Source organism: Lepidochelys kempii, chromosome 3, assembly GCF_965140285.1.
Source record: "Lepidochelys kempii isolate rLepKem1 chromosome 3, rLepKem1.hap1, whole genome shotgun sequence".
NCBI classification, from domain to species: Eukaryota; Metazoa; Chordata; order Testudines; family Cheloniidae; genus Lepidochelys; species Lepidochelys kempii.
In genome coordinates this window covers 1,474,689-1,535,636 of record NC_136382.1, presented here as the reverse complement: position 1 = coordinate 1,535,636, position 60,948 = coordinate 1,474,689, and the positions used below count along the sequence as shown (strand labels likewise).

At 51.4% G+C, this 60,948-nt stretch overlaps 2 protein-coding genes across 7 annotated transcripts in view; both read left to right on the top strand.

The window, feature by feature from the left end:
- Nucleotides 1-5,346: 5,346 nt before the first annotated feature.
- TMEM214 (transmembrane protein 214) lies at nt 5,347-43,220 on the top strand. 2 transcript variants are annotated; one of them, XM_073335446.2, is made up of 17 exons: nt 5,348-5,544; nt 7,067-7,272; nt 11,097-11,247; nt 16,651-16,785; nt 18,257-18,339; nt 22,813-22,918; nt 24,987-25,068; nt 31,193-31,294; nt 32,254-32,395; nt 33,599-33,690; nt 34,729-34,777; nt 36,296-36,409; nt 36,973-37,090; nt 38,322-38,415; nt 38,676-38,844; nt 39,364-39,515; nt 40,490-43,220. In XM_073335446.2, the coding sequence occupies exons 1-17, from the start codon at nt 5,409-5,411 to the stop codon at nt 40,614-40,616; spliced, it is 2,058 nt and encodes a 685-aa protein (XP_073191547.1). In that variant the 5' UTR covers nt 5,348-5,408; the 3' UTR covers nt 40,617-43,220. The 2 variants fall into 2 exon arrangements, with proteins under 2 accessions (XP_073191548.1, XP_073191547.1); XM_073335447.2 differs by lacking the exon at nt 39,364-39,515 and having other exon boundaries at nt 5,347-5,544.
- Nucleotides 43,221-48,306: 5,086 nt separating this feature from the next.
- Nucleotides 48,307-60,948, top strand: part of AGBL5 (AGBL carboxypeptidase 5) — a 45,254-nt gene continuing 32,612 nt past the window's right edge. For all 5 annotated transcript variants that reach the window (XM_073335443.1, XM_073335441.1, XM_073335440.1 and 2 more), the window contains exons 1-5: nt 48,307-48,422; nt 49,415-49,519; nt 50,599-50,906; nt 51,628-51,799; nt 54,689-54,855. In XM_073335443.1, the coding sequence (XP_073191544.1) occupies nt 50,671-50,906; nt 51,628-51,799; nt 54,689-54,855 (575 nt within the window). In that variant the 5' untranslated portion in view covers nt 48,307-48,422; nt 49,415-49,519; nt 50,599-50,670. The remainder of the gene's footprint in view (nt 48,423-49,414; nt 49,520-50,598; nt 50,907-51,627; nt 51,800-54,688; nt 54,856-60,948) is intronic.

Here is a 60,948-nt window from a genome sequence, read left to right as displayed (position 1 = left end):
CCATTTAGTGCAGGACAGACTCATGCAGTCCGGTAACTCACATACTACGCACCTTTTGACTTGTGACTTGATCTTGGTATTTTTGTACCCCAGGGAGAAGTCTTGTAATAGCAGCGGGTTCTGACCCTTGCAGACAAAGACAAAATGGGACCCAAATGCTGGAATTTGAACAGTAACTCACACCCAAGAGTTATACAAGAGTTGTCTCAGGAGCCCGATGGCCCGTCAATGTCAATTTTTTTCAATCAGTCTTGGAACACTGGGGAAGTTTCAGAAGACTGGAAAAAAGCTAATGCTGTGTCAATATTTAAAAAGGGCACATGGGATGACCTGGCTAATTATAGGCCTGTCATTCAGACACTGATCCCAGGCAAGATAATGTAGCAGCTGATACGGAACTTGATTAATAAAGAATTAACAGATGGTAATATAATTATTGCCTATGAACATGGTGTATGGGAAATAGATCCTATCAAACTAACAATTTATTTTTTTATGAGATTACAAGCTTGTTGGATAAATGTCATAGTGTTAATGTAGCAGACTTCTCTAAGGCGTTTAACTTGGTTACCACATGACATTTTGATGAAATAACTAGAATGATATAAAATTAACCTGGCCCACAGTAAGTGGATTAAAGGCTGGCTAAATGATAGGTCTTAAAATGTAATTGTAAACAGGGAATAATCATTGAGTAGGTGGGTTTCTAGTGGGGGGTGCTGTAGGGATTGGTTGTAGGCCCTATGCTAGTTAACCATTTTTTCAATGACCTGGTAGAAAACACAAAATCACAACTGACAAAGTTTGCAGATGACCCACAAATTGGGGGAGTGGCAAATGATTAAGAGGAGCAATCATTGATATAGTGATCTGGATTGTTTTAACATTGCTAAATGTAAATGCACACATCTAGGACCAAAGAATGTAGGCCGTACTTACAGAACAGGCAGGGGCAGCGAGTTGTATGGACCCATGGTGCCCAGGATCCAGCAAATTTTGGGTATCTGGCTGGTGAATCTTGCCCATATGCTCAGGATGCAGCTGATCGCCATATTTGGGGTCGGGAAGGAATTTTCCCGCTCCCAAATATGGAAGAGGCCCTGGGGGGTTTTCGCCTTCCTCTGTAGCATGGGGCACGGGTCACTTGCTGGAGGATTCTCTGCACCTTGAAGTCTTTCAACCATGATTTGAGGACTTCAATAGCTCAGACATAGGTGAGAGGTTTATCGCAGGAGTGGGTGGGTGAGATTCTGTGGCCTGCACTGTGCAGCAGGTCAGACTAGATGATCATAATGGTCCCTTCTGACCTTAATATCTATGAATTCAGGGCCTGGGGCCCCGGTTCCACCAATGTTTGGGGTCGGGTCTCTCCCCCGGCCCCGCCTTCTGTCCTGGGCAGCAGGCGGCTGCTCCCTGCAGCTCCACACTGTGCTCCCTCACCAGCTGCTGCCAGCTACAAGGGATCGGCGCCGGGGGCAGGCTGAGTCGGCTGCTGTGCCTGCAGAGGAAGGAGGGGAGGAGGTGCATGGCAGCCCCCCCGCCCCTCGGCAGGTGACTCTGAGTCAACTCGGGTGTGGGGGGAGCTTATCCTGGCTGGACCTCCTGAGCAGCAGCCGGGGGGCTTGGGTGAGTGTCGTACCAGGGAGGGCCTCCCCTTCCACTCCCCCCGGAGCTCGCTGCTGCCAGCAGGGAGAGGCCTGGGGGGAGTCCTCCTCTCTGGTCCCCCACCCTAGCCCCAGGGTAGCCTTCCTGCTCACCCCAAACTCCTCATCCCTGCCCCAGCCCCATGTCCCCTGCCACACCCCAACCCCCTGACCCAGCCCAGAGCCTGCACCCAGTACCCAAACTCCCTCCCAGAGCCTGCACCCCTCCTGCACCCAAGCTTCCTCCCAGAGCCTGCACCCCAAACTCTCTCCCGCACCCAAACTCCCTCCCGCACCCAAACTCCCTCCCAGAGACGTAGGCAGGTGAGGGGAGGGGTGGGACTTGGACCCATTCTGGGCACCAACAAAAATTATACAAACCTGCTGTGACGAAGTGGGACTGTTCTTAATGTCCTCTCTGAATACTGTGTGGGTGCCTCAGTTTTCCCTATGCAGTTCTTAAGTATCTAGGTGGGGGGATAAGGGGGTGTGATTGTTGCAGAGCCCTAGAGGGCCAGTGTGATGGTGTCTGCACAGAGAATGGCAACTCACCCTGTCTCCTGGCAACTGATGGCCTGGGGCCCTCCTCTGCAAGGTGTCAACTGAAGGGGTTGGAGAACAAAGAGATCAGGTGGCCTCCTGGCCCGGGAAAGAGACAAAGGCCAGAGGAGGGGCAGGAGAGTTGAAGTTTGGAGCTGGCTGGGGAAATGGTGGGAGGCCCGGATGGGGGTCTGGGCTTCCTGGCCCCCAAGATGGACCTGACTGAAGGGTCCTGTTCTCTGCACCTACAAGCTCTGTGTTAGACCATGTTCCTGTCATCTAATAAATCTTTTGTTTTACTCGCTGGCTGAGAGTCACGTCTGACTGCAGAATTCGGGTGCAGGACCCCCTGGCTTCCCCAGGAGCCCACCTGTGCAGACTCGCTGTGGGAAGCGCATGGAGGGGCAGAGGATGCTGAATGCTCCAAGGTCAGACCTAGGAAGGTTGAAGCCGTGTGAGCTTCTTGCCCTGGAGACAGTCTGCTCCCAGAGAGGAGGCTCCCCCAGAGTCCTGACTGGCTTCATATGAGTAGTTCCAGAGCATCGCCCCTCAGGACAGGGGACTATATCCTGGGCATCTTGAGACTGAAAAGGATTTGAGGTTTGTGGTGGATAATCAGCTGAAGATGAGCTCCCAGGGCAACGCTGTGGCCAAAAGGGCTAATGTAATCCTGGGATGCATAAAACAGGGCAATCTTGAGCAGAAGTGGAGTGGTTATTTTACCTCCGGATTTAGTTCTGGTGCAACCACTGCTGGAATTCTGTGTCAAGGTTTAGTGTCCACAATTCAAGATGGATGTTGATAAATTGGAGGGAATTCAGAGAAGAGCCAAGAGAATGGTTAAAGGATTAGAAAACCTGCCTTATAATGATAGATTTAGGGAGGCACTCAATCTATGTAGTTTAACAAAGAGAAGGTTGATCAGTAATATCTAGATGGGAAGAAATATTTGATAATGGGCTTTTCAATCTAGCCGAGAAAGGTCTAACAAGATCCAAGGGCTGGAAGGTGAAGCTAGACAAATTCAGACCAGACATAGGGTGAAAATGTTTAGCAGGGAGGATAATTAGCCATGGGAACAATTTCCCAAGGGTCATGGTAGATCCTCCGTCACTGACGATGTTTCAATCAGGATTGGCTGTTTTTCAGACAGATCTGCTCTAGGAATTATTGGGGGGCAGCTCTCTGGCTGGTGCTCGGCAGGAGGTCAGACTACGATCACAGTGGTCCCTTCTGGCCTTGCAATCTCTGAACCTGAACACATTCGTACTTGGAAACAAGGTGCAGATTTTTAACAGCACGGGGAATTAATCATTGGAAAAACGTACCTAGGAAGGGCGGTGGATTCTCCATCTCCTGAAGTCTTTAAATCAAGACTGGATCTAGATGCCAGCTCTCAGAGAGGTGATGGACTGGATGCAGGAGGTCAGACTACAGGATTAACAGTCCCTTCTGGTCTTGAAATGTCTGACTCGTGGGAAGATGCTGCAAACCATGGGGGCAGTCAGCGAGAGCAGTAGATAACCTTGTTCCATCCTGGAGGGTTCAGCAGCACGTTACAGTCTGCGTGTACCAGACAGCTCCTGCCAGAACAGAAATGCAGCCACCTCTGGGGTGGAATGTAGCAGCCGTATAACTGTGCACAGCAGAGCTGCATGGCCATGCTGGAGAGGGAGTGCAAACAAAGCTGGTATTAAATGGAAGCTGTGAGGGAGATTCAGAAAGACTGGCCAGACTCTGGCCGGCTCCTTGCTCTTGTGCCAAATACCACAGGCTAGTTGGTGAGCGTAGGCATTCAGGCTCTCACTTCCCCCAGCAGGGGCGCAGCCCCTCCTGAGCCAGCAGTGCCCCCATGGGCAAGGGGAGAGGTGAGGTGGGGAAGGGCCACGGGGGGTGGAAGGGGAGGAGATGAGGGGTGTCCATGCAGAAGGATTAGAGCTGGGTGGTCAATGAGGGGGAGCAGGTGGGGGATGGGACACAGGGGATCATTGAGGGGGAGGGTCAGGGTTGAAACTTGAGGGGGGAAAGGGTGGGTATGTGAGGGGTACTGGGGGGAGAAGCAAGATGAAGGAGAGGGCGGGTTGCTGGGTGTGTGTGGGTAGGGGGGTCAATGGGGGGTGGGGGGAAGTGAGGGGAGCTAGGTGGCGGGACTGGTAGCGTGAGGGTGGGTTGGCGGTAAGGGGGTCAGTGCGCGAGAGTGGCTCTGAAGGGAGGGGGGACTGGGAATGTGGGGGTGGCCTAGAGTGAGGGGAAGGGGCTCTGGGGTGGGTGGGAGTGAGGGGGAGTTCCTGGGGGAGGGGCTCTGAGCTGTTGGAGGTGGGGGGAGGGGGCTCTGGGGGAGGAGCTCTGAGCTGCCTGGAGTGGGGGAGGGTCTCTGAGCTGTCTGAGGGGGGGGAGTGGGGGCTCTGGGGAGGGGCTCTGAGGTGGGGGGAGGGGCTTTGAACTGTCTGAGGTGGGGGAGTGAGGGGAAGGGGCTCTGGGGTGGGTGGGAGTGAGGGGGAGTTCCTGGGGGAGGGGCTCTGAGCTGTTGGAGGTGGGGGGAGGGGGCTCTGGGGGAGGAGCTCTGAGCTGCCTGGAGTGGGGGAGGGTCTCTGAGCTGTCTGAGGGGGGGGAGTGGGGGCTCTGGGGAGGGGCTCTGAGGTGGGGGGAGGGGCTTTGAACTGTCTGAGGTGGGGGAGTGAGGGGAAGGGGCTCTGGGGTGGGTGGGAGTGAGGGGGAGTTCCTGGGGGAGGGGCTCTGAGCTGTTGGAGGTGGGGGGAGGGGGCTCTGGGGGAGGAGCTCTGAGCTGCCTGGAGTGGGGGAGGGTCTCTGAGCTGTCTGAGGGGGGGGAGTGGGGGCTCTGGGGAGGGGCTCTGAGGTGGGGGGAGGGGCTTTGAACTGTCTGAGGTGGGGGAGTGGGGGGAAGGGGCTCTGGGGGAGAGGCTCTGAGCTGTCTGTAGTGGGGGGAAGGGGCTCTGGGGGCGGGGCTCTGGGGTGGGGGGGAGAATGGCCCCTCCCAAGCGGAGACAGCCACTGCTCGGCCCCGATTGGTCCACGTGAGCGAGGCCGGGGGGGCGGGGCAGAGACGTGGCAGGGCGAGCGCGGGGCCCGGGGGCGCGTCCCCGCGCCGGCGGCCAATCAGCTCGGGCCGTGGCGCGCGCCCCCACCCCTCCCCTAGCTGCCGCGGGCGCGCGCCCTGGCTGCGCGCTGACTCGGCGGGCGCGGCGCGCGGTGACGGGCGGCCCCATGGCCTCGGCGGGCCCGGCCGGCGCGGGGCGCTGGGAGCTGGTGCGCAGGGGCCGGGGTCGGCGGCCCGCGGGGGGCGCTGGCGGGCGCAGGGCGCTGCAGGAGGCCAACAGCGGCCGCCTGCTGCCTTCGGCCTGTGAGTGGGGGCGGGGCGGAGACCCCCGGGGGGGGAGCGGGGCTCAGCCCCCTCCAGGGGGGGTGCGGGCGGGGCGGAGACCCCCGGGGGGGGGAGCGGGGCTCAGCCCCCTCCAGGGGGGGTGCGGGCGGGGCGGGGCGGAGACCCCCGGGGGGGGGAGCGGGGCTCAGCCCCCTCCAGGGGGGGTGCGGGCGGGGCGGAGACCCCCGGGGGGGAGCGGGGCTCAGCCCCCTCCAGGGGGGGAGCGGGCGGGGCGGGGCGGAGACCCCCGGGGGGGGGAGCGGGGCTCAGCCCCCTCCAGGGGGGGTGCGGGCGGGGCGGGGCGGAGACCCCCGGGGGGGGGAGCGGGGCTCAGCCCCCTCCAGGGGGGGAGCGGGCGGGGCGGGGCGGAGACCCCCGGGGGGGGGAGCGGGGCTCAGCCCCCTCCAGGGGGGGTGCGGGCGGGGCGGAGACCCCCGGGGGGGAGCGGGGCTCAGCCCCCTCCAGGGGGGGAGCGGGCGGGGCGGGGCGGAGACCCCCGGGGGGGGGAGCGGGGCTCAGCCCCCTCCAGGGGGGGTGCGGGCGGGGCGGGGCGGAGACCCCCGGGGGGGGAGCGGGGCTCAGCCCCCTCCAGGGGGGGTGCGGGCGGGGCGGGGCGGAGACCCCCGGGGGGGGGAGCGGGGCTCAGCCCCCTCCAGGGGGGGCGCGGGCGGGGCGGAGACCCCCGGGGGGGAGCGGGGCTCAGCCCCCTCCAGGGGGGGTGCGGGCGGGGCGGAGACCCCCGGGGGGGGGAGCGGGGCTCAGCCCCCTCCAGGGGGGGGTGCGGGGCTCAGGCCCCTCTCGGGGGGGTAGAGCGGGAGCGGGTCTCAGCCCCCTCCAGGGGGGGGTGCGGGCGGGGCGGAGACCCCCGGGGGGAGGAGCGGGTCTCAGCCCCCTCCGGGGGGGGGTGTGTGGGCGCGGGCGGGCTGGGGGGAGGAGGGGGGCTCAGGTCCCCCTGGGGGGCAGAGCCAAATTTGTGCTGGAAATGGCCCACCTTGATTATCATACACATTGTAAGGAGAGTGATCACTTTAGATAAGCCATTACCAGCAGGACAGTGGGGTGGGAGGAGGTATTGGTTCATGGTCTCTGTGTGTATATAATGTCTTCCGCAGTTTCCACGGTATGCATCTGATGAAGTGAGCTGTAGCTCACGAAAGCTTATGCTCTAATAAATTGGTTAGTCTCTAAGGTGCCACGAGTACTCCTTTTCTTTTTCCATATTAAATGGTGACTTGCCGTGCAGCCTCTCCCACTGCCCAGAGCTCAGCCCGGGGGGAAGGAGATGGACTGCAGGGCCAAGACTCTGTACAAGGGAGATAGTGGTTTGTTAAGGAGCTGTAGTCCCTGGCTTGTAAAAGTTTTATTCACTTAATACTGGATTTGCTTTTTTACGGGGTCTTTTTTAGCTGATGTGCTTCATCCCAATACATCCGCTTGTACTTGAGCGGCCTCTACGGTCTCAGCCGAATGGATCACTTCCCTCTGTTTTTCTTATTTCTAGTGCCCATCACTACATCAGACACCATCTTTGAGCTGGGGTTTGAGAAAACCGTGAAGAAGCAGAACAAAGAGCAAGTGCCTCCAGCCCCTGCCCCTGAGCAGCATCACAAAAAACAGAACATGGGGAAAAATGCTAAAAAGTCAACTGCAGTTGATGCAGGACTCAAGCAAGGCAAATTCCGAACACTGGAGGATGCACTGAAAGCTGTGAGTTTTATCTCCTACTATTGAAGCAGAAGGGTGTAAAGAGCAGTGCATCAGCAGTCAGGAGTTTATAGATGGGCCTGCTCATTTTAACTCATCCTGGTGATGTCACAAGAAGCCAGGTCCAGAGCTGCCGCAGAGCTTAGGGCGCCCGTAGTCTCCAACCTCAATGTTTGTTTCAGAATCTGAAGAACGGCATTTCATTTGTGTAAATTAGAGCTGTCAGAGATGTATGCATTAATGTAATTAAATGCCAGCTATTTGCTCAGTGCTGTCTGACACACAAATATAGTCCTTTGCTTGGGCTTCTTAGCTTCCAAAATTCAAACCCTGATGAGGAAAGATGTACTGGACAATCCGTAGGAAAGTGTTCTCTTCGTTTCCCCCCCTTTCCATCTTACTTCTACTACCCACTGTTAAGGTTGGGGTGGGGAAGGCATTTGACTAATGTGTGCCACAGGGGCAGGTTGCATGGAAGAAGTGAGCCCTGAAGCGGTTTTTGAGGGGTATGTGTTGGGTATGGGGGCAAGATGGCGTATTGGGACTGAGGTTTTGTTCCGTGTATAGGAGAAAATAGGGTGGTGGCACTGACCGTTCTCAGCAAGCAGTTCACCACCCTGGAATACTGTGTGCTGGGACCTGTTATCTCCAGGGTTTGCACCTTCATGTTAAAGACCAGGGTGGGCATGGGCCATGTTGTAGAAATCTGTGAAGCTCATGTTAAGAAAAGCAAGAAGGTGAAATGTGGGAGTGGGCTGAAAAGGGGTCCGGAAGAATGCAGGGGGGCCAAAAGCATCATGTAAGGGAAAACGACAAGTGGCGAAACGTGTCTCTAAAGAGAAGTTCTGTGATCTCACAGTAATAAGAAAGGTCAGAGGATGTAAAGGGAAAACAGCTTTTGGGAAAAGCTTGCGGGTAATTTAACTGGATGGGAGAAGCAGAATGTAAAAACCGAGTACACAAGAATGTGAAGGTTTCTGAGCTCCCGCCTCCTGTGCTGTTCTCTCTGTTGCTCTTTTATCGTGGGGATTCGGATGCTGCCCCTGGTGCTTTCAGAGCTGTAAGAGATTGCTTGTCCAGACTAGTGGGGCAAATTGTGATGCCCAGACTACCCGTGTGCCTTGAGGAGCAGCATTCCGTTCTGTGCCAGTTCTGGAAAGTGCCCATCTTACCGCTTCCTAGAATTCAGATTTCAGAGGCTGCTGCCTTTGATGTGTCCTAGTCCTCACTGAGCCAAACTAGTATTTTGCTATTCACCGTTGCACTGTCTGAATAAACGTCTCTGCAGAGCAGTAGGGACTCTTTGGAGTTTTAATATACTATATGTATTGTATGACTTTTAGATCAACCTTTGGACTTTTGGATAATTTAAGCACTATGCCCGGATGTACAGACACTCTTAACCTGTGTATTATATAATTTTAACATTAGCTTTAATAACCTTTTTAAATCTTGATAGGAAAATGGTATAGGGAGTGTACTGCCTCTGTCCCAGTATCATCATTCTAGTGCCCCCAGTGCAGATGAGGTGAGATGGGGGCACTCCCGGCTACTGTCTTGGTGTGTCTAGTGCCATTCTTGGAGGTCACGTTGATTATTTGAAGTGAACATTGACTTCCTTTTTAAAAAAACCAAACATCTTGTTGCTATGCCTGGCCAAAGCCCAAGCTGGGACTTTCTTTTTGTTCTGTGTTCGTACAGCACCTAGCCCAATGGGGCCTGGCCCATGACTGGGGCTTCTGGGTGCTACTATAATCCCAAAAAGAATGAGGAGGACTTGTGGCACCTTAGAGACTAACAAATTTATTTGAGCATAAGCTTTCGTGGTCTAATGCCCACTTCATCAGATGCATGCAGTGGAAAATACAGTAGGAAGCTAGATATATACATAGAACATGAAAAAATGGGGGTTGTCATAACTCTAACAAGACGAATCGATTAAGGTGGGCTATTATCAGCAGGAGAAAAAAATGTTTGTAGTGATAATCAGGATGGCTCATTCGAACAGTTGACAAGAAGGTGTGAGTAAGAGTAGGGGGAAATTACTGCTAGAATGTTTGTCTGCCTAGGTGCTTATACAGCGCCCATTGGCGTGGTACCTGAGTGTAGACTGACTCTTAGAAAAGCCAGACAAGGATTACATTGAAGCTTGTCATGGGATAATGAAGACTTGGTGCACCAGCTGTCTGCTGGGCTCCTGTATTCAGTTCCTTCTCTTTAATCTAGGTTCTTATTCCATGCTCATCATAGGGGTGTCTGTTACATTTCTGTTGGAGAAGGACGTTACCATTTACATTCGATTTCTGGTTTAAGCCAAATTCACGTTGTGCGTCAGTGTTAATTGTTGGTTTCAGAGTAACAGCCGTGTTAGTCTGTATTCGCAAAAAGAAAAGGAGGACTTGTGGCACCTTCGAGACTAACCAATTTATTTGAGCATAAGCTTTCGTGAGCTATAGTGAGCTGTAGCTCACGAAAGCTTATGCTCAGATAAATTGGTTAGTCTCTAAGGTGCCACAAGTACTCCTTTTCTTTTAGTGTTAGTTGTGTTTGTGTTTTACAAGAAGGATAGACGTTAGGCGTTAAAAAGAGCAATCCAAACCAAATGAGTGTGTAACGGGATAAATAGCCTGGCTTTTAGAATGGAATTCCTAATAGAAGTTAGGAAGCTTACATGACTGGTCCCTGGGGGTGGAGTGAACTAGTGCACAATGATCCAGTAATGTTTCCGGGCAAACAGGCCCTCTTGGCTTTGGGTGTGTTTACAAATGTAGCAAGAGATGGTCCCTGCCTTGAAGAGCTTCAAATCTAATTTTAAAACAAGATGTGCCAAATAGGTAGAGGGTGACAATGATAAGAACGTATCTTGAAGTAGACTAGTTATTGGCCCAGTGTGCTGGTTCTGGGTCGTTCAGACAAGCAAGGAATCTTGCTATCCAGTCACTTCCTACCTCCAGGTCTCTGTGCAGGTTGATGCCCCAAAGTGCACTGATTCTGATACAAATGCAGTTGTGCGTAGTGGTAAGTGTGGACAACTCAACATGGTTGACTCTCAGACTGCTTGGAAAAATGCAGCTACGTACTATCTCGTTATCTTCGGATTATGCCTTTGGTAACACCTGGTTTTCCCTTTGCCAGTTGGTGGGGATGCACACAGTGAACCAACTGGCTTTGTAATTGAAACTTAGCACATAGTTCTGTTGCTGCAAAAAATAGTTGAGTCCAGCTGTGACTCCCTTTCAGCTGTTGGCTTGCCAGTGCTAACAGGTGCATACGGTGGAGAAAACACATTTTAGTCACCAGCTCTGACTTTCATATTCATGGGGAGCAAGAAGGGGCAAGTTCTGCACAGTCTCTTTTCGGTTTAGAGCAGCGTTCTATTTTTATTTGCTTTACTGAATTTCAGTCTTGCTATAAAAATCTGTTCAGTTCTGGACAAGTGTTCAGGTCCCTGCATATTTTTTTATTCTTCTCTTTGGGCTCAGCATCGGCCTTTACCGGTTTTAATAGTTTCTATGTAAAGAAACAAAACCAGATCTTGTGGATCAGTATCACTGCTGCTGTTCCTGTAAGGATGCAAAGGGTCGGTGAGTGGGGGAGCAGTGAAGGTCGCGGCCCTAGGAAGCCTGTATGTCCTATATTGGAAATGCAGGGCTCTTCTTGAACCAGTACAGATGGAAATGTAGTTCAACTGTCTTTTTACACAATCTTCCTGAACTAACTTATATTTCAGATCTCACTCTTCCATACTGAGGGTACTTAGGATTCAGATCCATTCTCTGAATCTCAGATTGAGATTTTATACCATGTTCTTTGTGTGTCTTTTACAGCTTGATTTGACAGAACTTCAGAAGGAGCTGGATAAAAGTCAGAACGTGTTTCCTGAGAACCCATCTGTGTGGGTTAAAGACCTGGCTGGATATCTAAACTACAAGCTGCAGACCCCTCGGAGCGACCCCACTCTCAGCCAGCATACTCCTGGTCAGTGACTCTTTAAAGAACAAACTGTCCAGTGTGAAATGCTTGAGCGGCACGAGGGCAGTAAAACCTCATTCTGGTCGCCGTGCTCTGCTCTTGCATGTTGCTTTACAAACACTGATGCCAGCCTGATAATACAGACATCTTGGTCAGTTCTGATGTGCCCTTGAGCTAGGTGCTTTGAAGACACACACACTGAATCTATGCTGGCAAAAATGGGCCCATAACTCAACACCCATGGGTGCACTCAGAAGAGGAGTTGGAGTGGTGGCACCTGCGGTGTAAACAGAACTTAGGCATTTTTACCGCTCTGCTGTCTAACCCTGCTCCGAGCAGGTCTGCGTGACATGGTGCTTGAAATTAGCCCACCTACTTAATAGCTAGTGGTCTAATCATCACCATAAGGAAACTTGCTAACTGTAACGTTAAGATACAGGTCTCGTTTTAAACCCAAATTGATCCCTTCCTTATAAACCTGCTCCCATTTTTATCCCTGCATATTTATGTCTCAGAGGAAAAATTTTGAACCTGAGGTTGAGTTAATGCACAATATGCTAAAGAAAACCAGTGCTCATCAGGGCTGTAGTTCTGTTGTCCCTCACAGGCACAGATCGTGGTCCTGGCGGGTGAGAGCACAAGATGGTGTATTAGTTGGTGTCTGCAACAGACCATCAAATCACAGCAGGGAACCAGATGACCACTTCCTTATGCACCTGTATATAATGTGTAGGGGGAAAAGGTGCATAATCACTTGGGACTTTAGTTTGAGTGACACCTGCGGGAGGCCTCAAGCTACCAGTAGCCTAACATCCTTGGAATGTCTCAACAGTACAGATGACAATTTCCTAACCCAGAAAGTGTTGCAGCCAACCTGGGGAAAGAAATTCTGTATTAGACCATGTCCTAACAGATAGAGAGGAACTGATCACCGAACTAAAAATTAATGGTAGCTTAGGTACAAGTGGTCATAACTTGATCACATTTAGAATGCACAACCAGCATAAAGTCCAGACCAGTAATATACATACTTGGTGCTTTAATAGGGCCAGTTTCGCAAAGCTGAAAGCAATTACGAGCCAGATCAGTTGGGAGGAAGAGTTTAATCAGAAAAATGTGAACGATAATTGGGAATCATTTAAGGACACTTTACTAGATGCCTCCAAAGGCACAATCTCACAATCGAGGAAGAAGGCTGTGCTGTTTCAAAAATTGATCTGGTTTAGAGGGGAAGTGAAGGCAGCTATAAAAAAAACAAATAGAAGAAAGGGGAAGTTGACAGTAATGAATATAAATCAGAAGTTAAAAATCGTAGAAAATTGATCAGGGAAGCCAAGGGACACAAGGAGAAATCTATGGCTGCAAAGTTCAGGACAATAAGGCGCTTTTTAAATATATTAGGAACAAAAAGAATCCTGACAATGGTATTGGTCCACTACTAAATGGAAATAGTAGAATTATCAATAATCATGCAGAAGAGACAAAACTGTTCAATATATATTTCTGTTCTGTATTTGGGGGAAAGACACATGATATAGTCTCATCATATGGTGATGATAGCACTCTTTCCACTCCACTGGTATCTCTGGAGGATGTTAAACAGAAGCTACTAAAGTCAGACTTTTTAAAATCAGTGGGTCTCGATGATTTGCGTCCAAGAGTTTTGAAAGAACTGGCAACTAATGTTGATTTTTCAGTAAGTCTTGGAGAACTGGGGAAGTTCCAGAAGATTGAAGAAAGGCTGATGATGTGCCAGTTTTTAAAAGGGTAAATGGATGACCCAGGTAACTATGGGCCTGTCAGGCTGACATTGATCCCTGGCAACATAATGGAGCAGCTGATATAAGACTATTAATAATAGGGTAATATAATTAATGCAAAACAACAAGGGTGTATGGAGATCAACCCTGTCAAACTAACTTAACATCTTTTTTTGATGAGATTACAAGTTTATTTGATCAATATAATAGTGTTGAGATAATATACTTAGACTTCTCTCTAGGCATTTGACGGCACCCCATAACATTTTGATTAAAAAACTAGATTGATATAAAATTAACACTGCACACATTAAATGGATTCAAAACTGGCTCACAGATAGGTCTCAAACTGTAATTGTAAATGAGGTGTGTGTAGTGGGGTCCTGCCGGGATCAGTTCTAGGCCATACGCTCTTCATCCTTTGAGTGACCAAGAAGAAAAGCATAAAATCATCACAGACAAAGACTGCAGATGACCCAAAACCTGTGGGTGTGTGGTAAATATTTAAGGAAACAGGTCCCTGGTTCAGAGCTATCTGGGTCTCTGCTTCCTCCCAGTTTACGAAAACAACGTGTGTTTTAATATGGCTAAAAGCATATATCTAGTAACAAGAAATGCAGGCCATTTTTACATATTACATATAATCAGCTGAACATGATCTCCCAGTGTGAAGCTGTGGCCAAAAGAGCTAATGTGATCCTGCATAAACGTAAATCTCCAGTAGGAGCAGAGAGGTTATTTGATCTCTGTATTTATCATTAGCGTGACTGCTGCTGGAATACTGTGCCCAGTTTTGGTGCCCACAGTTCAAGAAGGATGCTGATAATTTGGAGAGTGGTCAGAGAAGAGCCATGAATATGATTAAAGGACTAGAAAACCTGCCTTATAATGATAGACTCAAGGAGCTCAATCTATTTAGCTTAGCAAAGAGAAGGATAAGGGGTGACTTGATCACAGTCTAAGTATTTACATGGGGAACAAATAGTTGATGGGCTCTTCAGTCTAGCAGAGAAAGATCCAGTGGATAGAAGTAGAAGCTAGACAAGTTCAGACTGGCAATAAGGTAAATATTTAACAGGGAGAGTAATTAACCAGTGGAACAATTTCCCAAGGGCTGTGGTTGATTTTCCATCACTGACCATTTTTAAATTAAGATAAGCTGTTTTACTAAAAGATTGGCTTTAGGAATTATTTTTGAAGTTCTCAGGAGGTCAGACTAGATCAATGGTCCCCAAACTATGGGGCACGCCCCACTAGGGGGGCGTGGAGGAATGTTTAAGGGGGCGCGGGGGAACGTTGGGGGGGGTGGCGGAGTCCAGGCCAACTCTCATGCGGGGAGGGAGCGCCCCTGGCCCCCTCGTCCCCCTCTGGCCATCGGCCCCAGCCGTGGTCCTAGCCCTGGCTCCCAACCAAGGCTCCTGGGGTGTGTGTGGAGCATGGACATGGACAGGAGGGGCACAACGTAAAAAGTGTGGGGACCACTGGACAAGATGATCCCAGTGGTCCCTTCTGGCCTTGGATGTAGGAATCTGAGGACTAAAGGAGCGGAGGGCTGAGTATGTTGACTTTGGCCTTATCTATGCTAGGCTTGCATGACATTTTTGGTAGTGGCTACTGCTAGCTCAGCAGCACCAGAGGAAACCTAGAGACTTGGTTCCAAGCAGCCACTGGATTTTAATCTTTAGATTTTAAAGCTCACTCTGCATATGAGCCGTGTGCTGGTGCCCATCTGTTTCAGATCCTTTGCATGTGCGCACATTATACAAAGCGAAATGTTTTTCATTTAAAAAGTAGCTTTTCCTCAGTCAGCAGGCTTTTGTGTACCTTGAGGGTGGAACAGAATCATAACCCTTATCTGTGACTGTGCAGATAAAGCATGGGCCACTGCTTAATTTTGTGTACTTCTGTAATCTGACATCTGCATACGCCAGTTAAAAAGTCACAGTTTTCACACATGGCAGAGAACTGACAAATTAGTGACTTTCCTTAATCCTACCTGCTCCCCAAGAGCCTACATTTTCTCACCTGGTCTTCTAAAATTGGGCAACAAAGTTCCTGTGTGGCCGTGGCTCTCAAACGTTTTGTTTTGGCAGCCCCTCTCAAACAGCAAGCCTCTGAGCGCGACTCCTCTTATAAATTAAAAACACCTTTTTCTGTTGAACACTATTTTAAATGCTAAATTTATAATCCTGTTCAAAATGAATTTACGTTTTCTCACCGCTTTTAAATTGAGACTAAAACACATTTTTATTGAATGATTGTTATAAGCATAAAACTTACCTTGTTAACTAGTTACTTTTTAATACTGGGGAGGGCTCAAAGAAACTTGGTCGATATCACTTTTCGCAGCAGACTTAGCACCCTGTTACTATCTTTACCTCTGCGCGGCTGCTGACGGAGGCTCATCCTACAGAACTGGGCAGCCCGGAAAGCAGCAGCCGCGCAGAAGGAAGGGTGGGAATGGGGCACTAAGTCTGCTGTGAAAAGTGATATTTGTATGTTTGTTAGTCACTTTTCACAGCCTCCCAGCTGCCTTCGGAGATAGATGGCTGGAGAGCGGGGGCTGCTGGCTGGGTGCAGGAGTGCAGAAGTAAGACTGGCAATGCCACACCATGCCACCCTTACTTCTGTGCAACATTTGATATTTGTGCTGTGGAGTTTGGCTCGGGGGGGTGGGGGGGAAGGCAAATTTGGAGTGGCTATTGCCCCTGCAAGGGCTGCCCCCCAGCACCGCCCCTGCCTGTGTGGCTGACCGTTAAATTATAAATTACTTTTTTTTGCTGATCTCAGTGTTCTGATTGCTCTGCGTTTAATGCAGCTCGTCAGCTGCTGAACAGTCAAGCCCTCTCATGTTGTCTCAGTCCCACTTCTTTAGTCTCAAAACAACAAACCTGCGCGCACGATGCTCCAATCCCCAGAGTCCAGTTTCCTTAAGGTGGTGATATTACAAACGTATATTTTGTTCAGGAACAATGATCGCTGCATCTTATGGTTGCAATACTTTCTGAAGTAAATGCGCTACATGGCGATGGAAAGGTGTGTGTAACTTTCTAAAACGCTAGATTTAAATGATATATTTTATAGCAGTTGCTCTCTTTTGTGCATATACTTGTGACCCCCTTCTTAATAATCGAGCGACTCCCACCTGCAGTTTGAGATCCCCTACGGTCCTTGCTAACTCACTTCTGGAGCACTGCTGATGCCTGGGAAACTGCGATTTAATCATAGGACAGCATGACTTGCTCCGGTGGTGGTTCACTGTCTACCTGGAAGCAAGAATCTGAATACAAAGGTCTCTGTTCATCCATCGTGAAAGGGACAATTGTAAAGACAGATTATTTGCAGGAATCTCTTCTGCTTTATGCATTGCCAAACCACCGAGTTTCGTTCCTGTAGATTAGAAGACAGAGACAGCACCGTGATGTTTTGTCCCCCAAATCCCACGTGACTCCGGTGAAACCAGCAGTTAAAAAATAATCTTTTTATTCCTAAACTCTGCACGCTTCCTCTGGCGTAACTGAGAATAGGAGTCGCTTATTGACCCTGCATTGCACATGTTCCCTTGAAGCCACTTGCAAGCTTTTATAGTAGCATTTATTAATGTGGGCCCATGAAATTCCCTCACACTTGTGTGATCTTCTGACTCCAGATTACCCCTACAGTCTTGTGAACAAGGAGCTGAGAAGCATCATCAAGTCCCTGCTAGTGAAAGCCTCCAGCGTGCTGGAGCTCTTCTTCGATCACTGTATTTATACGATGTTGCAAGAGCTGGACAAAACTCCTGGTAAGAGCCACCTGGACCAGGGCCCGGTCAGTTCAGTATCTCTAGGCTATGGGTACTGCCTATGTTCAGTCGTTCCAAGAACGACTAGAACAGGAGGCTCATTCTCAGGCCCAGCCTAGAGGTAGTAGGTTTGAGACATTCTGGGGCTGAGGAAGGTTTTGAAGCGGCAGGAATCTCTCGCTGTGTATTTCTGTTTATCACTAGCCACTACCCTAACAGCTTGTAGGCACTTGTATGGTAAAGCATGCAGACTGCTGGGGGGAAACCCATTCTGATTGATTTGCATTTCTGATAGTTGCAGCTCAGATTTGGGCTCGGTAGGACCGTAGCAGGGAGGGAATTCCTGAGCTGAGAATGCCTCATGGAAAATACCCTCCTCCCAGCCCCTTTTTTCCCTTGTATTTTTGGCACACGCTTTCAACAGCAAGCCTAGAGTGATCATTATACGATGCTTGCTTGTTTAAGTAAGAAAACCACGAACACGTGACCAGTGTGTGAACTGATGCTGTCCATTTGTGACTCTGTGGGCTGCCTAAAACAACAGCTCTGAGAGGTGTGAATTGCCCCATTTGTCTCAATGAGTGTTAACTCTGAAACCTAAAGATACCATAAATACCAACATTAACTATTTCACTGCTGATCATTTTAGCAGAGCCATTCCGCTAATGTGCTGACCTCATAATCGGAAAGAGCTTCCTGTGCTTCTTCCACCTTCACTTTTTAATTCACAGGGAGTTGCCACTGGTTCAGTGCTGCAGCGTGGCTGCAGTGTGCACAACTTGTGATCATAGTGAAGCACTAAGGAATGAATGAGCTGCTTCTCATAACCATCACCAGCCACTGTCTTCCTGCCTCCCCCACCCCCCGTGTCCCTTTTTAATTTAAACCAGGATGGGGTTAGCCCCAGGCTGCTCCACTGAGTTACCCCGTGGCAGTATCTGTCTGGGAGCCAGCAGAAGCCACCTCTGCATTCCTTGGAAGCCTGGGCTAGGCAGGAGGTTTTTCTGCCTGGAGAAGCCTGTTTTCTTGGAAACTTGGGTGACTCAGTTGTGGAGTGGTTGGGGCAGGGGCTGCTGGGGATCACCACAGTGGGGGTGATTATCTCTCAGGGGTGGGACTGTGCTTCCGTTCTAACAGAGGCAGTTGTGTGCTACCAGCACAGCTGAGAGAGGAGGGAGGGACCCAGAGTGGGAATGGAAAGCAAGGAGGGTGGATAAGAAAGAAGTGGACCCGAAAGCATCATGCTGGGCCCCACCTCTGTTATGAAAGGGTTAGTGAGCAAAAGGGAGTGCCGCTGGATGCGGGAACGGGTTGTGTGAACCCAGCTGGGTGTGCCGTTTGGGGGTGTGTGTGGGGGTAACCCTTCAGTTTTTGGACATTGTAGGGAGAAGAGAGATGTGTTTAAAAGCAACATAACCTTCAAATGCTGGGACTCCAGCTTAGTCTGAGCCTGGTGTGGCGTGTTTTGCAGGGGAGTCGCTGCATGGATACCGGATCTGCATACAGGCAGTGGTGCTGGACAAGCCTAAAATTGCAACCGTGAATCTGGGCAAGGTGAGCTGAATGTGTGTCTCCAGCTACTAGGCTGGCCTGTTCGTAAAACCAAACAGCGGTTCCCCTCCTAACAAGTGGGTCCTGCTGGTCCTTCAGAAAGATCTCTTGCTTCATGAGCCACAAGGGATCTGCTTAGCTTAGTGGAGAAAGCCATGAGCCTTCTGAGCACCCCCATATGCTGACCAGCATGCATAGAACATACTGATGGATCATTCAGATAGAGCAGTGGGTCTCAACCAGGGGTATGCAGAGGTCTTCCAGGGGATAGATCAACTCATCTAGATATTTGCCTAGTTTTTCAACAGGCTACATAAAAAGCACTAGCGAAGTCAGTACAAACTACAATTTCCTACAGACACTGACTTGTTTCTACTGCTCTATATACACTATATGCTGAAATGTAAGAACAATATTTATATTTCAGTTGATTTATTTTATAGTTATATGGTAACAACAAGAAAGTAAGGTTTCAGAGTAGCAGCCGTGTTAGTCTGTATCCGCAAAAAAGAATAGGAGGACTTGTGGCACCTTAGAGACTAACCAATTTATTTGAGAATAAGCTTTCGTGAGCTACAGCTCACTTCATCGGATGCATCCAGTGAAGTGAGCTGTAGCTCACAAAAGCTTATGCTCAAATAAATTTGTTAGTCTCTAAGGTGCCACAGATACTCCTTTTCAGTACTGGTGGGCTGTGATACTTTTTTATTTTTATGTCTGATTTTGTAAGCAAGTAGTTTTTAAGTGAGGTGAAACTTGGGGGTACGAAAGACAAACCCTGAAAAGGGTACAGTTGTCTGGAAAGGTTGAGAGCCACTGAGTTAGAGTATTCCTGACAGCTGCCTTCCCAAGAGGGATATGGTCGGAAAATTTCCTGAGGGTAGAAATAGCCCACAATAAACAGGTGGATGTTAGTGCCTCCTGCCCAGATGCTAGAGTCACAGTAAATAACAGGTACCACGTTTTGCCACTCCCTTGAAGAATCTCATTCCTGTCTAGTAACCTGTTTCCCTGTTAGAGGTCACTGCACTCTTTTATCATAGAATCATAGACAATCAGGGTAGGAAGGGACCTCAAGAGGTCATCTAGTCCCACCCCCTGCTCAAAGCAGGACCAATCCCCAATTTTTGCCCCAGAGCCCTAAATGGCCCCCTCAAGGACTGAACTCACAACGCTGGGTTTAGCAGGCCAATACTCAAACCACTGAGCTTTTCTCTGGGCTGGAGAGAGTGGAGAAGGAAGTTTACCTGTTAGCTTTGCTTATTGGTATTAATTAGTGATGAGATCCACTTTTTTAATATCACACTTGTTCAAAGCAAACGAACGCCACTGACTTTGGCATGTGGGCCATGCAGTCACTACGGTTGTGCCCTGGGCTGTGGCTCTGCCTTGTGCCATCCCATTGTGCTGCTGACTCTGCTTTTCTGGCCCATTATAGTTTGAACCCTGTGTTCCTGTGGCCCAGAACAAACCACAATTTCACTTTTATGTGACCTCTTGTGGTTTGTTTTAATTAATTTCTGGCCAGAAGAAGAGAAGGCAGGAGTGGATGGGGCCCCACCTGTGAGAATTGGATGGCATGGCTGAGTTCTGGAAGGCCACACTCTGGAAAACCTGGAGTTAGCTGGATGCTGTGAGCTTTCCCTCTTTTTGTCCCCCCATAAAACTGCTCTTTGGCCCGGCTCTGAAGGTTTCTGTGAGCCGCTATGGAACAGGCAGTTTCTTTAATGAATGTTAAAAAATCCAACCCCCAGGCCTCCACACTGACTCGCTCGGTTTCACTTTGGGACACAGCTGCCTGAGCTGTCTGCCCCAGCTCCCCATGCTGCGCAGCGGCCGGGGGAGGTCACTAAGGCTCCGTATCGGCAACAACCGGGCTGACAGGTGTTTGAGACGGACCTTTTTTCTGACTGTAAGTGTGCTCAGAAAAGTGAGGGGCCAATGGCACTAACCGCGGAATCAGGCGTATTGCATCCTGGGGCTGTGTGAGCTTCTCTCATACGCTGTGCACCTGCTTGCAAGAACTAGGATACTGGGAAGAAACAGTGGCCTCTTGCCGCTGCTCCTGGAAGGGTAGGATTGCTCTGCACCCATCTTTGCCTGCTCTGTTCTCTTTGTCTCTGTCCCAGCAGACCCCCTTAAGAGATGTCTGTCCACACCTGACTCCCTCTTTGGTTTCCAGCTTAGGTCTTTTCTTCTCTGCTGCTCTTCTCTCTTGGCTGCTGGTTGCAAGGTGTTAACGTCCCTTGGGGTTTCCATTGAGTCTTCCAGATTCTCCATTCACATGAGTGTATTGGAGCGAGTCCTTGTGAAAAGTCTGCTTCCAGCTAGGTGATGCCTACGCTACGGGCGTGACGGTGGCACGGCTGCAGCACTGTAGCCATGCTGCTGTGGCTGCAGAACGGGTTATTCAGTTGATGTGTCTGTCTCCCCGCGCAGCAGTAGCTCAGTTGACGGACGCATCCTTCTGTCGCCCTAGTCACGTCTATACCAAGGGTTAGGTCAGCTTATCTGACGTCGCCCTGACACCCCTGAGCAGCATCGTTTTGTTGAGGAAGCGTAGACCAGGCCTCAGTGTATATCACTACCAAGTGCACAGGGCTTCCGAAGCTGGCATATGGATCATAAAAACATTACAGAAAATTCCCACATTCGTTGCATAGGCATCACCCAAGAAGCATCAGTTATTCTGCCTGTAGTAAGATGAGGCCCTGAAACATAAACCCTTGGTATTAGAGACCTGGTATGAGGCCTGAACTAAAGTAATGGTCAAGACTTTGCTAACATAAAGCAAAGTTAAGTTGTGAGCCAGAGGCAGGCCCTGCTCATAAAAGCTGGCAAGAAGGCGGCTGCTAATTGCACATATACACATCTTATCTTCAGGGATGCATCTTATATACAAGTACAGACCAGTTACACATCACTCCTGAGGCATCGAGGTACAACCCCTCTGCGTGTTGGGGTGCTGCCTCTCTCCTGGTACGTGTTGGTTTGAACAAACAAGTCTGTCCATCATATTATCCTTTTGACCCTGTCTTTAGGATGGGTCAGCCTGTTCCTCATTATCTCTGTGGAATGTGTTCGTACCGGACCGTTCTGGTGCCATCCTGGCCCATGTTTATCCTATTAGTGCTTGATCCCCTATAGATATGTGTATACATCCAATTAGCAGCCTTCTTCTTGCCAACTTTTGTGAGCAGGGCCTACCTCTGGCTCACAACTTAACTTTGCTTTGTTAGCAAAGTCTTGACCATTACTTTAGTTCAGGCCTCAGATCTCATACCAGGCCTCTGATACCAAAGGTTTATGGTTCAGGGCCTCCACTTACTACACTGTCTTTCTGGGGCCGTAAGTATTGTTCAGCTGATGAAACTGAGAGTCAGGAAATGAAGAACGAGGCTGCTTTCCAAGCCTCTGAGTCAGGGTTCATTAATGTGATTTGTTCAGCCTGCCTCCTGTCCTGCACAGAGCTCACAGCTAGAATAAATCATCTGGCTGGTGACAGCTGTACTGGGGATGGGGGCAGCTTCTCATTTGTTTGTTTAAAAAAACCCCAAATCCTTCTAAACGACCAAGCAGGATCCTGCTGTGGTCCTAGCCAGCCTGTCCCTGCTTGAGCTTACGGCAGTACCCTGGGTCTCTCCAGTCCTTCCTCTTGACTTTTGCATCCATTTGTTATAGCTTATCTTGAAGCATAATCTGGTCAGGGCAGGGACTGCATCTCCCTGTGTGTGTGGGCAGGGCCTAGCATGATGGGCCCACACAGTAAGTGTAGGTATGGGGAGAATGCTGACCTGTCTCTCAGTATGTCTGAGTATTTGTGGGCAGTTGAAGTCCAGAGTCTGTGGGGACCAGTAACAGATGTGAAGAGAACAGAAAAGACAGCAGTGGCATCTCACCCGGTTTTTACTTTTTCCCCACCGCCTGTCTCCGCTTCTGGGGCTAATAGTATTAGTGGCAGTTCACTTATATCTTAAATGCACTGGCAGGTAGAATGGATTTATTCAGTGTGTGTGTATCTTGTGGCCTTTAACCCTGTGCAGAGGTCATTTGCAGCCTAATTTTGATAGATCTTTTGCTGCTGGACCACATATTTGTTCCCCTCCTGTGCTTTGAAGCAATATATCTGCTTTGATACAGCTGCGTTTAGTTGCATCTGGGGGAATGTCTGACACTAAATATAAAATACACCGTCTGTTTTAGTCTCGTGTTATCACGCTTTTGCTCTGAATCTTGTATAGTTCTCTCTCTTCCTGCAAACACTTCAGTTTCAGATTTGTTTCAGCTATTCTTGTCGTATTGTTTCCTGTCCTCAAATTCCATGTCAAAGTCATGGCACAAAGTGGCTTAGCTGGGGATCAGATTCACAGACTGTTGCTCTGAGCCTTTCACTGCCTTTTCTTGGTAGAATGTTATGGGGGGAGGGAGGCTGTGGAATTTGTTTTAAAATTAATTTGTGTTTGATTTTCCCTTCAGTATTTAGAGCTGTTACGGTCCCATCAGAACAAGCCAATGAAATGCCTCTCAATCATGTGGGCTCTGGGACAAGCTGGATTCACAGACCTCACTGAAGGACTGAAAGGTAAGAGCTGCCTGAATCCAGAAGGTGCAGTCTGGGGAGATCCAGGGAGTGAACTTAATTTCCACTCATGCACTTGCTCCGCTCTACTTGAAAACAGGACACGTACCTGAGATAGCAAAGGCATGCCGCTGTGGGGCACAGTGGGTGAAGGACCCCAAATAATTCATGCAAGACTTGTAAATGTGTGGTGAGGCTCCTCTCTCTAATGGGATTTAGCTTTCTCTTACCTCACTTTCATGACTTCATTGCTGGGGTAAATCATTTTCAACAGTAAAAGCAGGGGGTCACCTAATTTATTTGGAAACTTGTTTGCAAATGAAATAACTGATGTCCCTCTGGGAGGTATCCATCAGTGCAGCAGAGATGTAACAGGTGTTACATTCACTGCTTCTCCTTAGGAACTAGTGCTTGTTGGCTTTGCAAGTTCCTTTGTTCCTTAACTTTGATGCAAACAAAGATTGGGTTTAACCAGGGAATGACGGCTGGAAATGACGCGCATGCTCTGGACCTCCGTGTGTTTTCTGATCCATAAAGTGCAACATTTAATACTACAAAATGTGCAGCTCTAGGAAGTGCTAGATTATTTTCAAACTACTGTTGGCATGGAGAGAGAGAAGCTAATTTTCAGAACTAATAGTCGTGCTGGGCAGTGCTCTAAGCAACTATTTCACTTCCCCTTTGGAGAGCGGCCATGATTGTGGTGTCTAGACTCTGGAAAGTACCTCTATAGTACTGAAAGTTAAACAGTCTCGCTACAGGATGGGTGTTTTCCAGCCTGATCAGACACTAGCCTCCACTGCAACATTGCTATAAAGCACCTAAGACTGCTCAGTCAGTCACAGGGCTCAGCTGGGTAGTCTGACCTATTTGAGAGAGCTCTTGTGGACTGGAACCAGGCTGCTCCATGGTCTGCTGGGCGTTTTAGGGGAGAAGGGAGAGAGGAAGGCGAGACGTATTGAGTAAAAGGTGTAGCCAATTGTTCGACTGCGCTCGCAGAGCTTTCTTCAACACGTTCCAGAGACCAAAGACCAAACTTAGGCCACGTCGATAGGGACAGCGCTGCGGCAATGCGGCTGCACCCGTACGGCTCTGCCGCTGCAGCGTGTGTGGTGAAGATGCTCTACGCCTATGGGAGAGAGCTCTCCTATCAGCATAGAAATCCCCCCTCTGCGAGCGGCAGAAGCTCTTCTGCCGGCATAGCGCTGTGCACACGAGCGTTTTTGCCGGCGTGACTTGTGTCGTTGAGGGGTTGGTTTATTCACACCCCGAGTGACAAGTTATGCCGGCATGCGCTGTAGTGTAGACATAGCCTTAGCCAAATTGATTGTCAAAGTGGCACAGTACAAAAAAGGAGACATACATACCCTCCTTCTGGAAAGCAGTTCTTTTCTCCCAGTATATGCACCTTACGCAGAAGGGGAGCTTCAAAGATACACATTTTACCTGGTAGTATTTGTAGTCTGATGGGTACAAAGCTCTCTGCCATTATCAAGCCCACCAGTCTGTAACAGTTCCTTAACCTGTTGTTTTATTTGGTACTTTTCTTATCTCTTTTTGGATACTGCGTTCCCAACCAGCTGGTGCAGAGCTCCATCCCAGCCTGTGCTAGGACACCCCATTCCTGTATCCTGGCTTTGACAGGCTGCCAATTTCCTAATGCCAAAGCTGACTTCAGCTTTGCAGCGTGTTGTGGGATACTGGACGTGAGTAAACAGAATAATGGAGAGAGCACAATACCTTCAGCGCACACACACACTGTATACATCCTCCTAGTACCGTGTGCCTAATGCCCATTAACAAGGTGTGTACTACACCTGACAGACAGGAGTTTTGGTTTAGGGTTACATATAAAAACATTTAAAACATTAATCTCCCTGCCTGTCTCTTTCAAGAGCTGTTTGGGTAGAACCAAGAGCTGCTCACACTTTTGGACCCAGATAGCTTCAGGCAGGGGAGTGGCTCCTATAAATACCTACCTTTTACACTGATCGTGTTGCCGGACAGTCGTTAGGAAACACTTCAGAGACTCCTCCCTGTACTGTTCTAATAGCTTTCTCCTTTTATGCAGTGTGGCTTGGCATTATGCTTCCAGTGCTGGGGATCAAGTCCCTCTCCCCCTATGCGATTGCCTACCTGGACCGGCTACTGATGTGAGTTATAGCTGAATTTGATCAGTCTCTCTCCGTTAAGGATAAAGCCTGCCCCAGTTGTCATGTACAGCGCTTCCTGGGCCACGGGTAGCCCCGGCCTACTGACATTAAGAGCCTGGAGTGTGCGTATTCAAGTCTGACCAGCCGGATGGGAACTCCTGCCCTCAGCAGGGGTTGACGGTGTGTCACGCTGGCATAGCGTTGCAAATGTGATGCTGCCTGACTTGCAGTGAGGTTTGACCCATGACCTCAGCCTCAGTGGGGCGACAGTGTCTAAACGAAGTATCAGTAATAACTGTATCTTGTTATCTTGGCCTTTAGAGTGTCCGTTTTCTGTAACTCAGTGCTGCCTGCTCTCTGCCTAACGCCAGAATCCTGACAGCACTGGTTAGCTGAGGAGCAGGATTGCGTCTAAGTCTCCCATGGTCTCCTGGAGAATCAAGGGCTGTGTAAACTGGGTTTCTGGCCTGGCTGTGTTCTGCTCCTCCTTCAGTAGCCAGGCGTGCAAGAAGGGAACGCTGTCATTCAGCATCAAGCAACCATGGCTGTGCCCTGTGTCAAAGATCGGGACAGCTGCGTTGTTGTATGCTGATTAGGTCCAGCCCTCACGTTCCTGGCCAGCTGCTAATGCAGCAACCCAGATCTAAAGCAAATGACACAAGTGAGAACCCAGCTTTGGCCAGTTTTCATAGTGAGTCAGTAAGCTCACTGGTCTGTGTCTATTGTGGACTGCTCACGGGTTGGGGGAGGTGCTGGAAGCCGACAGATTGACTTGTGCAGATGGAGTGCTGTGAAGGAAGCCGGTGTCCATCCCACTGCTGCTGCTGGCAGTGCCTAGTTACGGCATTCTGTCTCTCCAGAACGACTGAAAATTCCCCAACCGCAGTGTGAGAGAGGAGTGACACTTCTGTTATGCAGCTCTGCTACTTTGTGTTTGACAAGCCTGGGGAGAGAATGGAGCAGGCTCCCCCCAGCTGCGCTTGGGCTGGGTGTTGGATGGACATTCCTGTGCAGGAGAGAATATTGAATGGTGCTAACAATACTGAGTGTTGCATGAATCCATAAACTAGGATTACAGGTTTATGACCTCATTTTGGTGTAATAGGTCCTGTAATTAACAGCCCAACAAAACTGTCACTGACATCTTGAACACTGGCACCAGAAACAGAGAGCCCGGGACTAGACATCTCCGCAGTAGAAGATGAATGCTATATACCAGTGCTAGAAGTCTAAATAATAAGATGGGTGAACTAGAGTGCCTAGTATTCAATGAGGATATTGATATAATAGGCATCACAGAAACCTGGTGGAATGAGGATAATCAATGGGACACTGTAATACCAGGGTACAAAATATATCGGAAGGACAGAACAGATCGTGCCGGTGGGGGAGTGGCACTATATGTGAAAGAAAGTATAGAATCAAATGAAGTAAAAATCTTAAATGAACTAAATTGTACTACAGAATCTCTATTGATGGTAACTCCATGCTTGAAAAATAAGAATATAGCAGTAGGGCTATATTACAGACCACCAGACCAGGATGGTGTTAGTGACTCTGAAATGCTCAGGGAGATTAGAGAGGCTATTAAAATAAAAAACTCTAATAGTAGTAATAATAATAATAATGGGGGATTTCAGTTATCCCCATATTGACTGGGTCCATGTCACCTCAGGACGGGATGCTGAGATAAAGTTTCATGACACCTTAAATGACCGCTTCTTGGAGCAGCTAGTCCTGGAACCCACCAGAGGATTTAGTCCTAAGTGGAGCACAGGATCAGGTCCAAGAGGTGACTATAGCTGGACCGCTTGGTAATAGTGACCATAATATAATTAAATTTAACATCCCTGTGGCGGGGAAAACTCCACAGCAGCCCAACACTGTGGCATTTAATTTCAGAAAGGGGAACTACACAGAAATGAGGTGGTTAGTTAAACAGAAATTAAAAGGTACAGCACCAAAAGTAAAATCCCTGCAATCTACATGGAAACTTTCTAAAGACACCATAAGAGAGGCTCAACTTAAATGTATACCCCAATTTAAAAAACATAGTAAAAGAACCAAAAAAGAGCCACCGTGGTTAAACAACAAAGGAAAAGAAGCAATGAGAGGCAAAAAGGCATCCTTCAAAAAGTGGAAGATAAATCATAATGAGGAAAATAGAAAAGAGCGTAAACTCTGACAAATGAAGTGTAAAAATATAATTAGAAAGGCCTAAAAAGAATGTGAAGACCAGCTGGCCAACGACTCCAAAAGTAATAGCAACATGTTTTTAAATACACCAGAAGCAGGAAGCCTGGTAAGCCACCCTTGGGGCCACTGGACAATCGAGAGGCTAAGGGAGCACTCAAAGACAATAAGGCCATTGCGGAGAAGCTACATGAGTTCTTTGCATCAGTCATCACGGCTGAGGATGTGAGGGAGATTCTCAAACCGGAGCCATTCTTTTTAGGTGACAGATCTGAGGAACTGTCCCAAATTGAGGTGTCCTTAGAGTAGGTTTTGGAACAAATGGATAAACTAAACAGTAATAAGTCTCCAGGACCTGATGGGATTCACCCAAGAGTTCTGAAGGAACTCAAATGTGAAATTGCAGGACTACTAACTGTCAGCTGTGACCTATCATTTAAATCAGCTTCTGTACCAAATGACTGGAGGATAGCTAACGTGATGCCAATTTTTAAAAAGGGCTCCAGAGGTGACCCTGGCAACTACAGGCCAGTAAGCCTCACTTCAGTACCAGGCAAATTTGTTGAAACTATCGTAAAGAACAAAATTGTCAGACACATAGATGAACATAATTTGTTGGGAAATAATCAACATGGTTTTTGTAAAGGGAAATCATGCCTCACCAATCTACTAGAATTCTTTGAGGGGGTCAACAAGCATGCGGACAAAGGAGATCCAGTGGATATAGCGTATTTAGATTTTCAGAAAGCCTTTGACAAGGTCCCTCAACAAAGGCTCTTAAGCAAAGTAAGCAGTCATGGGATAAGAGGGAAGGTCTTCTCATGGATTGGAAAGTGGTTAAAAGATAGAAAACAAAGGGTAGGAATAAATGGTCAGTTTTCAGACTGGAGAGAGGTAAATAGTGGGGTCCCCCAGGGGTCTGTACTGAGCCCAGTCCTATTCAACATTTTCATAAATGATCTGGAAAAAGGGGTAAACAGTGAGGTGGCAAAATTTGCAGATGATACAAAACTACTCAAGATAGTTAAGTCCAAAGCAGACTGCGAAGAGCTACAAAAGGATCTCACAAAAGTGGGTGACTGGGCAGCAAAATAGCAGATGAAATTCAGTATTTTTAAATGCAAAGTAACGCACATTGAAAAACATAATCCCAACTCTACATATAAAATGATGGGGTCTAAATTAGCTGTTACCACTCAAGAAAGAGATCTTGGAGTCATTGTGGATAGTTCTCTGAAAACATTCACTCAATGTGCAGCGGCAGCCAAAAAAGCGAACAGAATGCTGGGAATAATTAAGAAAGGGATATATAATAAGTCAGAAAATATCATGTTGCCTCTATATAAATCCATGGTACGTCCACATCTTGAATACTGCACGCAGATGTGGTCGCCCCATCTCAAAAAAGAGATATTGGAATTGGAAAAGGTTCAGAAAAGGGCAACAAAAATCATTAAGGGTCTGGAACAGCTTCCGTATGAGGAGAGATTAATAAGACTGGGACTTTTCAGCGTGGAAAAGAGGCGACTAAGGGGACAGATGATAGAGGTCTATAAAATCATGAGTGGTGTGGAGAAAGTAAATAAGGAAGTGTGATTTACTCCTCATAATACAAGAACAAGGATCCACCAAATGAAATAAATAGGTAGCAGGTTTAAAGCAAACACAAGAAAGTATTTTTTCACATAAAGCGCTGTCAGCCTCTGGAACTCCTTGCCAGAGGGTGTTGTGAAGGCCAGTACTATAATGGGGTTCAAAAGGGAGCTAGATAGATTCATGGAGGATAGGTCCATCAATGGCTATTAGCCAGGATGGGCAGGGATGGTGTCCCTAGCCTCTGTTTGCCAGGAGCTGGGAATGAGCGACAGGGGATGGATCACTTGGTGATTCCCTGTTCTGTTCATTCCCTCAGGGGCACCTGGCACTGGCCACCGTCAGAGGACAGGATACTGGGCTAGATGGGCCTTTGGTCTGACCCAGTGTGGCCGTTCTTATGAATTGGGTTCAAATTTGTCTAATTTTCCTTGCCAGAAAGGTGCAGGGCATGTCCGGCTGAAGGGCCTGGGAAGAGAGGCTGCAGCGTGGCCTGGGGTGGCAGGCTGTGCCGGGACAGACCTCAGATCCTCTCCGAGATAGCCAGGCTGTGCAGCTGCGCATTCGTGGAACGTGGCGGGGTCATTAGTCAGAGACCATGCACTGTCCATTCCTGAGAGAAGGTGGGGGTCTAACTGGTGGGCACAGGAGGAGAAGAGGGAAGTGCACTCAGCAGGCTGGAAAGCTCCTTTGCTTTATGAAGGGGGCAAACAGACTTTCTCCCCGGGGTGGGCTCCACAATGAATAGGCTGAATCTAGACTGCAGCTGGGGGAGGGCTGCTCTCGCTCACTAATGCCTCTGGCTGCCTACAGCCTCTAGCTCTTCAATTATCCTTTCCCCTCCTTCAGACACTGGTTTTCTGGTCTCTTCTCCTGTCTCTTTTCCCGCAGACTGGTGGAAATGAGGGTTGTGAGCATGGGCTCATTGCTGCACAGACAGCCACACAAGAGACGTTTTCAGTAGCAGTTTGGAGGGCAGGCAGCATGCGGTCCCCAAGATGTCCTTTCTCCATTCCCTGCATTAGGGCATGGGCTCTAGAGAAGCCATTTGAAGGTGATCTGTGAAGGATAAAGGGGACTGGTTCTTTAGCCACCATAAAGCAACAGAAGAGAATTCCTGAAAAGTTTTTACTTTAAATAAGGGTTTTTTCCCCCTTTGTCTTTTCTCTCGGGAATGTCACATCTGTCATGTGTGAGCCAGATCTTGGGCAGTGTTCCTCCAAACTCTTCAGCCTTCGGTAGCCTGAGTAAATGGTCTGGCTCTTCGGTCAGGGTTTACTGTATGCTATTTCCATTGCCACTCTCCTGCCAGGTATCTAGTTGTCCATAGTCTCCCAGAAAGAGTAGATAAGGCCTATGTCCCTAATGTTAGAAACAAGCACAAACACCTTTCTTGCCTCCCCAATCCAGCCCTACATTATAAAGGAGCAAACAAGTGCGCAAGCCCCTTGTTTCCTTTGCGTGTTGTCTGAAAAGAAGAAAGGGGGTAAGTGAGTGTGTGTGTGTGTGTGAGAGAGAGAGAGAGCCTTTCGTCAGAGGCTGTTCTGGTATACTGCTGAGTGTGCAGAAACAAAAGGCGGTGTGTACTGCACAAGAAAACAAGCTGGGCAGTGCTGGGAGAGTGGGAGTGAAAAGTACAGAATCAGCGCAACCCTGACAGAATTCCTGGGGGCTGATTACTACCGGCTCTGTTCTCCGTGGCTCATGGCCTCAGGGTTGTAGTCTCCAGATGCACAGGGCGCTGTAAGGTGCAGCCTTGAATGCTGCTTCCGAGTTGGGCCTGTAGAGTAGCTGGAGAGGAGCTTGGCTCTTTGCTTAGGACAAAGTGCTGCAGAATACGCAGGGCCACTCACCACCGGTTCCGCAGCCAGTGATGTGTCACGGCAAAACTGGGCCTGAAATAGACGCAGCGGGATTGTGAAACCCACCTGCTGCACTCCCACCACAGCTGTGTTCTCATAATGAACTGGCATCTTCCCTGCGTTTGAGGCCTGAAACGTGGTGAATGTTCAGGCCAGCTGCTGCTGTTTTGGAAGCAATCCCTTGTAAGAGTATTAGCAAGCAGGGAAAATTCTGCTAACAGCAAAGCAGCCTCCTACTGCCAAGGGTCCAGAAGGAGATTCTTTATGGGCTGATTTGTTTGATGTTCCCACTTTGAAATTAGGCAGCTTGGATTTAATCTAGGGTATAATCCTGGAGCTTTAGGGCTAGTGATGGGAGGGTGGGGGGATCAGCATGCACAGGCCTTGGAAACAGCTCACCAAGGGATTCCCATCTGTCTGCCTGCCTGCAGTGACATGTCAGGACAGAAGTTACAGGAGTCATTCTTTCGTTGCAGGACGCACGCAAACCTGACCAAAGGGTTTGGCATGATTGGACCGAAGGACTTTTTCCCACTCTTGGACTTTGCCTTTATGCCCAACAACTCCTTATCACCCAGGTATGGCTGACTTGCCCATGGTCTTGATACAGGAAAGGTGACTTGCAATCCTTGGGGCTTTATTTCAAGCAAGTGAAGAAATGGGTAGTGAGAAAAGCAGCTTGGCTGGGCAGGTGCCCGCAGCGTGAGAGATGTCATACCAGGCGGGAGGCGCTAGCTGGGGACCTGGCGTGGGCTTAGGAGAGTGACTGCTGGTATCTTCGTTTTCTTGACTTTTGTTGGTTCAATTGAAACTAGACTGAGTTATTTTCTGTAACTAATGAGGCTCGCATGTATGTATCGTAGACACGCTCTGAATGAATGAAAGGGAGCTTCACTGTTGGTTTGAAGACCAGATCATTCCTCAGACAGTGAGCTGGGGAGCGTGTGTTGTTCTGGAAGCAGTTGTTCATAGCTCCCATTGCACCTGTCGTCGGGAAAGCTGCGTCACAGTGGCTGGTTGCACAATTGCCATTCCTCAGTCTCTGGGGCGGGGCGGGAGTGTCTGAGGGCCTGAGTCTAGCGAGCCTTGGGAGGAAGGGCATGGCCAGGACCATGAGGGCTGAGCCGATTGAGGAGGCTGGAACTGAAAAACAAGAGAATGACGGGGGAAGGGCAGATACACTGGCAAAGGGGAGCCCATCCTAATGATATGTTCCTGAAACTGCAGCTGCTCGCCACCCCTCCATTCCCGCCCCATGGTGCTGAGCAGGGCATGCGCTCCCACATTCACACCAACTGGGATCGCCCAGTGCAACACTCGGTGCATCCTGGGTGCTGTCTGAATGGGAGGAGAGAACAATCGTGCTTCGCCAGCAGCCCCACTGGAGAGCCGTCTCCTAGCACCTACTCTGGCTCTCAGGAGTGCGTGCTGCCTTGCCACCCGTTCAGTGTTCCCCGAAGCAGCTGTCCCCGCCTCAGTGAAGCCGAGTGCATAGGGCTGGAACGAATGCAGAGTGTTCATGTGATCTGTTCTTCAGCCTGCAGGAGCAGTTACGCCAGTCGTACCCCAGACTGAAAGTGCTGGCGTTTGGCGCTAAACCTGAGACCACGCTGCACACCTACTTCCCCTCCTTCCTGTCCAGAGCCACTCCAAACTGTCCTGCCGACATGAGGAACGAGGTGAGCGCCTGGAGAGTCGGCAGGGCGGTGGGGTTCGTCTCTGTTCTTGGCACAGTGAGCTGGGCCAGCGAGGGGGGCCTTGACTGAGCGTGAGGTTTCTGTGCGGAGTTAGCACTGTTCCACCATCCCCAGGGAGGGGCGGATGGGAACCAAGTGAGGCAAGGTCAGCACACCTCGGGCCGGGATGACCCGTGGGTGAGTTGTTCAAGCCCAGTTCCAGCCAATCCAGAGAGCTGCCTTAACAAAGAGTGGGGGGCTGGGACTTGTGCGCCTCTTGCTGCCTTAGGGTGGATAAAGAAAGTCTGACAGCTGGCCTTCTGCTTAGCTCTTATGTTAAACGTTCAAGTCTTGTCCACTGTGTCGCTCCTGGAAGACTTGTCGGGATGACTGGAGAACCGCTAGGACTGACAGCAGAGACCTAGCAAAGGAAACCTGATTGAGATGGGAATTCTCCAGGTGCTCTAAGCTGGTTTTTAACACCTGTTAATTCCCAGCAGCTGGGTGAAAAGCTCTTGGTGCAGAGACCCATCACCCTCACCCATCAGATAAGGGCTGAGAAAGCTCCCGCTCACACTGCAGGCCCCCAGTGAAGTGAGGAGGACTTGTTTGTGCAGATATCTCTAAGGAAAGACTGGGCAGAAAAAGGGATTTTTTAATAAAACACCTTTCAGGGTTTCTTTATCCATTACAACAAAGCAAAAAAAGGCCGAGCCCCAGATTTTGTGCGTTGAGGGAAGTGCAGGTGTGAGGGGTCCAGTGCCTGGATACCATGGTGATTAGTACGCTGTAAGTAGGTAGCTAGAGAGATGGGAGAACTAGACTAGAGAAAAGAGTTGAGAAATAACCTGAACTGCATAGTGGTGCTGGGTGGTCCAAGATGGCGTGCTGAACCAGGGCTGGTTCTATCAAATGGGGAAGCCAAATACTGCCACAGGATCAGAAACGCTGTCTCGTTCGCAGGGGGCGAGTGGGCCTGGTTTTCGGAGCTGCTGTGAGCTTCAGGGAGAGCTGGGGCTGCTCAGCCCTTCTGGAAATCAGGTCCCTTGCATGTAGGTCCCAAACTCTGTCAACAAGCTTTTGGCCTGGCAAGCTGCGGGTGTAGTGTGGTGGTAGCAGAACTTATAGCCTCCCCGAGGGAGGACTGGAGACACGCTGAAGTTGTAGCAAGCAGCCATCCAGCCCTTCTGCTTTCCTCCTGCATAGCTCCTGATCTGCCTGAATGAGTGCCTGAGCATGGATGCCCTGAGCTTCAGCGTCTGGCGACAGCTGTACACTAAACACCTCTCCCAGTCCAGGTAGGTGTGTGCACATGGCCGGCTGGGCTTTGGGCCGATGCACATGAGCAGAAACAGTCAGCAGGAGGCAGATGATCCACTTCCTCTTGCCTGGGCTTGGCTCAGGGTCTGTTCTGGAGGACTCGGGCTACACAGGGGGCACAGCTGATGTTCTAACGGGGGGAGAGGAAGGTACCCACCCTGTGATGGCAGCGAGCCCAGGAGGAGCTGACAACAAGCCTGATGAGTTTAACAAGAAATGATTCCTCCGGAGAGCGGCAGTTCAACTGATAGCCCAGCATGTCTGCTTGCGTACAAGCCTAGGGCTGGAGCGTTGGGGTAACTGTCGGATTCCCCCAGAACCACACTGGGCTGACTGTTGGGAAGTTGAGCCATTCTGATGAAATTCCGGAAATCGAGAGCAACTGTCTGAGCAGAGCTATGGGCTTGGTGCACAGCCAGCCTGGCTAACGTGCTTTCCCTGCATGGCTGCGTCCTGCACAGCTGCAGCAAAGGCCAGAGCTGTGCTTCACAGAGTTATCTGGGGAGATTCCCTTATCTCCAGGCAGGGGCCCCTGGTGTTAGTGGGGCCAGTTGTTAATGTTCCTTTGAGTCCCAGGAACGTGCCCCTCACTCCTTACTGCAGCGTGAACTCTGTGAGGCTGGGGCAGTGGCTCGGAGCTGACTATTGCTGCCTTCAGGGTGGTCCAGGCCTTCTCTTCCCCGTGACTGGTGACCCTTTGCAGTATTGGGCCTCCATAAGCACATCCAGGCAGCATGGAAACTCCATGGAGCCCTCTAGGACATACTCTCTGGCCTGCCTGGCAGGCTGGGATATACAGCACAGCCCTGACATCTTCTGCGTGAGGGCTGGGGAGGGACCATGCGAGGAAGAACAGCTGGAGCAAAAGCAGCCTGTGGGAAGAGAGGGGCGAGATGTCCATAATCACTAAATTCTGTGGTTGGACATCTTCCTGCTCCAGCCAGCTTTCAAAACACTAGTCTGCTGGCAACACCCTTCCACAGAGAGACTGAGACGTGTTTCCTTTGGCTCCACAGCTTGCTCCTGAACCATCTGTTGGAGTCTTGGGACAGCACCACCAAAAAGGTAGGTGATCTGCGGGGGGTGGGCTGGAGGGCAGGGACAGTGGGGCAGCAGTCCCTTTCCATGGGGCGGTATGTGCTGGAGGGAGGAAGGCGGCACTGAACTGGCACTTAGGAGATCAGGGTTCAAACCCAGCTCTGCCGTCCACTCCCTGTGTGATCTGGCCAGTTGCTTAATCTTGCCTGTGTTTCAGTTCTGCCTTGCAGCGAGCTGGGCAGAATTGCTGCGGTTTTATCATTTTGACACAGTAGCGATATTTGTTTTAAGCATTGTTTTTATTGTTAAATGCTCACAGGTGTGGGAGATGCTGGGGGTCAGACAATAATTCTTTAATGGTAGTTAATGTCGAGATTCAAAGAGTTAAATCTTAATAACCATTAAAACCCATTGTCAGCATTGCATGTCAAAATATACCTAGAAATACCTTTAAATGAAACTCTGAGATCTCAGCCCCTGTTTTTCTTACTTTGCTTATCTATAAATGTCACTTGTCGATGGAAATGTGTTCCTGGCAGTTTGTGTACGTTGAAATCAATGGTTACTGGTAAAAATTGAATCCTGCCATGCCTACTTCGAGGGCACTTTCCAAGTGGGGCTAACGCAATCTCACTGCCTCTCGGGGGCTGTTGTGCTTGGTCACTGTTGGGAGGGAGCCTTCTAACATACTGGTATAGACTGAGATGGTTCATATCTTCTCCTCTCCTTCAAAGTGCTGTATAACTCTGCGTTCCCTGCCTACGTCTCTGACCTTGTCTCGTACTGTGTCCTTCGCAGTGCCGATGCTGCGGGTCTCAGTGCCTGGTTTCCTTTCCCTCCCTCCGCTGTCCCATGCTGCTCTCCAGTGCGTGGAGCCCAGCCCAGGCCAATGTGCATCTGTAGTCAAGTCCCATGTTCTTTCCAAGGCCTCCCAGAAGGGAGTTTATAATTATGTGGCCAGAGTGAATGCCTTTGTGGGCTTTCCAGTGCATCCCATCTTCCATGTCTGCCATTTGGATTGCAGCTCTTGGACTTTAAACTAGATTGAATTTCTACATGTACCACTAGACTGGAGAACAGACGAGAGACTGCTCCCCCCGGTTTCCTGGGAGGAAGGGAATGGACTACATGGGATCTAGCTGGCCTCCCCCCTTGCTGGTATCCGTGGGGTTTGTGCAAGTTGGGCTGCCCGAACTTTGCCCAGTATGGGTGCTGCACTGGCAGCAGTGAGTCTGTCTGCACTGACTGTGGGACAGAACCTAGAGCAGCTGCGGTCACCACCCCCGGCTGACAGAACACAACCAGTGTACGGACCCCCTCGCACAGTGTCAGGCCTTGCGGGGTGGAAGTGTGATAGAGAGTGAGGCTTGAGTAACTGGACTGGGGGCAGCATGGGAGCAGGCTCTGGGTGGGCTGCCACTCTGCACCGGACAGGGCAGTGTGGCTGCCCGGTAGGCCATGCTTTGGGCCCTCAGAGGTTCTGCCCGAGCGGGGTGTTCTGTTGCATCTCTGTGTTGTGGAACTCAGTGTCTTTCTTTCTTCAAGGTGCGAAAATCTCTCCAGGAAACTGTTTGTTCGTTCAAAGTGACTAACGAAGAACTTGCTGTGAAAGGACCAAACAGCCTCCAGGATCTAGCAGCCTGCCATGCCGCCTGCAAGGTGCCTGGCTTTCACATGCAGGGCGGTTTGGGCCAGGGAGGCCAGAAGAGGCTTGCGAACTAACCCCACACACCTAGCGCCTGTTTGGCATTGATAGGAGTGGGACTTCCGCACGCTGCCCTGGGAGTCCTCAGGCTGTTTGTTTTCCTGCTTTTCTCTTCTGGCGTCTGTAGGAGTTGCTCGGTTTCAGATGCAGCTTGGGAGTGGTGCTCAGAGGGACTGGCAGGGCACTGCTGGCTCTTTCTCCTTGCTTCCAGCTGCAAAGAAGAGCTTGGCAGCTTGTGTAAAACAACTGGAAACACAGCAGCCGCATGCTGAGAAGAGGACTGTATGGCTAACCGCAAGCTCGGCGAGTGGGGAACCATCTGCACAGGGCGCAGAGAAGTCCAGGCACTGTGCGCAGGGCAGCAGGAAAAGTGAAAGGAACACAACGGATGGGAGGGGGAAGTAAAAAAGAACAACAAAATTGGGGACCCAAAGTTTCAGTTGTAGGAGCCTATGGTTAAGCAGTTCGGACATGGCTGCATTTAGCATCATCAGGTACTTTTTGTTCTCTTTCCAAGAACCTGCTGCATAAGATGAAAGGCCGTGGCTTCCCCTGGGTTCGACTGCTGCTTGTGGTTCTGGTGTTCGCTGCTGGCTTCCTGGTGCATGACATCAGGACACAGGGGTCTTTTCAAGGTAAGCCCTTCCCCCACTGAAACCGTATCAGCTCCACGGAGGAGAGTGTGATTTGTAAATGTCCATTGTTTGTGATTCCCCAGCAGGTTCTCCTTCTTGTGCATCCCAGAGTCCATGCTAGTGGCTACCTTTTTTCCTCCAGGGCCGTGTGGCTCCCTGCTGGGAATCGGTGGGCTTTGTTACCTGTGTTGCGTGGATGCTTTCATCCCTTCTGCAGCCAGCAACGGGAGCATGTCCCACGCAGGCCACACTGCCCCTCACGAGGGGCATGTCTCTGTTCACCCTTCACGCATCAATAAGGCCACGCTTTAGTCACGGGGATTTTTAGTAAAAGTCATGGACAGGTCATGGGCAATAAATAAAAATTCAGGGCCTGTGACCTGTCCATGATTTTTACTATAAATCCCCCTGACTGAATCTCTGCTCCTGGGCTCCGCTACTCTAGGGGGGCCCTGCCCCAGTGGTGGGGGCTGAATGCCCCCAGTGGCTCATTGCTCCGAGGCCCCAGGAGACGGCTCTCCCGACAGCCTCCAGGGCCGTTGTTCCGGCCACCCCTGGGATCGCTGCAGCTCAGGCAGTCCCCAGGGCTGTCCCCGGGACCGATGCTCAGTTGCTCCAGGCTGCTGCTCCGGCCACTGCAGCTGCGGAAGTCAGGGAGGTTGCGGGAAGTCATGGAATCCGTGACCTCTGTGACACAGTCACAGCCTTACTCGTCAGACAGCAGCGTTCCCCGTCCACCTCCCAACCTGAGCAGCAAGATCTTCGTGTTGCCTCCGCGCAGTCCCATGGCTGTGGCTTTGTGAGCCTTCTGCAGAATAATGCCTGCTCAGAGCCCAGGTCATCGAGCAACGCCAGCAGCCTCCGTTCCTTCCCCTGTGTGGCTGGGTCCACGCGGCCCTTGTGGAACCGTGCTAACCACGGGGGCTGTCGTCTCTCCCAGGACCACCTCTACCCGCTCAGTAGCTATTTCTCTCTGCGGCTGCTCTCCACGCTGGGTTCCCTGTGTGTCTAGGACTTCCTGCCGATGACAGTTGCCCCTGCCCTGCCCCTAACCCTACTGTAACAAACTTTCTCTGAAAGCCTTTGCTTCCCGCTAGCTGCACAAACTGCAGCCACAGGAGGGAGAGCTTGCAGAGCATGCTGTGTTTGAGCGCTGCCAGGTGCTGTGGCTTAGGAAATCAGGCCAACCCTTGTCTAAATTCCTCTCCCAAAGTCCTCTGTTCTTTTCCAGCTTCTTCTGCTCACATCCTTCGCTCCTCAGGCATCTTGTCGGTCTCCCAGCAAGCCTGGAATAAAGTGTCTCATTACTCCCTGGAAGGATACAGGTCAGTGACAGTTTTTAATTAAGCAAAGGGGCCAAATGAGCATGAATGCATGTGGGGTTACTAATGCACTGAAGACCACAGACATTAGGAAATCCCCTTGTCTTGGAAAGCCACTCGCGAATGGTCCCCAAGGTTCCTAATACAACCTTACAGCCCCCCCTCCGTTTGCCTGGTCTCGAAAGGCAGGTTTCACTGTGGTTCCGTTTCCCCAATTGCCTTTGCTGTTCAGATACTGATGCTAGCTGCCTTCTGTCTTCCAGCTGGTTGGAGAGGAACGTCCCTGTTTATTATTCCCAAGTGCTGACGGTGTTGGGACCAAACCTGAAACTGGTTTGGACAAAGACCAACGAGACTGCAGTTTATGTCTCTGGGAAATGTTCCTCTCAGATCTCATGGGTCAAAGACAACCTGCCCTGGTTCATTGAGTGGGTAAGGAAGAACTTGCATTAGCTGCCTGCTCACCAGCTCGGGAGGCAGAAACCTGCTGCAGAGAACTGCCTGTTCTGGTTAGTGACACCAGGTCACACGCATCTCAGAGCACGTGTGACAGGAGCATACGACAGTTAAGGCTGTTGAACAAGCTGTCTCTGGCAATAGTGCTGAGGGTAGGCACCTGTCTTTCGGGGGTGTGTGAAGGATACCCTGTTGTGCTAGGATATGGGGATCTGAACTAGCCCCAGGAGGCTGGGCCTGTCACAGTGTGAGTACCAGTGCGGGCGGGGCTCTGCCTACTGCAGCTAGGCCTCCGGCTGGGAAGATTTAGCGGGGTGGGGTTTAGTGAAGAGCTTTGTCTTCCCAGACAAGAGAGAGCCCTGCAGCCCACGGTTTGTTCTAACTGACCGGGTGTTAATGGCTGCAGCCCTCCTGGAATTGGTCTGACGCGAGCCAGGTGGATAGATTGACGGAGCACGTTGCTAAGCAAACCGCTTTTTGCCCCTTCGCTCTCAGCTCCAGGCCTGGCTTCCGGACTTCGTGCTGCACTTTGCTGAATGCATCAAGGAGCTGTTACTCTTCCTCCTGCAGAGCTGCCTGCTGCCAGCGCTGGAATCCATAGGGGCAGCCCTCGAGCGGGGATGGGAGCTCTGTGTGGACGCTTGCAAGTGAGCAGCGCTGGCCGCTTGATTGGCTTTTGTTCTTGTTCCTTTCGTCTTGTTTGTGAGCTTTGGGGTCAAAAAGTGGGGAGGCTCCACTGTCCCAGGGGTCAGGCCCATCTGCCCTTGGTTAGAAGGAACAGAAGCAGTTTGTGAGTAATTCCCTGGGTCCACGTACGAGTCTGTAAAAGGGGAATGTTTGAACTAGAGCCAGGGGAGTGATAAGTGGGCACTGAGGTAGTGCCTGGAGCCCCCTTGTGCGGGGGGCACGTGGTAAGACATGGTCCTGGCCCCAACGAGTCAGAACAGAGCAGAGGAAGGGGCAGTGTTAGTGATCGCTGTTCCCAGGGGTGGAGCCAGACTTGGATTAAGGCACATGCCTGAGCTCACACGTGGAGTCAGTGACAGAACTGAGGCTTGATCCAAGATCTCCCAGTCCAGGGCCTTGGCCACAAGCCTGTCCGTCCTTCCTCCAGAATCCCCTGGCTTTTTGCCCTCTGGCTAAAATACTGCCCAGCCCAGAAACTTCTCTTTGTCATGGACTCTGCTGCTGGGCACTGGGAGTGCACACCCTCAGGTACATGAACTCAGGTGTGATGTGAAATGCCCCAGAAGTTGCAGCTGTCCAGAGCAAGGCAGGTGATTCTGTGTGTTTGATTCTTTAGGGCTTTGTGCTGGAGCTCATCTCCACAGGAGCCGAGCTATTTATTTTCTTATTGCCCTTGGTTAGTGGCAGGCACAGACTAGCAAGCAGAGGTGTTGGCGTTTGCCTGGTGGGGTCAAGGGAATGCCGGAGAAGTCCTGTTTACTTTGTGCATGGGCGTCTGTACATGAACTGGGGAGTGGACTTTCCCTGCAGTAGATTTCGGTTGTCCCCTTTAGTGGCTTGCGTGGGTGTGAGACAGCTGCATTTGCTGCGGCTGGTCTGCTTAGCAGCTGTCTGTAAGCTGTTAGCCTATAACCTGGTATCCTTACTCTTCTAGTGGAGAAGTATCATGGGATTGCATGAGAAAACATCTGACAAGCTTTACCTATTCCTCCTGGATATACCTGCAAAACACAACGCTAGCCGTCAAGAACTGGGCCTTGGCCATGATTTCTGGACACTAGAGCCTGGCTCTCTGGAGCAGTGGGGACGACGTTCGCGTCACTAATCTCCTCTTGTATAGTGACAAAGGACAGTGTGTTTTCAGTGTAGCCTGCATTGAGGGGTTGGAGCAGGTGTCTGCGCTGGCTGAGAGGTGGGGGTAGCTGGGGTGGTTTTCCCTGGGGTGACATGTCCAAGCTTTATGCACCCTGTGATTTAGTTTTGGTTATTCATGTCCAGCTCTCCCACCCCTGGCCCATAACTCTGGCAAGTGAGCGGCTGACTGTGCCTCTCCACCTGGGCCCGGCCCTGTAACAGGCCCTGTGCTTTGCTGTCTTAGCAGTGACGTTATCGGGAAGAGCAGCCCCTCACAGGGTGGGGGCTCAGGTGTGCACCTGGCAGCACATAGACATCTCTGCCTGCCTGCCCAGGCTAGCCTCGCGCCTCTCCCCTCCCATGTGGACTCAGCCCTCCCCGCTCAGCTCATGTGGCTTTGGACCAGCCACTGGGATGTTACTGTCCCAGATGAGTTGTCAGACAGATGCATTCCGTTTAATTTAGTGCATGGACCGTCTGTTCCTCTTCGAAGGCGTTGGTGTCTGGCGTGGAGGTGCAGTGGTAGCAGCCCACGAGCTCGCTTCCCGATTGACTCCCCCGGCCCCAACCGCTGTCACTTAGTTTGCTGAATCTCGCCATGCAGCCTTAGGTCACCTACTTTGCTCTGATCCATTGCCCTGCCCAGGGGGCAGCCGCTCAGAGCCCATCTCGGGCAGGGCAAACCTGCATTGACAACGTGTCGGTTGTTCCTAGCAGCCCCCCAGATTCTAACAGCTATCGGGATGTGCTGGCAGCTTTCCAAGGAGCTGCAATGTGGAACAGAGCAACTCTACCCTCCGCTGAAGGTGGCAGCGTGGGCCTTGGGGACTCCAGTCCCCAGCAGGCATCGCTCTGCTTTGGCCATTGGGATCAGGAGGGAGTGCTACGTGCTGGGCCCTGACTCCCCAAGCCACACCCACTGCCAGAGGACCTCTCCAGTGCCCCAAAGGGGGAGAGGAGAGAAGGGCCAAACCCAGCTCCCGTGGGATGCCTTACCGAGGGTGCTCCAGTCCTCGGCTGGCGGCTGAGCCCGTGCTGGAGCTGGCTGCGGGGCAGGCTGAGTAACATCTGGCTTTGGCAGCCAGGCCCTGAAGCCCTGGGGAAGGTATTTTCCATGGGAGCAGAACAGATTCAGGCTCCAGTTCAGGAGGGAGGCGAGAGGGGGTGTTTCGTTCATTTCACGTATTCCTTGCCCCTGTGCCTGTAGGGCAGCCTGTCTCTCCGTATCAGACTGGACCTTCCCCTCTTGGCGGCGTCTTAACCCCCCCCCAGGAGGGGCCGGAGGCGTGGCGGTCGCTGGCGCAGCTGTCCTGGCACTGGAGGGGGAGAGGAGGCCCAGAGCCTGTGGCAGGAGGAGGAGCTGTTCTCTCCCCAGCCAGCTGGACAGGCCTCTGCGGGAAGGCTGCTCTCCTGCCCAGGATAAGATCTAACCAGAGCCAGACTCTACCCCAGCTTGCACAGGCAGGAGCCGAGTGTGAATAGTGTCACCTGGCCACTGGGTGGAGAGGTCTGGAGCGGGTCTCATTCCGCTGGCAGAGCGAGGTGCTTCCGCGCTCCCCACACCCATCTCCTGCCCCCAGCCCTGCGTGGGGCTGGGGGATTCTCAGTCCTAGACTGCAGCAGTGACCATCCTCCTCTCGACTAGTTCCAGCTTCAAGGGAACAGCCTGCTCTTTAGCCTCCTGTTCTCTGTGCCCAGCGACGGGCCCTCTGTGAAATGAGCTGCTTGGGTCTCAGCCAGCCTGTCCTCCGGGGCCAGTCTCTGTCACCACCCTTCCCCCCCCCCCACCAGAAGCAGCAGCTAGCCCCCTGGCTGGCAGTCTCAGCAGCCGAGGCCCTGGCTGCTCCCTTAGACACTGGGAATGGGGCGAGGCTGTTGCTGCAGGGTAGATAGCTGCGAGGCTCTTGGCGATCAGCCTAGATGAGAGAAGAGTCAGAGCAGGGTGACTAATGGGCGGGGAGATGTTCAGGCACATCTGTAAAAGCCATATTAACCGAGCTGAGCCCTGGTGGGGAGCAGTGGAGGCTGCTTGGTGAACCCACTGCCTCATCTGAGCCATATTGTCCCCCAAAGGATCAGCTAGCTCAGTGCAGTCCTGCTGCTCTGGTAGTCTAGGAAAGCCTGTCTCCTTCCCTGCCTCCTTGCCCTCTGCAGCCTGCTAGGGAGTTTTCCCAACACCCCAAACCCTCCATCGCTGGAGACACAGGGTGTGCTGGGTGCCAGTGTGAGGACTCGGGGGGGGAGACGGGCGTGGCAGGGGCCTCACTTCTCCATGCTTGTATGTCTTGTTGAGGTGTGCTCTCCTTGGGAGCACTGGGCATCGTCGTCTGCCCACGGCTGGGGTGTGCCTTGCCATGCATGAGTCTCCCCTGTGTCCAAGATCCCCTCTTGCCACCTGTGACGGGACCAGAAGGAGAATCACACAGCTGCCTGTGTTCCTGTCTGTTAACAGAATTCCAAAGGTTGCAGGACCCAAATAATTTAAATTGTATATGACTCTTCTCAAATGAAATAAAGGAAACTCTATTTGATCTATGCCCCTGCACTGTCCTTCATTTAGAAAACTGCCCTTGGCAGTGGTGGAGGGGGAACAGCTCTGGGACCTGGTCAGTGGGGACTGTAATCACTGGGGCAGGCCTATCCCTCCCCTGGCCATACAGGAGTGTTTGTAAAGAGGGCTCCTTCCCATTGTCCTGTGGATCAAAGACCTGTGGCCAGAGCTCCCTGTGGTGCCAAGTGGGGAGAAGCCAAAGCTCAAAGGAAGAGTTTAATTGGCCTCAGCTTTCTTGCTGCTCTTGACTCATGGTTTCCCTCTGGCAACCCCAGCTTTACTCTCCTCTGCATTTGCCACCCACCCTGCTCAGCAGAGCCCCTCAGAGACAGTCAGCACTATGCTGCTTTGCTCCACTCAGCACTCACTTCTCCAGTGAACCGCTTTACTTCTCTCTCAGCCCCATCCCTCCTCCAGCCTTCCAGGGCTAGGATCTTGCAAACAAAAGCAGTTGGCCTTGTCCTGGGACCAGTTCTGCACTTTTACCCTTTGCACAGCCTGACCCTGAGCCCGTCTGCCCACCTGCTTCCAATCTAGGGCCAAAAGCAATAATCAGATCTCCTTCTTCAGCTGGTCTGTGCAGGGGTTGGGCTGGATCCACTCCCCCAAATGTCCAATTAGCCAGATGGATTGTTTTTTCACTTTCCTTGGAAGCATCAGGGATTGGCCACAGTGGGAGCTGGGACACCTGGCAGGATGGTACAAAGAACCCTCTGAGGTGCTGGGCTGGTGTGTTTTGCTCACATGCTCAGGGTCTGAGGGCCAGATTTGGGGTTGGGAAGGAATTCCCCTTCAAGGCAGGTTGGCAGGGACCTGGGTGGGGGATTGTCTGCCTTGGCAGTGGGGGGCACAGGTTACCTGCTGGGATCATTGGGGTACATCCCACCTAATCAAGACCCTGCCACTGCAGGGGCCCGGGTACTGATGGCCCCTTGGTCTCTCCTGGACTCTGCCTGTGGCTCACGGTGCTGAGGACTTTAGTCTAGCCCAAGTTCTCGGCTCCACATGGTCACTGGGTGGGGTTTAATGGCCTCTGATCTACAGGAGGTCAGGGGAGATGATCAGACGGTCCCTTCTGGCTGTAACTGATACAAAATCTGTGGAACCTCTTGGCCTCTGTCCCCTTGGCCCTCCCCTGGCATACATGGCCCTGTGCTCAGAGGACGACTGAGCTGTTACCAACCCTGACTCAGCAGCCCTGACTGTCCATGGCTCTTGACCATCTCCTGGCCCTGAAGCTACACTCCTGCATCCCCCACCCCACCCTGGAAAAGCCATCCCTTGATTTCCTTCCACCCACCCACCCCATCTCTACTATCCCCCTTTCTCTCCAGCACCCTCATTGGCCATCTTAACACTGCACAGAGTCGCCTGCTGCCCCCTCTAGACCAGAAGCCCTGTCCACCCATTACAGGCAGGGTGGCCTCCTGCTGTGAGCGCTGCTTTCCTGGTTCCCTCCCACCTTGCAGACCCCTGCTTCAGTGTCTCCCTGATGGCCCCCCTCACTCTCCCTTCCCCATTCCCTGCCTGAGCTTGTCCTCTCCCAAGGTTCCCACTGCCCCTGGGCATGAGGAGTTTTAACCTGTCCAGTCTCACTGTCCTACTGCTGTACTGCCAAGGGGGCTGGTCTTCAACTCCATTGGCACCCCCCATGACTACTTGTCCCATGGCAGTGCCCAGAGGTGCCATTCATGGTCTGTTGGGCTGGGTGCTGCATGGCCCCATGGGGTGATGCCACCCTAACCTCACAGAGCTTGCAGCCTCCTTGTGGGAAGGGCACCGGTGAGTGAGTAAAACCAGAGGGAAGGGAAGGCAGAAGTCAGTGCTCTCTGTGTCTTGCTTTTGTCATACCCTGGGTTAAAATGCCACAGTGGCCACTGGCCTCATTAGGACTCTAGGGGGAAGAGGCTGTGCCCCCATAGCCCCTGCTGGGTCATACCTGGCCAGAGCCATTTCCCTGTCCTGAGGAGCATATCCACAGGGAGCAGGGCTGGTTTCTAGGAGCGAGGACAGGCTCATGTTCTCCTGCCTAGGCTGTGAGCCGCTGGCCCAGCACTGGTGAGTCCCAGGGCCTGGCTGGCAGCCCGTGGGCTGGGGATGAAGCCAAGGGAGAGCAAAGGCCTAGGACAGCATAGAAATGTGCAGCAGGTTCCATGCAGCCCTCGGCACAGCCTCTGGTGGGGCCCACGCTGAGCTCTCCACACATGATCCCTGCATGGCGGTGTCAGGGATCTCCTGTATAGGCCCTGTTTGGACAGAAGGCCGGTTGAACCACCGAGGCCAGGCCAGGGGCGCGGTGCTGGCCATCACAAACAGGACCTGGCCCCTGCCTCGAGGGAAAGGACGGCTTGGAAGCGCAGCTGATGGGAGCCAATGCTGGAGCAGGGCAGGAAGAGAATCGATGACTCCTGCCTTGGTGGGTTTGTGGGGAAAGGGAAGAGGTAATAGGGGGGATACAGAAAGGGGCAGGTTATTCACATGCCTCTGGGGCTGCCAGCCCCTGGGCTAGCTGGCTGGAGACAGGAGAGAAGAAAACGAAGGGCCAAGGGCGCATAGGTCAGAGCTGCCAGGAGAGCACCGAGGGGTTGGGTGGCCGCAGCTCACCAGTTGGAGCCAGCGTCTCCCCTGCTGGGGCAAGCCCTACACACTGCACCGCTGCCAGTAGCCAGAGGGGTAGGGGCTAAGGGCAGCAGCACTGGCAGGAAGGTCATGGGGGTGGTTTGCAAGGGTGCATTTCAGGAGGGCTCTGGCCAGGGTGCTGGGGGGCTTGGAGTGGTTCCATCAGACATGGGGTGCACAGTCTGGTTCAGAGTAGCAGCTGTGTTAGTCTGTATTCGCAAAAAGAAAAGGAGGACTTGTGGCACCTTAGAGACTAACCAATTTATCTGGGCATGAGCTTTCGTGAGCTACAGCTCACTTCATCGGATGCATTCAGTGGAAAATATGAGGAGATTTATAGACATAGAGAACATGAAACAATGGGTGTTACCATACACACTGTAAGGAGAGTGATCAGGTAAGGTGAGCTATTGCCAGCAGGAGAGTGGGGGGGGGGGGAGGGAAAACCTTTTGTAGTGATAATCAAGGTGGGCCATTTCCAGTGTTGGGGGCTTATTTCTTTACCAGCTTACTTCCCTGGTCCTTCTCGCATGAACAGAGAGCAACAATACCCAAAGTCCAAAGGTGCAAACAATTCAATGTTGTTTGGAGTGAACTTCCAGCAAGCATGATTCCAGTTTTCTTCCTTAGTGTCCCCCTTCCCAGCTCTGACACCACAGAGCCTTACACCTGTGTCCCTGTTCCCATTCCCCCCTTAGCAAAACAGGATTCCAATTCCCCACCCCTCATTGACTGCAGACTATATCGTAAAACTTGAATTCTGCTTACCTATACCTTAGCCAATCATTTTCCTGAAATTTAACTAACCAGTCCTAACATATTGTAACATGATTAGCTAACCCATTATATCCCACCACCTTAATTAGTTTACACCCAGCAAAATTAATTATACAGCAGACAGAAACAATCACAGAACCAGACAGAGATTATACAGACAAACAACAGCAAAGTGGGAACTACAATGACAAAACAATACAGAAGTGAGGATTTCACATCCCAGCTATTGATAAGTGATACAATATTGATATATTGATACATCTTCTAGGCACTTCCCTTTCTCTGGAGGCGATAGGACACAATCCTGTCCTGATAGTGCCTAACAGCCCCATAGCACTTTCTGTCAGTGTGACTAGGGTGGAATGTGAGGAGGTGACCGGTCGCTTCCCAGCTTATGGCTGCCTCTGCTGCTTAGCCTAAGGCCTGAGCCTAAGCACAGGGCCCCAGACTGTCACGGGGAGAGAAGGCCCTTACACTGGCAGACAGTGGTTTTGATTCTTTCTTTTATACCTCTATCACTAGCCAAGTGATAAGAATACACCTAAATTCTTAGAGTCTAGGCCTAACATCCAGCAGTTGATAAGAACGTGTGAAGAACAGTTGGGGGCGGGGGGGGGGAGGAGGATAAACATGGGGAAACAGTTTTACTTTGTGTAATGATCCACCTGCGGAAGTGAAGAAACAGATTGACAGAGCCAGGAGAGTCCCCAGAAGTCACCTACTACAGGACAGGCCCAACAAAGAAAATAAGAGAACGCCACTAGCCGTCACCTTCAGCCCCCAACTAAAACCCCTCCAGCGCATCGTCAAGGATCTACAACCTATCCTGAAGGGTGACCCATCACTCTCTCAGATCTTGGGAGACAGGCCAGTCCTTGCCTACAGACAGCCCCCCAGCCTGAAGCGAATACTCACCAGCAACCACACACCACACCACAGACCCACTAACCCAGGAACCAAACCCTGCAACAAAGCCCGTTGCCAGCTGTGCCCACAGATCTATTCAGGGGACACCCTCCCAGGGCCCAGTGACATCAGCCGCACGATCAGAGGCTCCTTCCCCTGCACATCCACCAATGTGATCGATGCCATCACGGCCCGCAATGCCCCTCTGCCATGCCCCCCGCTGGACATGCCCCCCCGGCCCAGCTGCCCCCGGGCCCCCCCGACCGCTGGGGCTGCCGCGGGGGGGGGCGGCGGGGGAGTCGCGGGGGGGCCCCGGTCTCGGGCACAGAGGCCCCCGCGCTGCACTCGCCCCCGGGCGCACCCGAGGCGGGGGCTCTACGGCGCCACAAGCCTCCGGCGCCCCCGGGCTCCGCCCCCGGCGGCCCCACCTGAGCGAGACCCGCCTCCAATCGATCCCGCACCTCCTCCCGCGTGGACGAGCGGGGGCACCCGAGACTGGCGGGGGCGGGAGCCGGGTCCCGGTCCCGGTCCGGCTCCTCCGGCGCTGCGGGGCTCGAACCTGCGGACCCCTCCTTCCCCTCACAGCCGAACCTTAAACCAGCGCCCCCCGGAGCCCCGCCCCTTTGCGGCTCGCTCCTCCCCTTCGTGCAGCCAGCCCGTGGGCGGGCGCGTTGCGCTAAGGGGAAGGGCCGGCCAATGGGCGGGCGCGTTGCTCTGACGTGCAGGGGACCGGCCAATGGGCGGGCGTGTTGTTCCGCGGGGCGGGGCCGACCAATGGGCGGGCGCGTTGTTGTTGTCGGGCCGGCCGTTGTTTGGGTCCCGAGCGGGGCCGGGCTCCGGGGAGCAGAGAGGGGCGGACGGCGGGGCCCGGCAGGTGGAGGTGAGAGACTCCGCCGGTGGCTCCTCTGCCGGGGCCTGGTAGCGCGCTCGGCGCCTCTGCCCCGCGGGCCCCGCCCCCCCCGCTCGGCGCCTCCGCCCCGCGCGCCCCCGCGCCCCCGCCCCCCCGCCGCGCGCTCGGCGCCTCTGCCCCGCGGGCCCCGCCCCCCCCCGCTCGGCGCCTCCGCCCCGCGCGCCCCCGCGCCCCCGCCCCCCCGCCGCGCGCCCGGCACCCCCGCCCCCCCCCGCCGCGCGCTCGGCGCCTCTGCCCCGCGGGCCCCGGGCCCCGCCCCCCCCGCCGCGCGCTCGGCGCCTCTGCCCCGCGGGCCCCGCCCCCCCGGCACGTCTGTGACAATGGGACTCGCGCTCTGGGCTCCTCCCAGCCGCTGCCTCCCCCCCCCCCCGACTCCGGTCCCCGCGGCTCCGGCGCTGCGCGCGTGTGACAGGCCGCGGGACCCCGGCGCCAGGCCCGCGCCCTGCTGTGTCCGGCCCGGAGCAGGGCCATGGAGCCCCCGGGCCCGAGGGTCTCGGGATCAATCCCGCCCCGGAGAGGGGGCTCCCCTGCAGCGCCCCCGCCGTGTCCTTCGCCTGGCTGCGCTGCTGAACCCCGGCCCCTGGGAGCGGCGCCGGAGCTGGGCTGGGCTTGGAGTCAGCGCGGCGTCCTCGGGAGATCTGTACGGCATCGATCTCCAGCTCTCCCCAGGTGTGAGGGAGTGGCCTGCACGTCGTCTGGCAAACGGGGGTGGGGTGTCTTCCCCGTGCGGGCTGCAGGGACGCTTCGGTGGACCAGGACGCCTTCCACCTACTGTTCTGCACCGCAGGGAGACGTCTGTGTCCCCTGCTGTCAGTAGGTATCCCCCTTCCCAAAGAGCCAGTGTGAAGAGTGCTCCCTTTTCCATCGGTATCGGGTTGCTGCCTTTTGATCTCGGTTATTAGGTAAGATCGAGCACCATAATATCTAAGTGCCTTTGAATCGTGTTGTGTTTCACCCTGTAGGTTGGCCAGCTTCAACAATGATTTGTACTTAGAAGCGTAAAAAGCAGGAGGGAGGAGGATCCACTGGCAAAACATCTGTATTTGGAAGCCTGTTTCATCCAGCAGGTAACAAATGGGATACCTTGAGCTGACCTCTAACTGGCCTGGCCCATTTGCTGCAGCACAGCTGATTGGTTCATAGGGAGGTAAACCATGTAGCTTCAACTTTGATTTCATCCTGAAGTTTTTGAGCTTAGTGCTGTCTCTTGCAAATGTGTGAATGATCTGCTCATTTGTGGAAATACGATGGCCAGAAACCTTCTTAGATTCTTACTCTCCTCCCCTGTCCCACCTCTGCACACACAAAAAAAGGTCATTTTTATATACGATGTCTTCAGCGTATAAAGCCTTTAGACTAAATCCATTCCTGGTGATTTCAGCGGTGGATTGATTTCTTGTGTTCATTTCAGAAGTCTGTCAATGGTTTCCTCTCAGATTGCTGTCAGGAGAAAAGAGAGGACCTCTCTATCTTTGAGGGTGTCCCTCTCTGTAAGAGCTGTAATTAAGCTCTTTGTCTTTCCTAGGCTTGGAAACCTTGTTAACTGTTTTCTTTCTTTCTACCTTCTCTTCACACCCTCTCAAGGGGGGTTATTGTTATTCTTTGGTTAAGATTTTCAAAAGTAGGTGCCTAAAGTTCAGCTCCTAAATCCATATTTAAGCACCTAAATAAGTGGACTGAGATTCCAAAGCAGTGAGTTCTCAGCAGCTCCTGCTGCTATGTGTCAATTTAAGTTTGCTAAATGCTGTGGGACCCTTCAGGATAAAAGGTGCTGTGGAAGCGTACCGACTGCTTTTACAGTGCTGAATAGTGGGCTGCATGTGTATAGGACAAATAGAAAAACAGTCCTTGCTCCAGACAGCCTCCAGTCTCACGTCAGGCCCCATGTGGAGCCTGAGCTGAACAAACTGGAGGCAAGCGAAGGTGTGTGGGTGGCCACATATTCTGACAAGAAGTGGTGTGCTACGCAATTTGTGTAGGGGTATAACTTGATAGTTCAATTCATGTTTTTGTAGCAAATCCTTGTGGGTCTCCGTGAGGGCATAGAACGAGGCCCTGGAACCCGGAAGGTACGATACAATGATCACAAGTTAGCGGTGGCGAGAGAGGGGCTTCTAATTGTTGGGTTGTTTTCTGCACTCCTCAGCTCAGGGACAGCCCCGCAGCAGCCTTGGTGCAGACAAGAGGATGAAATCGCACTCTCAGGGGCGGGCTAAACATGGAGATACGCTGTGGCGGCCTCTTGTTCAGTTCCAAGTTTGACTCAGGGAACCTGGCTCACGTGGAGAAGGTGGAACACCAGGAAGGAGAAGGGGACATAGCTGGGAACAGCAGCAGCAGCAGCAGCACCACGGTGTCGGCTGTGTTTGGCAGCTCCCTGCCCACGGCTGACTATGAATTCAATGTGTGGACCAAGCCCGACTGTGCCGAAACGGAGTATGAAAACGGGAACAGGTAAAGGGGCTTGGGAGGATGGTGGAGCATCTCCTGATGAGCCTTCCTTTCATTGTCCCTGTGCCAGGAGACAAGGCCAACATGAGCTAACAGCTGGAGCCATGCCAATCCTGGCAGGTTTTTAGCATGTGGCTCTGTTCCTTGGCCATTCCTTGCCTTCTACCCATGTGCGGTGCTGGGGACAGCATGAACCTTTCTACTGCAAAGTGCATAAAGAGCACGGAGAAACCAAAGAGAGCCTCCTGTTCTGGCACTCTGAGAATCCCTCTGGGGCCTCACTGCCTCTTGCATCCAGGTTAATAGTAAAGCTTCTCGCAGGAGGATGCTTAGCAGGCAATTCTGGGGATGATACCTATGGCAGGCTAGTATTCGGGTTCTCCTGTAGCACAGTCAGCTTCTGCAGGGCTAATGGGGAAAGAATCTGTCCCTCAAGTCCCTAGAGACCCATGTGGTTGAGCTGCTATGGGTAGCTTTGTAGAAAAGGGAGACACTTTTACATGCCCACTTCTCTGATTATGCTGCACTCTTACTCCAGGAGGCCTGAGGTTGCTGAGGTGACTTAATGCTGGAGACCCATTCGGATTCTGACCTTACTGCCAGTGCTCGTGCCCCAGCACCAGAGTTGTTGTGGGGTGGCAGACAGAGTCTGTCTGTGGGAGAGAATGTCAGCTCAGTTACTCAGCTGACAGACTGACCTGGTCCCTCTGTGTGTCCTTTTCAGATCCTGGTTTTATTTCAGTGTGAAGGGAGGAGCTCCAGGCAAGCTGATCAAAATCAACATTGTGAACATGAACAAGCAGAGCAAACTCTATTCCCAAGGCATGTCTCCTTTCGTTAGGACCCTGCCTGTCAGGCCCCGCTGGGAGCGGATCCGGGAGCGGCCCACCTTCGAGGTATCCGTGCAGTGAGCGCGTCGGGGGATGATGCTGCTTGGAGTTGACGGTGGATTGGTGCGTTGGGGTCAGGTCCTGTCTGCAGCTTTGTGACTCTTTAGCATTCTCTTTGGCTCAGTGAGCAGCATGTAAGAGAGGGTGTAACTTCATAAAGGTAAATGTGAACTCCTGGGTCTCTGTAACAGTCTCACCATGGAGTCACAGACAGTCCCCGTGGGCACTCCAGTCTATCTTGCTACCCACCTAAGATGGATTTAGTGATAAATGATCACTTATACCAAAAATCACAAAATAGTCAGGTTGCTTACCCCAGATCAATTTGTATTTCAGATCTCACACCAAAGAAAACACTGGTAGCCAATCCTATAGTAAACTAACTAAGGATTTATTAACTAGGAAAAAAGTTATTTACAGATTAAAGCAGGCAACATAGATACACAAATGAGTTCATTCTGTGGTTCCACAAGGTGACAGAGATGTAGTAATCTGTCAGAACTGAAATGTCTTTTTAAGGCTAACCCAGGGCAACCCTGGGGATCTCTGCTTTTTGTTTCTTAGCTTCAGCCCTTGTAAGAGTTCAAATAGCAAAGAGATGAAAAATTTTCTTGTCAGCTATCTCTAGTTCCCTCTTCCAGAACTCAAGCTGATGGGACGCATGTAGACCCTCATGGTTGCAAGAAAGCCATTACATGAGTCTTTGTGTTGTGATGTTCCACAGTGGCCCATTTAGTCTTGATAGTTCTGGATGGTGTGGGGGTCACTTTTCCTGTCTAGGTTCACTAGTTCAGAGCAGGCATTTTTATACCTGTAAAGCAAAACTTACTTATTCCCTTATAGCAGAGGAGACAGGCGAATGCAGGCAGCAACTCACAAGCATTTCATAGAGACTAAACACATTCTTACATGTTCAGCACCCATCTTGAACAATATTAATATACAGGTGAGCTGGTCTGGTTTCCAGCTATGAATTTTGTCAGTGCTCAGCCGATGCCTACAGTCTTGGCAAGAGCTGGCACCTGGTTTACCAGTGTCACGCCCAGGAAACTCCTTCTGCAACTGAAGATATTTTTTCTCTCAATTCTTCAGTTGTAACAATAGCTGGGAAACAGCCTTCCGAACTGAAATGCGATTAAGATAGTTCCATATTTAAGAAAAAAACATGAATTGAAAACTGCTAGATTGAGAGTCCCTGGAGGATTGGTGGAGATACAGCCTGGGTAGCAGCAGGACAGCAGTCACACTGACATACGCACTGCTTCATTAGCATGCCGTGCCCCTGCCGTGAAATGCACCCCTTTGCAGGGAGTTTGGTCTTTTGGCTCATCCAGCGCTTGGCCTTTGGAGAGGCTTGTCTTTGTTATGTGTACAGTTGTTGCTGGAGATGGATTGAAAACCAGTAACCCTTGGATTGTGACTCTTGGTGACTGTTACTCTGGGCTTGGTTTGTTTTAGCAACCAACCAAGAGTTGAAAGGCTATTAATTCCATTGCAGATTTCCCGAGGTGGCCTGTCCCATTTCTATGCCTTTCCTTCCACCCAAAAACCAACCCCAAATGCTTGGGCATTTAACCTTGTCAGAAAATATTTGATGGAAGGGGTGGGATGTTGCAGCTGAATTAAGACTGGAACTGGATAATTAGAGGACATCAACATTTGCAGCTGAACAGGTTCAGATGGCGTCATGGGGTCTGAGTCTCGGTGCTCTGAATGCAGAATGTCTCCTCTCTAGGCACGTTCTCATTAGGGCAAACCGCCTTGGCTTTAGTGCCTCCTGGGTCTGACCTTGGAGCGTTCAGCCCCCTGTTCACACTGTGAGCTCCCTGCAGTGAGTCCACCTGGATGGGACACCTGGGGAAGCCTTACACACCCCCAAAGGGGCCCTGCACCCCAACTCTGCAGCCAGCAGTGACTCTCAGCCAGTGTGGAAAACAGAAGGATTATTAGTTGTTGGGAACACAGCGTAGAACAGAACTTGTTAGCACAGAAATTAGAAACATTCATCAAAGTCCATCCTGGGAGGGCGCAACCCTGAACTCTGGTCTGTCCCCTCTTCAGTCCCTCAACTGCCGACTGACCAGCCTCTGTCATGCCCAGTTTGCCCATCCTCTGGCCTTTGTCTCTTTCCCGGGCAAACAGGGCACCTGGCCTCCAGCTCTCACTTTGTTCTCCAGCTGGCTCTTGCAGAGGATGGGCCCTGGCTATCAGTTGCCAGGATTCAGATTGTTGGCCTTTGTCTGTGCCCAGGCAGTCACACCTGCCCTCTAAGGGTCTCTGCAATGATCTCACACACTTGTCCCACCATCTAGATGTTTGAGTAACATATGGGGGAAACTGAGGCACATATGCAGTATTCAGACAAAACATTAAGAATACTCAGTATTTCAGACTTCGGGTCTCAGCAGATCACCAAGGGGACAGGAAGGAGTCCCCTGTACTTTCCTGGACAGTTTTGCACAAATGGCCTGGTGCGTTTTGGGGCTTTTCACTTTCCTTTGAAGTCTCAGGTCTTGGCCGTTGCTGTCGGGAGGCAGCAAAGTTAGATGGACCAAATGTCTGATCCGGTAAGGCAGAGCCTGTTTTCCTAGGTGGTGGTGTCTGGGCTCCTCAGGGATTCAGAGCAGACATAGACTGGAAGCTGCTTTGATTGTGGGTTTGACTGCAAAGCTGCAGCCACTGTTTAGTGGTGCTTATAGTACTAGTTATAATGGTAGAGCCGGGGGTAAAATGGGCATGTTTTTAGGTGCAATGAGATGACTTGTAGGATGCCAGCCAGTAGCCATATATTCCATGCCGTGTGCCCCCAGGGGGATGACTGTGCAGACTCGTGGTTCTCTGCTCCTGGGAGCTATGCTAGCCGCTCAGCATCTGCTTTGTGTGTGTCTGTCCCAGATGATGGAGACCCAGTTTGTGCTGTCCTTTGTGCATCGCTTCCTGGAGTACCGTGGCACCACCACCTACTTTGCCTTCTGTTACCCCTTCTCATACACGGAGTGCCAGGAGATGCTGGCACAGCTGGACAGCCGCTTTGAGGAGTGTAAATACATGTCACCCAGCAGGTGCGGACCCCCCTTGTTACCCCCTCTTTCTCTGCCTGTCTTCCCCCAGCCTTGATATTTTGTCTCTGTTCAAATGTACGGTGTCCTCCACCCCTTTTGCAGTGGTTCTTGCCTGGGTGGGGAGTTGGGGTAATTGTGCCAGCTGCCCTCTTGTTAGCTGCCGTGGGCTCATGTCTCTCCTCTCCAGCTCAGAAATGAGCAGCCACAAGCGTTTTCTCTGCACCGCTTGGTTCCCAAATGAGTGGTTCTTGGTGAGGGGGCAAGTGAGCAGAGGGTGCCCTTTTGGCTTTATTTTGGGTCTCCTCCTGGAACAGCATTCTCTATTATCCCAAGATCAGACCAGCTTCCATGCATTCCTGTGGGTGGGTCCTAAGTGGATCACTAATTTCCATAGCTCTCAGCCGTCTGGGACCCAAGTGTAGGGGACAGGCGGGGGGGGGTTCTGTAGCATCCCTGGTTTCGTAGCCACGGTGTCGTTTCAGACTGAGGAGAAGAGGTGACTGATGCTGCCTTTTGAGAGGTGCTCTAGGAGACCTGGCTAGGCAAAGGCTTCATTCCTTTTTAGCTTCCTGGCTGCAGAACATCATCTCACACGGACCTTTTCCCTTCCCTCAGCAGCCCGATCACAGGGGAGGTCCGTACCTCCTGGGTCTGATCGTCAGCCCCAGGTATTCTGGCTGCATGGTGCTCGCACCAAAGACTCTCCCCTGTTTCTGGGAATTGCTTTGCTCCCTTTCTCAGAAGCTAATTCTGATCTCTGCTGAGCTGTTCTGTGTTGCAGTCCCTCCCACCACCATTGCTTCCTGGCCCGGAGGCTCTTCCATACTCTGCTGTTACAATCCTAAATCATTTTCCTTAGGCAAGCAGAAAGTAATTCTTTATCTCAAGGCAAATCAAAGGCATTCACTCTGTGTACTTGTGGATTTCATTCCTCTGCTGATGGCTTCCCAGGGAGGTTTCAGGGAATAGAAGAGATCAGCTGGCTATGAAAAGGCAGTTGATGTTGGCACATGAAGCCTTTGGTCTCTGAGCACAAAGAGCTGCAGTTCCATGACAGCCCCTGGCCTGCCTTAGGCCCTGGTTTGACAGAGTGTGCAGGAGCTGGATCAGCAGGCGCAGAGAGCTCTCTTGTCGCTTTAGGAAGAGAGAGGAAACTGGACTGTGAATCCAGCCACTTGCTCCATGTTTACATACCCAGCCTGAGAGTTACGCTCACTGGGGCAAATTCATTCCATGCTGCTGAAGTCCATGGCGTTGCACTAGGGATGAATTTGGCCTCATAACACCAGTGTTCCCCGCTCTGCCAGGCCGATGAGTGGGAAATCCCGGTGTGATACTTGGTTGTGCTTCCTGCTGTTTCTTTTTCCCTCCCTGGGGCTGTGGGGGGTCTCCTTGGGAATCTGGAGCAGCCTTTTCCTTTTGGCTGAGCAAGTTTTCTCTCTCCTGATCCCAGACCAGACTTCTCTGCTGCTTTGGAAGAGTGACTGTCCTCTTGAAAGCTCAGGTCTTGGGGCGGTGCCCATGGCAGGACACCTGACTAGAAGGGCCAACAGCAACCTGTCTGCTCCTATCGCACTGGAGGGAACCAGTCTCAGCCTGCCCTGGGTGCTTTCAGAGAATGGTGAGCATTCCCTGAAGAGCCAGTGGTGGGCAGGCTTGTCGAATTCAGACATTCTGCGTATTTTCCTTGGATTCCTGACTTCATCTGTGTGTTGGGAATCTCTTGAATGGACGTGCTGGGGGTTGGGGGGGAGAACTCTGCACTCTCGGAGCAGTGTTTGTTGACCCTCTCTCCCTGTGCTCATGTCATATCTCCAGCCTCTGAAGCTGACATCCAGCCCTCCTGAGAGAGCCTGTCTGCAACTTTCAACACGTCTCCTCTTGGAGCGCGGCTTGCAAAGGGCCCTTTCAGGCAGTGTCAGCCAGCATCCACAGGGCAGAATGCTCCTGTGTCCTATGCTGATCCTTTGGCCTGGATTCCTTGAAGAACCTTGGGCTGAATTTAAGCCCTCTGATTGGACCCTTTTGCTGTTAAGGATTTGTTTTCTTCCATATGTGATCTATTGTCCTTGGCAACACGTGATCTGTCAGGCTGTTCACGGCATTGTCACGGTGACTGCCTTCATTTCTTTCCTGTCCTCACCCCCCTTCTGTTTTGAAGCAAGTGGGCTGGGTATCAGATGCCTGATGCCCCCTGCCTGAAGGATCCTGGGGACATTAGATCACCATTCACATACATCTCCTCCCCCCCCCGGTCTTATTATACAATGGATAGTGGCAAACCAGTAGCAGGGGGAAAACACCACTTTGATGCTTAGGTACCAGCTCTCCCTCCACATCCCTTGTGTTCTATTGCCTGGGATTTTTCATGTCATGGCTCTGTTTCAGATTGAGTCCTGCTGGAGGCCAGCAGTCAGAGCTGGCCCTAGGCATGTACACTGCTTGTATGCATGACTGCATGGTGGGCTTCCTGCCTTCTGCATGTGTTCTGGACTGATGGCTCCCTCCCCAGGGCTCTGCACTGCCCATCCGGATTTCCCTCTCCACACCTTCCTTTGAATTCAGTAGCTCAGTCTGTTTTGAATCATGCTTCCAGTTGTGTTCCACACTCACCTAGATCATCTAGACATCCAAACGAGAGGCACCAGAGGATTGGCCCGGGGCAGCTTGATCCAGCTGCTGCCCTTCCCTTTGACTTGGTCTTTGGCCTCTCGGTGCATCCCTGCATTGGGGCAACAGCCAAGCAGAGACTTCACCTGACCTTTCCACTTCACTGCTCTCAGGCATTAGCAGAAGTTACAGCCTCCCCAGCAGAGGCCTCAAAATGAGCGCGACCGATGGAGGAGCACTGGGGCTAGGCCATCCATAGGGGCTGGCTAGGTGATGGGAGGGTCTCTGGGCTGCTCTCTCTAGAGTTCGGAGGGAAGAATCATAGAATATCAGGGTTGGAAGGGACCTCAGGAGGTCATCTAGTCCAACCCCCTGCTCAAAAGCAGGACCAAACCCCAATTAAATCATCCCAGCCAGGGCTTTGTCAAGCCTGACCTTAAAAACTTCTAAGGAAGGAGATTCCACCACCTCCCTAGGCAACGCATTCCAGTGTTTCACCAGCCTCCTAGTGAAAAAGTTTTTCCTAATATCCAACCTAAACCTCCCCCACTGCAGCTTGAGACCATTACTCCTTGTCCTGTCCTCTTCTACCACTGAGAATAGTCTAGAACCATCCTCTCTGGAACCACCTCTCAGGTAGTTGAAAGCAGCTATCAAATCCCCCCTCATTCTTCTCTTCTGCATACTAAACAATCCCAGTTCCCTCAGCCTCTTCTCATAAGTCATGTGTTCCAGACCCCTAATCATTTTTGTTGCCCTTCGCTGGACTCTTTCCAATTTATCCACATCCTTCTTGTAGTGTGGGGCCCAAAACTGGACACAGTACTCCAGATGAGGCCTCACCAATGTCGAATAGAGGGGAACGATCACGTCCCTCGATCTGCTCGCTATGCCCTTACTTATACATCCCAAAATGCCATTGGCCTTCTTGGCAACAAGGGCACACTGCTGACTCATATCCAGCTTCTCGTCCACTGTCACCCCTAGGTCCTTTTCCGCAGAACTGCTGCCTAGCCATTCGGTCCCTAGTCTGTAGCTGTGCATTGGGTTCTTCCGTCCTAAGTGCAGGACCCTGCACTTATCCTTATTGAACCTCATCAGATTTCTTTTGGCCCAATCCTCCAATTTGTCTAGGTCCCTCTGTATCCTATCCCTGCCCTCCAGCATATCTACCACTCCTCCCAGTTTAGTATCATCCGCAAATTTGCTGAGAGTGCAATCCACACCATCCTCCAGATCATTTATGAAGATATTAAACAAAACCGGCCCCAGGACCGACCCCTGGGGCACTCCACTTGACACCGGCTGCCAACTAGACATGGAGTCATTGATCACTACCCGTTGAGCCCGACAATCTAGCCAACTTTCTACCCACCTTATAGTGCATTCATCCAGCCCATACTTCTTTAACTTGCTGACAAGAATACTGTGGAAGACGGTGTCAAAAGCTTTGCTAAAGTCAAGAAAGAATACATCCACTGCTTTCCCTTCATCCACAGTAATCTCATCATAGAAGGCGATTAGATTAGTCAGGCATGACCTTCCCTTGGTGAATCCATGCTGACTGTTCCTGATCACTTTCCTCTCATGTAAGTGCTTCAGGATTGATTCTTTGAGGACCTGCTCCATGATTTTTCCGGGGACTGAGGTGAGGCTGACTGGCCTGTAGTTCCCAGGATCCTCCTCCTTCCCTTTTTTAAAGATTGGCACTACATTAGCCTTTTTCTTAGAATCCTTCAGGTCAGCTGGTGCCTCGATACTCCTTGGGGGAGGAGAGGGTCACGGAGGATGGGAGTATTGCTGAGATCAAAAAGCTCAGGGAAAGAATAAGTCTATGCTGTGAAATGGAATTGGGGGTGGGGAAGGACAGGGGGATGATAGACCAGATGAGGAAGAGAGTGTTGGGGAGACGGAAGGCTAAACCAGAGACATAAACTGATGTTTACAGAAGTGTTAAACATTCTAGAGCAGTTAGCGGGCAGGGGCTGAGGGAGAGATATGGCCAGGCACACAGAGTGAGAAAGGGCTCAACAGAAAGAGCCTGAAGCCAGGGAGATGTCGTAACATTGTCAGTGATGGAGAACCTAACATGACCCTTGGAAAGACGTTCCAGTGGTGAATGACTCTCCCTGTTAATAATTTACACATTATTTCCAGTCTGAGTTTGTCTAGAGTTTCCAGTCTGAGTTTGTTTTAATGTCCAGCCCTTGGATGGTGTTAGACCTTTCTCTGGTAAATTTCAGAGCCCTCATTCTCAAAGATTTGTACCCCCTGTAGGTACTTACAGACTGGGATCAAGTCACCCCTTCACCTTCTCTATGTTAGACTCAATAAACTCAGTCTATTGAGTCTATGGCTATAAGGCGGGTTTTCTAATGATAGAATCATTCTTGTGGCTCTTCTCTGCACACTCCACAATTCAAGAAGGATGTCGTTAAATTGGAGACACCGGAATTGGACACAGGCTTCCAGCAGAGGTTGCACCAGAGCCAAGTACTGAGGTAAAATAACCTCTCGACTCCTACTCAAGTCCCTTCTTTATGTATCTCAGGATGGCATTCGCTCTTTTAGCGACAGCTTTGCACTGAGAGCTCGTCTTCAGCTGATTATCCATCACAACCCCCATAATCCTTTTCAGAGTCTCTGCTGCCAGGATAAAGTCCCCCAGCCTGTAAGAATGCCTGACGTTCCTTGTTTCTAGATGTACACATGCATTTTAATACAGCCAAATGTAAATATTGTTTGCTTGCACACTGCTTCCCACGTGATGCAGATTGCTCTGATTCAGTGACCTCTCCTCTTCACTATTTACCATTCCCCCAATTTTTGTGTCATCGGCAAACTTTATAAATGATTATTTTGTTTTTTTTCTAGGTCATTGATAAAAATGTTAAATAGCATAGGGCCAAGAACTGATCCCTCTGGGAACCCATTGGAAACTCCTGCTCAATGATGATTCTCTGCTTACAGATACATTTTGAGACTTACCAGTTAACCAATTTTTAATCCATTTACTGTGGGCCAGGTTAATTTTATATTGTTCTAGTTTTTTAATGTCACGTGGTACCAAGTCAAACGCCTTAGAGAAGTCTGCGAGTTCATCACTATGACCTTTATCAGCCAAACCTGTGATCTCGTCGGAGAAAGAGAGCAGGTTCTTTGGTAAGGATCTGTTTTTCATAAACCCATGAATTATATTCTCCTCCTTTAATTCTTTATTAATGAGCCCCATACCAGCCGCTCCATGATGTTGCCCAGGATCTATGTCCAATGACAGGCCTATAGTTACCAGGGTCATCCCATTCTCACAAGTTGACTGCTCAGCTCTGCCCGCAGCTCTCACTGTCAGCTGAATTGTAACAGGTTCGTGATCTTCCCTCCGCTCTCCCCACTCTTGTAACTGCATCCTTTACTCTCTCAGGGAAAGAGTTTAAGGTAAGAAGAGACCATTGGATATTTATTCTGACCTGCTGTGTATCACAA

Bases quoted from the DNA above. Each gene is read 5' to 3' on its own strand.
- TMEM214 (XM_073335446.2), top strand. From the start codon at position 5,409: ATGGCCTCGGCGGGCCCGGCCGGCGCGGGGCGCTGGGAGCTGGTGCGC. The intron at 31,295-32,253 runs GTATGGCTGACT...TCTGTTCTTCAG, and splicing joins AACAACTCCTTATCACCCAG to CCTGCAGGAGCAGTTACGCC. The intron at 37,091-38,321 runs GTAAGCCCTTCC...GTTCTTTTCCAG, and splicing joins GACACAGGGGTCTTTTCAAG to CTTCTTCTGCTCACATCCTT.